Source organism: Artemia sp. Qi Xiang Cuo, chromosome 13 (assembly GCF_049724085.1).
Source record: "Artemia sp. Qi Xiang Cuo chromosome 13, ASM4972408v1, whole genome shotgun sequence".
In the NCBI taxonomy this organism is placed as follows: domain Eukaryota; kingdom Metazoa; phylum Arthropoda; class Branchiopoda; order Anostraca; family Artemiidae; genus Artemia; species Artemia sp. Qi Xiang Cuo.
The window spans coordinates 31682405-31754493 of NC_142806.1; the positions used below are offsets into that span (position 1 = coordinate 31682405).

The 72089-nt window shown below is 37.8% G+C and overlaps 1 protein-coding gene across 1 annotated transcript; it reads right to left on the minus strand.

The window, feature by feature from the left end:
* Positions 1-10569: 10569 nt before the first annotated feature.
* On the minus strand, positions 10570-45979 carry LOC148945193 (homeobox protein rough-like). Its single transcript, XM_089098970.1, has 2 exons — positions 45748-45979; positions 10570-10808 (listed from the first exon to the last, which is right to left on the minus strand). The coding sequence occupies exons 1-2, from the start codon at positions 45977-45979 to the stop codon at positions 10570-10572; spliced, it is 471 nt and encodes a 156-aa protein (XP_088955096.1).
* Positions 45980-72089: the final 26110 nt, after the last annotated feature.

A 72089-nucleotide genomic window follows, 5' to 3' on the forward strand; every position in this document is an offset into this window, starting at 1 on the left:
AATGCAACCGGATAGAGGTGATTCGACAATGAACAGTTAGTTTCTACAAGAGATAAATTTTAAGCTGGATTTGCTGCCGGAATTGACATCAAAAATAGACGCTCTCCCGAAACTTGTGGAAAGTGTAACTTCTGTCGAGGCACAGTTAGCACAAGTGAATGTTCAGCTAAAATCGAAAGCAGAAGCTAACGAGAAACTGAAGAGTGAATTGATACTGGTTCGCCAAAATTTACAGTCAGCCACGCTTAGAGCTGACCGTTTAAAGGATGAGTTGCGGCGCAGCAATGTTATAATCTACATCTTTGAGGCGGTGGATCCGAGAAGGTATATCCTTAGTGAAGAGATTATGAAGGTTTTGAACGACGTAATTCCCAATTTGCGCCTCACCCGCAGTGATGTAAGAGACTCTTTCCGATTGAAGGCGGGTCCTATTGTGCTAAAGCTGAATTCGATGGATGTAAGAAATATGATTTTAAGGGGAAATCCACTTCTACGAGAATATGGACTTTCTGCTGCACCCGATTATAGCCCCGCCCAGCGTGAAGCTAGAAAACACCTCAGAGTAGAAATGAATAAAGCTCTTTCTGAAGGCCGTTCTGCCTATCTCAGGGGTGTCAAATTTTATGTGAACGAGGTTATGTTTAAATATGGTGAGCTATTGAATAAGGTTATATATGAGACTCCGTGCACCACGCAAAAAGTAAAAAAGGCAAGATCACCTACTGCAGGCGCCATTAATAAGGGCAGCGAAGTTGTTATTCGAGGAAATGCGGAAGACAATTCGGGTAGCGATGCAACAATGTCGGATAGCGATGCGGAAACAGTAATTGAAGTTGATGTGAATAACCCCGCAACTACTGGCAGTATAACCTACCATAAAGACACTATTTTAGCGAGGTCTCCACTAAAGGGTAATGATAAGAAGACGCGAAAATTATCGGAAGTTATTAGTCCTGAAGAACAATCAAGGGGAAAGAGTAGGAATGTTTCCAGGCGAGTGTCGCCCACGGGTGGTTGGCCAAATAGAGTTGGTCGGTACGTGTCGAAAGGCCCCCGTGGAGGTACCCCCTATAGTAACAGATATCGTGACTGTTACCGCATTACTCCGAAAGATTCAGATTTTTATGCAACTAATACCGAATAGCGACAGGTACGCAGTGACTAGGAAAAACCCGGCCATATACATCGAATAAGTTTAGTAACCTGGAACGTACAAAGTGTGAAAAATAAACTGAAACAGATTAGTGAAGATTTAAAGTCAATCGATATTATAGGGTTAGTTGAAACATGGCATAGCGCAAGTGACCCTCCGATATTCGACGGTTTTTGTGTTGAGCATGTTGCGCGAAAGCCAGCTGGAAACATGCGATGCTATGGAGGGATAACCGTGTTACTAAGTAAAGCTCGTTTCCGTTGTTATCATAGAATTGCTAGTAATTCAGAGAACATTCTTTGGGTACGGTTGGAGTTAGTGAGAAATAAATGGATGACTTTGGGATCTGTGTATATAGCGCCTCAGAATAGTTCCTATAATAGAGAGGAAACATGGGATGTGTTAGCTGAAGAGTTAAGTAGACTAAGAAGGGATTTTAAAGAGGATATTTTTGTTGTTATGGGGGATTTTTACGCTTATACGGGTGCTGTATTAGAAATGGAGAGTGTCTCGTTCCGAGAAGTGCCTGACTTGGTTCCATCTGAGTATGGAATGCCTAGAAGTAGCAGAGATATAGATAGGAGGGGAATTGTTGGGAGAGAAGGCTCTAGGAGCTCTGCTCGGAGAATGGTCTAATAATTGGGAATGGGAGATTTGGAACTGATGGGGGAGTAGGGGAGTTTACCTATATGTCGGGAGCTCGTCCGAGTCTGATAGATAATGTGTTGGTTGACAGTGGGCTTGCAGCTCAATCAGTTGATGTTGAGGCACTTCAGTCAGTTTGTTCAGACCATTGGCCAGTTAAGTTAGAGTTGGGTTTAGAGGTTGAAGGTTAGAGGAGCGGTATTGGAAAGAGGTATGAGACAGTCGGTCAAGAGAAGGTTAGAGTTCGAAAACCGTTAAAAAAGATTGGAATAATAAAGAAATTGATAATATGAATGAAATAATAGCGAGACCGGAAGGAATGGATAGATTAGAGGAGATTAGAAATCTAGATTGCGGTGCTGAGGAAGTCCTTGCCTAGTTATGTGAGTTAGTGCACCAGTGGTCTAATAAAGCGGTAGAAAGGAAAGTTAAATCAGGAGATAAAGGATATTGTGATGAGGAATGTAGAAGGTTAAAGCAGGAGGAAGAAACAGAATTAGAAATTGTTAGGCAGTGCCAGGATGAAGAATTGCGGTTAGAAGCGTTGAATTCTTATAGAGTTAAGAATAGGGAATATAAGAAATTTTGAAGAGGAAAAGTAGGGAATGGGATAGTGTAGAAAGGAAAAAGATGATGGAGGATTTTACACTAGGGAATGTTAAAGAATTTTGGAGTAGAATGAGAAAGGAAAGACCTAATATTTCAGGTCGAACGCCTTCATCGGAGTCGTGGTCTGGTTATTTTGAAAATTTAGAAGGAGACTGTGAAGGGCTAGAAGAGGATAGTCAGTCGTCATGTTCAGGTGAAAGTATTTTCTCGCTGCAGGAGAATGATTATGAATTAGTTGGGGAAGTGACAAGAGAGGAGGTTAGAGAAGTAGTTAGTAAGATGAAAGGAGGTTCAGCACCAGGTTTGGATGGGATACCAGCCTGGGTGGTTAAGAAATTTTTGTCGTTGTTTTTGTCGATATTAGTTATTGCATTTAATAGTATTGTATCTACAGGTAAGTGACCAGAATTGTGGAAGACTTCAGTTGTTATACCGCTTTTTAAGAAGGGGGACCCTAGCTGGAATGATAACTATAGGCCCATAGCTCTAGCACCAGATTTTAGTAAAGTGTTAGAAAAAATTTTAGATAGGAGGCTAGATAGGTGGTTAGGTAAAAATAAAATTATAAATGAAGAGGAAAGAGAATTTAGGAATTGTTATAGTACACCAAATAGGAAATTTTCGCTTAGAGCTATAGTCAATAAGCAAGGAACAGTGATTAGCCGCTTATATGTAGCTTTTTTAGACTTAAGAAAAGCTTCCGATAATGTTGAGAGGGTTCTTTTGGTAGATATTTTGAGAAGCATAGGTTTACCTAGTATTTTTGTGAGGTTAGTTACTAGCATGTACTGCGGAACTAAGGCGATAGTAAAGGCAATAGATCAGGGTTTTTCTAGAGTATATAGAAACCGTAAAGGGGTAAAACAAGGTAGTGCTCTTTCCCTCCGTTTGTTTTCTATTTTTATAAATGATTTAGTTCAGTTTTTCGAAAGAAGGCGGGCTCCGACAGTGGGTCTTGGTTCAAAATTATTTTCAGTTTTGATTTTCGTTGATGATTGCGTACTTGTAGCTAAGTCTGCCCATGAATTACAGATTTTGTTAGATCTTGTTGCAGATTACATAGATCTGAAGAATCTCCAACTTAATGTTAAGAAGACAGAAATGGTTATTTTTGGTAAAAGAAAGGATGAAGAATGTAATGGTAAGTTTATGTTTAAAGGAGACGAAATAAAGATAGTTCAAACTTCAAAATATTTAGATTTTGTATTTCAAAATAATGGTAGTTGGTGTGCCCACATTAAAGAGTCATTAAAAAGGGGGAAAGCGGCTATATCAACAGTTTTTAGGAATGGTTCAGTTATGGGTATTAAAAGTCTAGCAATGCATAAGAGAATATTTTTAACGAAGATTTTGCCAGTTATTCATTATGGTGGGGAATTACGGGGGATGGAAGCGACAGAACAGCTGGAGACCCTTCAGGTAACCTATTACAAAAGGCTTTTCGGCCTCCATAGGACTACGCATACCCAGTTTTTGAAAGGGGAGCTAGGGCTTTTTTCGCTCCGTAAACATAGGCTGGTTCAGGTAGTTAGATTTTGGATGAAGATAGTGCAAGTACCACGAGGTAAACTTATTAGAGAGGCCTATGAAGAGCTACTTGTTTCAGGGCGTAAGAGGTCGTGGCCGTTTAGGGTTAAATCCTTATTAGACAGATTAGGATTGTCATATATATGGAATGATGGTAGAGGTCCCGCCATTAGTCAGATTGATATAATAGGAATAGTTAAACAAAGATTAGAAGACCAGGAGATACAGACATGGGGGAATAAAATTGAGAGACCTGAGACATTGAGCGTTTATAAGGATTTTAAAAAGGGGGTTGGCCAGGAGATTTACTTTAAATTTAATTTGTCAAGTAAGTATTTGTCATGTTGTTTTTAGTTGCGGGCCAACTGTTTGACATTAAGATGGAGGAGTAAATTATTTGAGAGAGGTAAGGGGTTCCCGGCGTCTAGGTACACGTGTCCCATTTGTAATATTGAAGAGGAAAATCTGGACCCTTTTCTGTGCCGGTGCCAGGGGCTTCCTGATTTGAGGGAGGGTATTTTGGGGAAAAGTAATTTTTCACTTCGGGGCATGTTGTCTCAGACGGTACCTAGCCTCATGTGTAGATTATGTAGATTTGTTGATCAGGCACTAAAGGTAAGAAAGGAACTATTGTGAAGAAGATTTGTTATGGTTTGGAATAATAATGCTGAAGGGAGTTTTACTTTTGTTTTTCTTCTATACTTGATGTATAGTGTATATGGCCCTGTAGAAAGGCTTTTGAATACACGATTATTATTATTATTATCATTATGTGTGTATTATATGCGTAATTATGTGAGTTAGTTTTATAGTATTATGTGTGCTTTTCTGCTGCAATTGTTATGCTATTTTATTTTTATTTGCTATGGGCTATGTTTAGTTATTGTTATATATGTTATTATCATGTGTTTTGACTTTATATGCAACTGTGTTTGTTTTTGCCATGGCCCAAAGAGGCTTTTGTTTTGCAATAAATATCTATCTATCTGTAAATTACAGTTCAAATAAGAAATACCATATTTGGATCAGTATAAACAGGCAGTTTTCCTCAATAGGTTGTATGTATGAAGACACCTTTTGCAGCTTTCAGTTACTTTGGGTTGTTATTCTCTTTTTCCTGCGCTGCAGCTACTGCTGCAACCCTTGGTGCCATATGACACCATGCTGGTGCTATCGAGATGAATTAAAAAAAAAAAAATCACGTAACATAAACATTTGCTTTCGGCTGAGCTATTAACCATCTCTCTACGATCTTGCAAGATCCTGCCAACACTGGAGAAAAAGACGAAAGGAAAAAAGAGACACCGTCCTCCCTGCTAATCATACAGAAACGTGTTTTTCCTTGTTTCTTGGGTTGAAGAAGGATTTCTGGTTAAGAGTTTTCGAAAATTTTCTCACGAGAGAGTCTGGCTGAAAACACATTTTATGCTTCAGTTTCTATAGATCGTATATAAGCAATTGTGACAAACACAAGAAGGCTTATGCGTGATTGGGGCAAATTATCCGGAGCTTCCCGTGTTTACCCCTAGATTCCTCCAGATACCCATTCGAAGCTGGGTGGACTTGTGCAACAGGAGAACGCCACTGACCTTCTCCCAAACCAAACAACAGGCAGCACAGAGGCTCGAATCAGAAAGCTTTCGCGTGGGAGTTCAGACGGCTAACCATTCGACCAGGATGGACATATGTCTTGCCCATACTATCTTTATAAGTGAGTAATAATTGTGTATGTATTTATGTATTTATTTTTTCTCAACAACGGCTCGATATTTTTTCGGGAAAATTGGCATCTTGAGAAATTCTGGCCCGAAAAAAAGTCTAGGTAGGTCAGAAATTTGAGAAAATCTGCCAAGAGCCTTAATTTTGAAATAAAAAAATTGTGTGAGTGACGGGATTATTATATACATCGGTATTGCAATGACGTTGTCACACTTATCACACTTACGTGGAAATATTGAAGATTTTCATGCATGAAAAGTTTACATTAAATTGTTTAATTTTTCATATTTTGACAATGGATTACAACAATTTAAAAATCTTAAAAAGAAAACCAAAAGTTTGAAGCTTAATAGAAATCGTTGTTTGAACTCGGACTTGGTTCAATAATGATTTTTTAAGACATTAAAAAAAGTTGAAATTTTTTTTTTTAATTCACTTCAGAATCGCTAAAGTTATTCTGTAAACTGCAAAAATATTTATGGTGCCTGAGCAACAATTTAATGTTATAATTCAAACATGAAAAATACCTGAAAATTTTTTAATTATATTTTTGTTTGAAAAAATCAACTCGCTACGTGGAACGCAGCCAGTTGTTTTGCCTAATGTCAGTAGGAAGGCCCAAAAGGTGAAAATTTGCAGTGATTACAAATGATGATTCTTTGGAACCACATGAACTATCAAACGTGATTGGACCGAGAGAACGGCCTTCCAAATTCAATTTACAATGGTGAAAATCAACAACCTATATCATCAAATTAGACAAGACCAATACGGGCAGCTAAAGAGAAGGGAGTTGATAAATTTTCTAAAATATTCAAAATCCAAAATGAAGAAGAAAGACAAATGCCGTGAGGAGATATACAACAGCGAGTCAAACAGTTCGTGGTAACGAACTGTAAGTAAGGAGCGACCCGGCTCAATGGTAACCGAAACTCTAGAAAACGGTATTTTGATACCAATAGATACATCAAAAGAATCATATTTTAATGCTGATTTCAAATATGTAAGTTTCATCAAGTTTAGTCCTACCCGTCAAAAGTTAAGCGCCTGAGAAATTTTGGCTGATTTTCGAAAAAAAGGAAGGAAGACCCCCTAAAAGCTATATAACCTTAATGAAAATCATACCATCAGATTCAGCGTATCAGAGAACCCTACTGTAGAGGTTTCAAGCTTCTACCTACAAAAATGTGGAATTTTGCATTTTTTTGCCAGAAGAAAGATCACGGATGCGTGTTTTTTTTGTTGTTGTTTTCAGGGGTGATCGTATCGACCCAGTGGTTCTAGAATATCTTAGGAGGGCTCATTGGAATTGAAATTAAAAGTTCTAGTGTCCTTTTTGAGTGACCAAAAAAATTAAGGGCAACTAGGTCCCCTCCCACGGTCATTTTTTCCCAAAGTCACCCGATCAAAATTTTGAGATAGCCATTTTGTTCAGCATGTTCAAAAATATGATAAGTATGCCTCTTACGATGACTTAATCCCCCGAAGCTCTTGGGGAGAGGGCTGAAAGTTATGAACTTTACCCAATGTTAACATATAGGTTAGTATTGGTTATTGGTAAGTATACAGGCGTTTTCAGGGGTATTTTTTCTGTTAGTGGGGTGGGGGGTGGTTGGGTCGGAGGTTATGTGGGAGGATCTTTCCATTAAGGAATTTTTCATGGGGGAAGGGACATTGCTATGAAGGGGACGCCGGATTTCCCAGCATTATTTAAAAAAAGATCAGAAATTAAATATAAAAAAAACAAGTTTTTCAACTGCAATAGCAGCAACATCACAACTTAAAACGAACAGAAAATATTACATAGATGATTGGGTTCACCCCCTAGTCAATACCTCGCTCTTTAAGCCAAAGATTGTTTAGTACTTTCATAAGAGCTATTAATTCTAATTAACGGCCTTTGTGATTAAGCGGTCATTTTTAAAGAATTGGAACAAAATTCAAACTTTAGCTTAAAGAGCAAGGTACTGACTAGGGGGCGAACCCCCTAATATACGTGTTAAAAATATAGGAACATAGAAGTTTGTTACGTAAGTTAATTTGTAAGTTACATGTATTTATTACTAATAAAAACGTTCGTAAATAAAATTAAACAAGTTTCGTGAAAGCCATTTAACCAAATAAAAGCAAAATTAATATGCAAATTTTGTTTTAATTATCCATGTACGGTGAGCCAAAATCAAAACCTGCATTAATTCAAAAACGTTCAAAAATTAAATAAGAAAAACTAGTTTTTTTACTGAAAGTAAGGAACGACGTTAAAACTTAAAACGAACAGAAATTATTCTGCATATGAAAGGGGCTCTTCCCTCCTCAACGCCTCGCTCTTTACGCTTAAGTTTGACTTTCTCAAAACTCTATTTTTTAAACATTGAAAAACTTTAGCGTAAAGAGCGAGGCGTGGCGGAGGGACAGCCCCTTTCATATACGGAATAATTTCTGTTCGTTTTAAGTTTTAACGTCGTTCCTTACTTTCAGTTAAAAAAACTTGTTTTTTTAATTTAATATCAAAAGGTGTCAAAAATGAAAATGAAGAGCAAAGACACAGGCGGTTAGAAAATATGCGAAAATTAGAGTGTATCAAAAATGAAAATGAAGAGAAAAGACACAGGCGGTTAGAAGATATGGGGAAACGAGAATTAGAGCGTGTCAAAAATGAAAATGAAGAGCAAAGACACAAGTGGTTAAAAGACAAGAGACTCCGAGAATCAGAATGTGTCAAACATCGGAGTAAAAACAAATAAATATTAGGTTAGAAGAACAGCGGCGTCGTAATCTTCGACACCAACAACGTGTGTCACAAAACTAAGTACATACGTACAAAGATGCCACAAACTCGGTAAGTGTTACATATAAGTCATTGGGACCCTTCAACATTGCTCTTATTAACTGTCGAGCACTCCGTTTTCCCGAGGAAAGAGTAGCTAACAAAGGCAATTCATTTGGAGATTGTAGCTTGCATGGACGCAAAACTAGAATGAGAAATTTTTTGTAAGACATTGAAGTCAGTAACAACTCGTTTAGTAGCAACTTATTGAAAATCAGGCTAAATAGTAAAAAAGGGCACTGGAATTTCAGATTTTCATTCGAATGAACCCCCTTCAAAGTTTATACGACCACCCTTCCCATAAAAACCTTATATCTTAACAATGGGCAGCTTGCATACCTTACAGCTCTTGCCCTGGGGGCTGAAATTGGGGGTTATCAAACCTGAAGGCAAGGTTATTTGACTTTCGGACAATTTTCAACAAAATTGGTATCTCAAAATTTTGATTGGATGCGTTTGAGGAAACAACAGTGTGAAGGGTGGCTTGTTGCTCTTCAATTACTTTTGACTCTTAAAAGTGCACTAAAAATTTTAATTTGCAACCGAATGAGTCCCCTCCGAAGTTTATATGACCACCCCTTTCATATGAAGTGCATTTGGGGAAAAATAAATAAATACATAAATATTAATATATTGAACCCTTATGGCCCTTCACTATAGGCAACGCTATAGGATAGAAAGCCACAGGATTGCATCTGACTTAAACAGGTGAATGACATTTTCAATTTCCCTGCTAATAAATATTTGGAATTATCCAGGGGGATAAACTTTCCGTGGGGTGGGGTGACTGTCTGGGAGGTGTTTTCCGCGGAGGGAATTTTCTGGGTTTTTTCCATGGGTAATTTCCAGAGGGGGTATACGCCTAGACCCCACTTCCCCCTTTCCTCCCTAATCAATACCTTAAAGTTTAAACTTCAGCCCCGAAGCCGTTCCCAAGATATTGCAGATGATATTTTGGGATGCGTAGAGTGTTTTCATATCTACCTCTTCCCCTCCCCGAGTGCATATCAACTCGACTCATCCCTCCCTCAAACAAACCCTGAAAGTTTCAACTCGACCCCCCAAAGTCATTCCCAGATATGGAAGAGTATAGTTCCCATACTTGGTAAACTCTTGAAATCTTGGCTTTGTGAACTATCCCTAGAAGCTTCTAATCGATCGGACAACCAAGACAAAGTACCGTCGCTTTTTCTTTTAAAACCTCTCTGTGAACAACGGGTAATTTAGACAATTAAGGTCATTGTCCTTTCATTGATCCTTTTGACCCAAGAGCGATACCTCAAATTTTCGTGCCAATCGCAAACCCACCATCAAACAAGTGCTTCTTTTTCCATAAACCTATGTGAAACAATTAGGTATTTATATTGTTTACTACACCCCTCCCCCTTAAGCTCTGGACTTCATATCATCTCCTTTGGCATACTTGTTGAAACTTTTTACTATTGTGAGCAAAATAGCTACCTCAAATATTGTATTGGATGTGTTGGGGGTTCAACGGGTAACAAAAAAGACAAAAGAAGGGGACTGGTTGACTTCTAACCATTTTTGACTCTTAAAAATCGCAAAAACTTTAAATTTTCAACCGAAAGAGCCCCTTCAGAGTTTCTACAATCACTTCTTCCATACGAAGCCACGGGATGAAAAAAAAAAAAATTACAGGCACAAGGCTCTTCAATCAGGCAGTGGTATATTGCTACCTTTGAAGAGGCCCGTATAAAAATGACAGAACTTGGGGACTAGCTTGATGTAATCACATAGCTTTTTTGAATATTCTTGATAAGGTTAAACAACCTCCTCGAAATTGAGAAAAAATGGAAAACATCTTCCATGCGTGAGCAGGGGGGGGGGGGGGTAACAGGACATTTTTCGGATGCCAAGAGCTAAGGGGGCAAGGATGTAACCAGGGCCAAGGTAAAGAGGCAAAACGTCACAGAGACAGAAGGGTCAGAGGCACGGTGGCAGATTCAAAGGCATAATTGGAGACACAAACCCCTTTAATATGGATATTGACTCTTTTCTTGTCTCCATACTTACCCCTGCAGTACTATAATAACTAATTACGTTTTAAAGAATCTACAAATAAACGTTGTTACCTATTAATATGGTCAATATGAGCCTTTTCTATCCTTTTATCCTTGGCTCTTCGATTTTGAAACCATATCTTAATCTGAGTTTCGGTAAGGGATAGGGTTTTCGCCAGTTCCGCCCTTCTTGGTCTGGTAATATATTCGTTTTGTTGAAATTCACATTCCAGTTGAAATGTTTGCTCGTTTGAAAATGTTGTTCGTTGACGGCGTTGTCTGGGATCTTTTTTGCGTCGTTTTGCCACTAAAATAGGACCAATAAACGTGTTGTACAAAATTAGTTATTCACTATAATTTCTCTTCGTAGTTAATATAATTATAAGTGTAATTTTAGTGAGTAACCTAGGAGGGTCTTTCAGAAAAGATCGACCAAATGATTGAGTTTTTAATTTACATAGCTCTAAGGACTTACTTTTATGTCGTAAAGGACACCCTAGGCGGTCAATCATTTTGATCAAAAGGTTCCGTCAATCGATTGATTTAAGCATGACTGACCTGTTTGATGCTTGAGTCAAGCGTTGACGGTGATTGATAAAAATTTTGAATGACTCAATCGGTTGACGAGGGTGATTGACGGCCTAGACTAGTTTTGTTCAAATATTGCGTCAGTCACGCGCTAACAATAATGGCAGATCAAACAGTTCGTGGTAACGAACTGTAAGTATGGAGCGACCCGGCTCAATGGTAACCGAAACTAAAAAACGGAATTTTGATACCAATAGATACATCAAAAGAATCAAATTTTAATGCTGATTTCAAATATGTAAGTTTCATCAAGTTTAGTCCTACCCATCAAAATTTTAATTCTGACTTCAAATATATAAGTTTCATCAAGTTTAATTTTACCCATCAAAAGTTACGCGCCTGAGAAAATTTGGGTGATTTTGGAAAAAAGGGGAAAGACCCCCTAAAAATTATAGAACCTTAATGAAAATCACACCATCATATTCAGCGTATCAGAGAACCCTACTGTAGATGTTTCAAGCTCCTATCTACAAAAATGTGGAAATTTCCGTTTTTTGCCAGAAGAAAGGTCACGGATGCGTGTTTATTTGTTTTTTGTTTTTTCCCAGGGGTGATCGTATCGACCCAGTGGTCCTGCAATATCATGGGAGGGCTCATTGGAACGGAAATTAAAAGTTCTACTGCCCTTTTTAAGTGACCAAAAAATGGAGGGCAACTAGGCCCCCTCCCACGCTCATTTTTTTCCCAAAGTCACCCGATCAGAATTTTGAGATAGCCATTTTGTTCAGCATGGTCGAAAATATTATAACTCTGTCTTTTAGGATGACTTAAATCCTCAAAGCCCCCAGGAGGAGGGCTGAAAGTTATGAACTTTACCCAATGTTAACATATAGTATTGGTTATTGGGAACCGGCTCAATGGTAACCGAAACTCTAAAAAACGGTACTTTGATACAAATAGCTACATCAAAAGAATCAGATTTTAATGCTGATTTCAAATATAAAAGGTTCATCAACTTTAGTCCTACCCATCAAAAGTTACGCGCCTGAGAAAATTTGGCTGATTTTCGAAAAAAGAGGGAAAGACCCCCTAAAAGGTATAGAACCTTAATGAAAATCACACCATCATATTCCACGTATCAGAGAACCCTACTGTAGAGGTTTCAAGCTCCTATCTACAAAAATGTGGAATTTTGCATTTTTTGCCAGAAGAAAGATCACGTGTTTATTTTTTTTTCCCCAGGGGTTATCGTATCGACCCAGTGGTCCTAGGATATCGTGGGAGGGCTCATTGGAATGGAAATTAAAAGTTCTAGCGTCCTTTTTAAGTAACAAAAAATGGAGGGCAACTAGGCCCCCTCCCACGCTTATTGTTTTCCCAAAGTCACCTGATCAAAATTTTGAGATAACCATTTTGTTCAGCATGTTCGAAAATATTATAAGTATGTCTTTTAGGATGACTTAATCCCCCGAAGTTCCCGGGACGAGGGCTGAAAGTTATGAACTTTACCCACTGTTAACATATTGTTTTGGTTATTGGGACGTATAAAGTACAGACGTTTTCAGGGGAGATTTTTCCTGGTAGTGAGGGGGAGGGGTCGGGCAGGGATTTACGCAGGGAGGGGGGCCTCTGGACCCGGGCCCCCAGAAATCTCACGATTTTTTTTCATTTCCCCATAATTTTCTGATTTTTCTCACAGAATAATGGGTAAGAAGGATTTGACCCCCCCCCCCGAAACAAATTACCCCCCCAGACAAATTCCTGCGTACGTGCCTGGGGTCAGGGGTTATGTATGAGGATCTTTCCATGAAGGAATTTTTCATGGGGGAAGGGATATTGCTATGAAGGGGACGCCGGACTTCCAAGCATTATTTAAAAAAAGATCAGAAATTAAATATAAAAAAACAAGTTTTTCAACTGCAACAGCAGCAACATCAAAACTTTAAACGAACAGAAAATATTAAATATATGATTGGGTTCACCCCCTAGTCAATACCTCACTCTTAAAGCCAGACATTTTTTAGTACTTTCATAAGAGCTATTTATTCTAATTAACAGCCTTTGTGATTAAGCGGTCAGTTTTAAAGAATTGGAACAAAATTCGAACTTTCGCTTAATGAGCAAGGTATTTACTAGGGGTGGAACCCCCTAATAAATGTATTAAAAATATATAAATATAGAAGTTCGTTACGTAAGTTAATTCGTAAGTTACGTATATTTATTACTAATAAAAACGTTCGTAAATAAAATGAAACAAGTTTCAAGAAAGCCATTTAACCAAATAAAAGTAAATGAATATGAAAATTTTGTTTTAGTTATTCATGTACTGTAAGCCAAGATCAAAACCTGCATTTATTCAAAAACCTTCAAAAATTAAATGAAAAAACAAGTTTTTTAACTGAAAGTAAGGAGCGACATTAAAACTTAAAACGAGCAGAAATTATTCCGTATATGAAATGGGTTGTCCCCTCCTCAACGCCTTGCTCTTTACGCTAAAGTTTGACTTTCTCACAACTCTATTTTTTAAAACAATAAAAAAAATTAGCGTAAAGAGCAAGGCGTTGAAGAGGGGACAGCCCCTTTCATAGACGGAATAATTTCTGTTCGTTTTAAGTTTTAATGTCGCTCCTTACTTTCAGTTAAAAAAACTTGTTTTTTTTTATTTAATATACTGGAAGAAAGCAAAAATGTGTAGCGTGAGATTATTTGTTTATTAATAGGGTTATACCGGGATCAACCTGAGTTATGGAAAGTTAACAGGAAAGACTATTTGAACCAAAATAAGAAAAGTGCAGCATTTGGCAAGATATTGCAGGTGGTAAAGATATTAAAACTAGATTATACAGTTCCCGAACTAAAAAAGAAAATTAATTGTTTTAAGAACAAATTTCAATCGTGAATTCGTGAAATTTCAATATTGAATTAGAATATATATATATATATATATATATATATATATATATATATATATATATATATATATATATATATATATATATATATATATATATATATATATATATATATATATATATATATATATATATATATATATATATATATATATATATATATATATATATATATATATATATATATATATATATATATATATATATATATATATATATATATATATATATATATATATATATATATATATATGTATATTCTAATTCTATACAAAACTTTGCCACCACCCGTAAAAAATTCGTAGAATTTGAAAAGGCTTTCGTCCGTAAAAGCTTAAACAACTGGGTTGCTACTCGGCCGGTTTTTTTGGTGTCACTTTGGGTGGCAAAATAGCGTCAATTTTGTGTAAAAAGTGTCAATTTCAAAAAATTTGCCGCTCGCGACGCTTCGCGTCGTTCGCGCTTATATCAACAAGCTTTTTAAATTGAAAATATTGGCCAATCCGCTTGGGATCATCCCCGCGTGGTTTCCCGCATCTTTAACTTCTCCAACATGAAATGTCGGATCTAATGCCATCTATCAACTATAAAAAAGAAATTTTGATTTTACTTAGTCAGTGCTGATTTCCGGCTTTGCACAGCACTTCCACTCTTGTCAACTTTCCAGCCCCCCTCCTAAAAACCCGCTAAAACACAAATGGTGCTTACTGTATAAAATGGGAACTCGTCCCGCAGAGTACTTTCTACTCTTTTTTTTCAAAAACTAGTGGAAAAACAATAAGACAGCTATATAATGTAATCTATTTATCACAACCTGACTAGAATAAGTTTCACGAGAACTCTCGCCACTCCCAGTAAATTTTTCTGTACGATGTCTCCAGGGCAAGGGCGGATCCAGGATTTTTTTTAGGGGGGGGTTACTAATTTTTGAATTTTTCGGGGGGGGGGGTACTAATTTTTGACTCAGTTTTCGACTAATTATACTGATTTTTACCTAGGTTTTACTAATTTTTGGCTTATTTTCGACTCGGTGAAAAATTTCGGGGGGAAGGGGGTCAAACCGGGCAACCCCCCCCCCCCCCTGGATACGGCCTTGCTCCAGGGACTAGGGCATAGGAACAGTCAACAAGAATTTTAAGATTGTGATTTTACTAATAATTGCATAGGATTAAAGATAATGGAAGTTTTGGTATCAATTTTGTTTTTAGTATGATGGTTATGTATGAATATTCATTTGTCCATTGCCAAGAGTTCAAAGAAAAATATGAAAAATATGAACAGAAATGTTTGAGCGCATTTTTGCATCACTGGCCCAGTCACTGAAGAGGTCACTAGGTATTCTTGTGGGACACCAGTGAGCTCAGTGGATGTTTTTGCGTTGTTGAGTTGTTGTGTAATGTCACCAGTGAGCTTTTCAGTCACTGGGCTTCAAGAGCTCCAGTTACGAAAATTGATGAAAAGACGCGTAAAGTTAAGCAGTCACTGGCCCAGTGACTGGTTAATATAGTAACAGCTATTAACATAGTGGCGCAAAAATACACTCTTAGCTTTTCTAGCTCTTTTATTCTTTGAATTGTAGTCAACCCTCAACTAATAAAACATAAAAATTGAATTCGGACCCACTCAAGAATTGCAAACTGCTTGATTGACTTATTGTCTATGAGCCTACAAATTATTGCAACAACACAAAATAGTTGAACTAAACAACTGAAAACAATTGAAGGCTTCTCCACCACAATGCAGTTAAATATCTATCTCTGCCCTCTCCATTGCCAAGTATTTTGGACCCGAAGATCACTGGATGATCTTCGCTTATCAGTGATAAAAATAAGAATATAAAAAATTCTCACACACAGATAGACACAAACACGTTTATGTTTTCACCGCACAGAAAGATTCTTGCATCCAATAATTGCCGAGCGCGGAGTTAAGATGAGAATCTTAACTGACAGAAAAAGGATATCGATGCATATCTACATTGACAGTTTTCCTTTCGGTTTTTGTCTGAAAAAATTCTTTTTTTGTAAAATAGTGCTACTTAGCAAAAAAAGTGCCACTTTTCTAAAAAATATCCTAATAGTGTCAGGTGTCCCAAAAAGTGCCATTTTTTAAAAAAAAGTGTCAAAAGTGACACTAAAGTGTCACCGGTGGCAGCCCTGTTAAACAATAAGAACCTGTTAGTTCCCAAAGCCAACTATCTTTTCAAAGGCAAGCTAAGCCTTCTTAAACTTTTTGATACCGTAGGTTTTTAGCTTTGATACAGCAAGGATGAGCGGGTTAAGTTAGGTGCTTTTTTTCTCCCCTTAATTGGCACATTTCCAAGATGCTTTTCACAACCACAACACCATTTTTTTTTTCTATGTTACGTGTGAACCTCTTCGTTGCCTATTGTTTAACACGATTTTCTCTGTCCGTGACAAATATAGGAAATAATTGTGAAAGATGGTTGAGTAATCAAGTTACTACTACATTTATGAATGGAGGGGTATAAAATAAGATCAAACTGAAACTCTAAGAAACGAAATTTTGATACCAATAGATGCTAAAAGTAAAGTAAAGGTAAAGACTATTTTAACCAAAATAAGAAAAGTGCAGCATTTGGCAGGATATTACAGGCGGTAAAGACATTAAAACTAGATTATACAGTTCCCGAACTAAAATAGAAAATTAATTGTTTTAAGAACGAATTTCAATCGTGAATACAAGGCGATCGAGCAAAAAAAAAAGAAGAGGTCTGGGACTTCAGAAGATGACATCTCACAACCTTCCCTGTGGTAATACAATGACCTTGCATTTATTTGGGATCAGATTGAAATTATTGTACTAGCAGTAAAAACTTGATTTTTTGTGGGTGGTGTTTACCCCCTCCACCGGACCCCCCCCCCCACGGGAAATCTCCCCACGGAAAATAGCACCCCCATGGATTTTTGTATGGCGGGGTATAAAATAAGATCAAACTAAAACTCTAAAAAACGAAATTTTGATACCAATAGATGCATCAAAAGAATAAGATTTTTATGCTGATTTCAGATATATAGGTTTCATCAAGTTTGGTATTACCCATTAAAAGTTACGAGCCAGAGAAAATTTGCCTTTTTTTCGAAAAAAGGGGAACACCCCCTAAAAGTCAGAGAATCTTAATGAAAGTAATAGCATCAGATGCAGCTTATCAGAGAAGTTTCTCCTGTAGAAGTTTCAAGCTCATATCTGCAAAAAAGTGGAATTTTGTTTTTTTCCAGAAGAAAGATCACGGATGCGTATTTGCTTTATTTTTTTTTCCAAGAGTGATTTTATCGACCCAAAGGTCCTAGATCATCAGGAGAGGGCTTATTCGAAAGGAATTTAAAAGTTCTAGTGCCCTTTTTAAGTGACCAAAAAATTGGAGGGCAACTAGGCCCCCTCTACCGCTCATTTTCCCCCAGAAGTCACCCTATCAAAATCTTGAGACAGCCATTTTGTTCATTATAGTAAAAAAATCTAATAACTAAGTCTTTGAGGACGAATTAATACCCCGCAGTCCTTGGGGAAAGTGCTGAAAGTTGTGAACTTTGCCACAACTTTCTTGAAAGTTGTGGTTATTGGGAAGTATACATGCGTTTTCAGGGGGATTTTTTCTAGTGGGGGGATTGGGGAGGGGATTACGTGGGAGAATCTTTCCATGGAGGAATTTTTCCTGGGGGAAGATAATTTTCCACGAAGGGAACGCCGGATTTCCCGCCATTTTTAAAATAAACTATCAGAAATTAAATTAAAAAAACAAGTTTTCTTTTCAACTGAAAGTAAGGAGCAACATTAAAACTTAAAACGAACAGAAATTATTGCGTATATGATTGGGTTCATCCCCCTTGTCAATACCTCGCTCTTCACGCAATTTTTTTTAGTGCTTTCAAAAGCTTGATTAAACGCCCTTTGTGAATCATGGGCCATTCTCAAAGAACTAGAAAAAAGAATCAAACTTTAGCGTAAAGAGTGAGGTATTATCGAGGGGGGCGAACCCACTCATGTACATAATAATTTCTGATCGTTTTAAGTTTCAATGTTGCTCCTTACTTTCAGTTGAAAAAAACTTGTTTTTTTTAAGCAACAACCTGGTGCCCTTTTGAGTGAAGATAGGAAAATACCAAGATCAAAAGAAGCTTGAACAAGCTCAGTTAAGGGCGAGACAATTGCTGGTAAAATGAACTTGATAACCTTAGTAGGGATATCATCTTGGCTTGATGACAAAGGACCTTGTTGGAAAGAGACAATCCTGCAAATTTTTGACTCACTTATGGGCTCAGTCCCCATTGATTTTAGTCAAGCCGGGCCTGAATAGGACTTGTAATCCAGATCAGAAGGTGCTGGAAAAGTAATTGCTACAGTGGTTTTCACCAACAGTAGAGAAATAAGACGCTGGTAGATTTTCAACAACATTTCTGCCGGATACCAGCTGACCATTGATTAAAAGACTTTATGGAGAAGCTGATTTGAGAGGGCCAGGCTTAAGAACTGAACTAATAAGTTTCCGGCTTTTCCTAACATCTTTTCCACAATTTTAGAACTTCCTAGAATAAAAATGGGACTTTTATTATAAATGGGACTCTAACTCTTATATTCATTCAGATGACGAACTAGAGAAGAAGTTTTCTACTTTTTCCAAAGATAATTCTTTCTTCTCCAGCTCTTGAGTAAACTGGGAGTCATCCAGGGGTTTAAAGGCTCTGATTTTCCTTGTCGACAGCGCAAAGATAAGGGGTTACAGGTTTGAAGTATTGCAGACTTCACTAGATCATAAAACAAATCGAAACGCATATTAAAATCTGCTATACATCCAGAATCATCCAGCACTTGTTGAGACAATCATTATTTTAAGATTCGCAGGCTCTTTTTGGAGGTGTGATAAGAAAAACTTGTTAAGCTCTGGTAGACACAGGCTAAGGAAGGGCTAACTTCAAAAAAAAAATAAATAAAAGGAAATTGATTTGAAATGTCACTTACCAAGACAGAGCTACTAAGAATTGGTAAAGAAGAAAAAATATTATCAATTAGAGTGGCTGTTGTTTCAGTTACTCTAGTAGCAGGGCTTCCACTTTAATGGAGATTACCCTATTTTAGGGAGAAATTACTTCTTTTAGAAACACTTGTTTTGAATCTAGGGATAAAGGGAAATCTGGGGTAAAATAAGGATTTTCAGGGAAATCTTTGGTAAATTAATGATTTTAAGAATTCCCCAAAGAAAAAATTCGACCAAAAGTTTGTTTACAAGTGGCTTCAGTTACCAATGTTTAAAAAATTGATAGATAAAAGAGGGTCAAAGAAAAATACTTATGTACCATACTGTAGGTTCTGTTTAAAGTATGAATATTGAGGGAAATCAGAGTTGACCCGCCATGCTCTGACCGAGTACCATATAAAAGCAAGCAATGAAATTGAGACAAAGGTTGGCCGTGGCAGCATTGAAAAACTTCTGACTGTAGGCAATAATTCCAAAGAAATTAAACAGCTTATCTGAATATTTTCGGCAGAACATAATCTGCCATTACGTCTTGCAGACAGCTTGATCCCTCTCCTAAGAAAATTATGTCCAAAAGACCAGGCCCTAGCGGGGGGTCACTCTAGGTAAACAGAAACCTGGAGTACACAACCAGCTAGTCGAGTTGCTCAAAACTGCTTTTTTCTCCGTGATAACTGATGAGACCACTGATTGTACTAATGATAAACAACTATCTATCATTGTAGTGTTTTTTTAGTGAGAAGATCTAAACCTTCATGTCGAAGTATTGGACATGGTTAAGTGTAGTGATAAGTCGGCTGAGGGTCTGACTAACTGCATCAAACAAATCACTGGAAAAATTAATTCCCTGGCAAAATATTGTTGGATTTTTGTGCAGACACTACTACCGTCATTTTGGAGCCAATAGATCTGCTTCAACGCTAATAAAAGCCATAATGCCCCATATCTTGAATGTGAAATGTTCATGCCATCTTATTCACTTATGTTCATCCTATGCATGCTTGTCACTTCCCAAGACACTAGAAGACTTGGCGCAAAATATCTCTGCCCAGTTTTCCAGAAGCGCTTCCAGATGAGATAAGTATGCTGAATTTCAGGAGTTATTTCAATGCAAAGCACTCTCAATTCTTGCACCAGGACGGACCCACTGGTTGTCCCTGCAGGCCTGCATAAAGAGGCTTATTGGTCGTCTGGCTGCTCTTACTCAATATTTCGTAGAAACCACGTTTGACGATCCAACTCCAACCAATGACCTTATCTTCTCAACATTACAAAGCAAGTTGACTAAGCCATACTTTGAATTCATGAACTACTCTCTCGGCCTCTCTAACGAAGGCAAGTGCCTCTCTAACGAAGGCAAGTGCCAGCAAACTTGTGAATGATTCTGCGTCTAACTTCAAGAAATTCAACCATATTCGCAGTGTTGGTTTGTTTACCGAATTGGATCCTTACCTTTCAAGTGAGTACCTGCCTTTAGACCAAACATAAAGGGGAATAGATGCAACCGATTCAATGCAAGAACTCGTAGATGCTCAAGAGCCAAGTGATAATATTGATCTCTTTTACCAGTCTTGTCGAAAACACTATATAGTCCTAATCAAGCAGATTCAAGACCGTTTCAAGTTTGAAGACAAAATTTATGACGTTTTGGCTTTGGTTGAACCAAGGAATGCAAGAAATTTGAAGGAAAAATCTCTATGGCCACTATTTGTGAAATTCTAAGAGAATATTGGTGCCTCCAGAAAACAGACGTGTAATGGAGGTCACGGGCAATGACTGATGTCACTGAGCTTCATTTGGAAGATGCCCAATCTGAAGACCTGTCAGTTGAGCTTTTGCAGTACTGGATTAAGATATTTAGTCTGAAGACTTGTAGTGGCGAAATGAAGTACCCGGAATTGCGAAAGTGCATAACACGGATTTTCTCTTTACCTTTTAGCAATGTACCAGCTGAGTGTTTGTTTAGTCTCCTGGAATTAACCAAAACAGACATCCGAGATAGTGTCGAGAATTTCACACTTGCCTCACTTATTCGAGTCAATTACTGGTTGAAAAACGAAGATAAAACTTCATCCACTGTCAGTATACCGAAAGCTGTCGCTGGCTTCAAGACGAAGGCAAACGCTACGTGCGATGAAGTTCTGGAGATGACACTTAATTAAACATTTTTTATGTGTTCTCGGTAGTGTAAAAGATGTTATATGCATCATTATCTGAAGTAAAAAGAACAATTTGATGATGCGCTATGTTTTTTTTCGTGTATAGAAATATGTCATTTGGACATCAAATATGTCCAGTTTGTAACCCTGCCAACAAAATGTGGCTGCAAATCATCCATCAGAGTTTCAAGTTGGTCGAAGGAAGAGATCAGCCCTTGAGAATGGCTCCAGACAGCTAAAGAAAAATGCATGGAACAATAACCAGTAAAAATCACATTGAATTGCAAACAAAAATGTTACATAAGACTGAAGAATAACATGATAATTATGCTATTGCACAATTTGGATATTTCAGAAATTACAAAGGAATAAGGAATGTGTTATTTTAGCGTCTGTAAAAGATAAACAGGAAGGAAAAATTAAATTCACTTCCGAATTTCTTAATCCAACTGAAATTGCTCATTTGCCTACATAAAACTAAAGAACAAAGGGATGGATGCGTAATTTAAATATTTCAGAGGGCATAAGCATTGGAACATTCCTAGTCATTGCTTTATTATGTAACAACGCAATTAAAGTAAAAATATAAAGACTGGGGAATCTATCCCCCAATAACGTTTAACTTTTGTAAATTTTTAGTTTGATGTAAATACACGCTACTCTTTTTTGATAATTTTTTCTATTTTGAATTGAAATATGGTTGAAAAACAATGGTAGCCAATAAAACTTGAATTACAGTTGCTTGAAAATTGAAGAGTTTAATTACCAAACTGACCAATCTTAGCAAACCTCAATTGCGTATCTCCGGTTTAGATAATAAAAAGTATCATTATAAGCTGAATAACGCCATACAAAACAGAATTCTAAAGCACATATCAGAATATCAAAACTTAAAAACAAACCACATCTCCCCAAGACTGTATCCACGGTAGGGGTTTCCAGGTTCGAACCCTACACCCCTAACAAAAAAACTGTCCAACACATAAAAACGTAACAAGATACAAATAAACAAATGTATGATGCATTTTTTTTTCAAATTATAATAAGGAACGAACTCTAGCCCATTGTAACTAAAATATTAAAATAAATAATCATATACACGATGATGTAACACAATTATCTTTTGCATGATAATATAATCCGGGTTGCATCATAGGCAGCGCAATAGTGCTGCCTAAGTAAAGAACGATGTTGGCACAATGTATTATTTATTTGTTTTTTTCCTTTAGACCAGGGCACTTCATATCGAAGGAGTTGTCGTAGAAACTTCAAAAAGGGCTCATTCGACTGGAAATTGGAGTGGCTTGTGCCCTTTTTAATAGTCGACAGGGATTGGAAGGCAACTAACACCCCTTCAACACCCCCGCCCCATTTCCCCAAACACACAAAATGCAAATTTTGAGATAGCCATTTTGTTCATCGTAGTTGATTTCCAGATAGAAATTATGTTTTTGAGGAGGACACTCCCCCACAGCCCTCAGGGCAAGGGTTGTAAGCCCTCAGGGCAGGGCGATGGCGTTGTTACTTTATTATGTAACAACGCAATTAAAGTAAAAATATAAAGACTGGGGAATCTATCCCCCCATAACGTTTAACTTTTGTAAATTTTTAGTTTGATGTAAATACATACTTTTCTTTTTTGATAATTTTTTCTATTTTGAATTGAAATATGGTTGAAAAACAATGGTAGCCAATAAAACTTGTGAATTACAGTTGCTTGAAAATTGACAAGTTTAATTACCAAACTGACCAATCTTAGCAAACCTCAATTGCGTATCTCTGGTTTAGATAATAAAAAGTGTTATTATAAGCTGAATAAGGCCACAAAAAACAGAATTCTAAAGCATATATCACAATATCAAAACTTAATAATAACCATCTCTCCCCAAAACTGTATCCATGGTAGGGGTTTCCAGGTTCGAACCCTCCACTCCTAACAAAAAAACTGTCCAACACATAAAAACGTAACAAGATACAAATAAACAAATGTTTGATGCATTTTTTTTCAAATTATAATAAGGAACGAACTCTAGCCCATTGTAACTAAAATATTAAAATAAATAATCATATACAAGATGATGTAACACAATTATCTTTTGCATGATAATATAATTCGGGTTGCATAATAAGCAGCGCAATCGCGCTGCCTAAGTAAAGAACGATGTTGGCACAATATTATTTTTTTTTTTTCCTTTAGACCAGGGCTCTTCGTATCGAAGGAGTTGTCGTAAAAACTTCAAAAAGGGCTCATTCGACTGGAAATTGGAGTGGCTTGTGTGCCCTTCTCAATAGTCGAAAGTGATTGGAAGGCAACTAACCCCCTTCAACACCCCCCCCATTTCCCCCATTTGAGATAGCCATTTTGTTCATAGTAGTTGATTTCCAGATAGAAATTAAGTTTTTGAGGAGGACACTCCCACACAACCCTCAGGGCAAGGGCTGTAAGTTGTGCCCTGGGGGCATATAAGCTGTTTATAGAAGGTTTTGTCGTAAAAACTTCAAAAAAGGCTCTTTCGATTTGAAATTAAAAGGGCCTGTGCCCTTTTTAATAGTCGAAAGTAATTGGAGGGCAATAAGCCCCCTCTCACGCCCACCTTTTCCCAAACACATTCAATCAAAATTTTGAGATAGCCATTTTGTTCAACGTAGTTGAAAGTTCTGGAACTTAGGTCTTTGAGGATGACACCCCCCCCCCAGAGCCTTCAGGGCAAGGGTCGTAAGTTATGCCTTGTAGGAAATTCAAAGGGCTAGTGCCCTTTTTCATAGTTAAAAGTGATTTGAGGGCAACTAACCCCCGTCTCACGCCCACCTTTTCCCCAAAAACATCCAATCAAAATTTTTAGATAGCCATTTTGCTCAACGTAGTTAATAGTTTTAGAAATTAGGTCTTTGAGGATGAAAACCCCCCTCAGAGCCCTCGGGGCAAGGGTAGTAAGTTATGCCCTGGGGCATATAAGGTTTTTTTTATAGATAGTGATGTTGTAGAAACTTCAAAAAGAGCTCATTCGATTGGAAATTAAAAGGGCTTGTGCCCTTTTAAATAACCGAAAGTGATTGGAGGATAACTAACACCCCTCTCACACTCACCATTTCCCCTAACACATCCAATCAAAATTTTGAGATAGCTATTTTGTTCGACGTAGTTAAAAAGTCTGGAAATTATGTTTTTGAGGAGGACATTCTCCCCACAGTCCTGTGGGCAAGGGTTGTAATTAATGCCCTGGGGGCATATAAGTTTTTTCTTATAGAAAGCGTTGTCGTAGAAAATTCAAAATGGGATCATTCGATTGGAAATTGAAACGGCTAGTGCCCTTTTTAATTGTCGGAACTGATTGGAGGGGAATTGACGCCCCTCTCACGCCCACCATTTCCCAAAACACCTCCAATCAACATTTTGGGATAGTAATTTTCTTCAACGTAGTTGAAAATTCTGGAAATTGGGTCTTTGAGGATGACACCCCCCGAGCCCTCAGGGCAAGGGTTGTAAGTTATGCCCTGGGGGCATTTAAGGTTTTTATAGAAAGCGTTGTTGTAGAAACCTGAAAAGGCTCATTCGATTGGAAATTGAAAGGGCTAGAGCCTTTTTTAATAGTTGAAAGTGATTGGAGAACAACTAACGCCCCTCTCATACCCACCATTTCCCCAAACACATCCAACCAAAATTTTTAGATAGCCTTTTTGTTTAACGTAGTTGATAGTTCTAAAAATTAGGTCTTTGAAGATGACAACCCCCCTAGAGCCCGGAGGACTAGGGTTATAAGTAATGCCCTGGGGGCATATGAGGTGTTTATAGACAGCGTTGAAATAGAAACTTCAAAAAGGGCTCATTTGACTGTTTGTTACAATTGCTAATGTTTTTTTTATTAGTCGAAAGTGATTGGAAGGCTTTACATTTTTATAGTAAAGATCGATGTGGGTACATTGTATTATTTTTTTATTGTTTTTATTTTATTCTATTTTCAGACCAGGGCACTTTGTATCGAAGGAGTTGTCATAGGAACTTCGAAAAGGCCTCAATCGATTGAAAATAGAAAGGGCTAATGCCCTTTTAATAGTCGAAAGTGATTGGAGGGCAACTAATCCCCCTCTCATGCCTACCTTTTTCCCAAACACATCCAATCATAAATTTTTAGATAGCTATTTTGTTCAACGTAGTTAATAATTTAAGAAATTAGGTCTTTGAGGATGAAAACCCCCTCAGAGCCCTCGGGGCAAGGGTAGTAAGTTATGCCCTGGGGATATAAGGTTTTTTTTCATAGATAGTGATGTTGTAGAAACTTCAAAAAGAGCTCATTCGATTGGAAATTAAAAGGGCTTGTGCCCTTTTAAATAACCGAAAGTGATTGGAGGATAACTAACACCCCTCTCACACCCACCATTTCCCCAAACACATCCAATCAAAATTTGAGATCGCCATTTTGTTCGACGTAATTAAAAAGTCCGGAAATTATGTTTTTGAGGATGACACTCCCCCCACAACCCTCAGGGCAAGGGTTGTAAGTAATGCCCTGGGGGCATATAAGGTTTTTCTTATAGAAAGTGTTGTCGCGGAAAATTCAAAACGGGATCACTTGATTTGAAATTGAAACGGCTAGTGCCCTTTTTAATAGTCGGAAGTGATTGGAGGGCAACTAACCCCCCTCTCAAGCCCACCATTTCCCCAAACACATCCAATCAACATTTTGGGATAGTAATTTTCTTCAACATAGTTGAAAGTTCTGGAAATTGGGTCTTTGAGGATGACACCCCCGAGCCCTCACGGTAAGGGTTGTAAGTTATGCCCCCCAGGCCCCTTAAATGCCCCCAGGGCAAGTTATGCCCTGGGGGCATTTAAGGTTTTTATAGAAAGTGTTGTTGTAGAAACTTCAAAAGGCTCATTCGATTGGAAATTGAAAGGGCTAGATTCTTTTTTAATAGTTGAAAGTGATTGGAGAACAACTAACGCCCCTCTCACGCCCACCATTTCCCCAAACACATCCAACCAAAATTTTGAGACAGCCGTTATGTTTAACGTAGTTGAAAGTTCTGGAAATTAGGCATTTGAGGATGAAAACCCCCTCACAGCCATCAGAGCAAGGGTTGTAATTTATGCCCTGAGGGCATATAAGGTGTTTATAGAAAGTGTTGTCGTAGAAACTTCAAAAGGGCTCATTCGATTGTAAATTGAAACGGCTAGTGCCCTTTTTAATAGTCAAAAGCGATTGGATGGCTTGACATTTTTATAGTAAAGATTGATGTGAGTACATTGTATTATTTTTTTATTGTTTTTTATTTAATTTTTTTTTTTCAGACCAGGGCACTTTGTATCAAAGGAGTTGTCGTAGGAACTTCGAAAAGGGCTCATTCGATTGAAAATAGAAAGGGCTAATGTCCTTTTAATACTCGAAAGTGATTGGAGGGCAACTAAGCCCCCTCTCATGCCTACCTTTTTCCCAAACACATCCAATCATAAATTTGAGAAAGCCATTTTGTTCAACGTAGTTGAAAGTTCTGGAACTTAGGTTTTTGAGGATGACACCCCCCCCCCCAGAGCCTTCAGGGCAAGGGTTGTAAGTTATGCCCTGGGGGAATATAAGGTTTTAATAGAAAGCGTTGTCGTAGAAACTTCAAAAAGGGCTCATTTGATTAGAAATTGAAATGGCTAGTGCTCTTTTTAATAGTCGAAAGTGATTGGAAGGCAACTAACACCCCTTTTACGCCCATCATTTATCTAAACAGCTTCAATCAAAATTTTGAGATAGTCATTTTGTTCAAAGTAGTTGAAAGGTCCGGAAATTATATCTTTGAGGATGAAATTCCCCCCACGGCGCTCTGGGTAAGAGTTGTAAGTTATGCCCTGGGGGTATATAAGGTCTTTATTGTAAGCTTTGTCGTAGAAACTTAAAAAAGGGTTCATTCGAATGGAAATTCAAAGGGCTAGTGCCCTTTTTCATAGTTAAAAGTGATTTGAGGGCAACTAACCCCCGTCTCACGCCCACCTTTTCCCCAAACAAATCCAATCAAAATTTTTAGATAATCATTTTGTTCAACGTAGTTAATAGTTTTAGAAATTAGGTCTTTGAGGATAAAAACCCCCTCAGAGCCCTCGGGGCAAGGGTAGTAAGTTATGCCCTGGGGCATATAAGGTTTTTTTTTATAGATAGTGATGTTGTAGAAACTTCAAAAAGAGCTCATTCGATTGGAAATTAAAAGGGCTTGTGCCCTTTTAAATAACCGAAAGTGATTGGAGGATAACTAACACCCCTCTCACACCCACCATTTCCCGAAACACATCCAATCAAAATTTGAGGTCGTCATTTTGTTCGACGTAGTTAAAAAATACGGAAATTATGTTTTTGAGGATGACACTCCCCCCACAGCCCTCAGGGCAAGGGTTGTAAGTAATGCCCTGGGGGCATATAAGGTTTTTCTTATAGAAAGTGTTGTCGTGGAAAATTCAAAATGGGATCATTCGATTGGAAATTTAAACGGCTAGTGCCCTTTTTAATAGTCAAAGGTGGTTGGAGGGCAACTAACCCCCCTCTCACGCCCACCATTTCTCAAAACACATCCAATCAAAATTTTGGGATAGTAATTTTCTTCAACGTAGTTGAAAATTCTGGAAATTGGGTATTTGAGGATGACACCCCCTCGAGCCCTTACTGCAAGGGTTGTAAGTTATCCCCTGGGGGCATTTAAGGTTTTTAAAGAAAGCGTTGTTGTAGAAACTTCAAAAGACTCATTCGATTGGAAATTGAACGGGCTAGAGCCTTTCTAATAGTTGAAAGTGAATGGAGAACAACTAACGCCCTCTCACGCCCACCATTTCCCCAAACACATCCAACCAAAATTTTTAGATAGCCTTTTTGTTTAACGTAGTTGATAGTTCTGGAAATTAGGTCTTGGAGGATGACAACCCCCTCACAGCCCTCAGGGCAAGGGTTGTAATTTATGCCCTGAGGGCATATAAGGTGTTTATAGAAAGTGTTGTCGTAGAAACTTCAAAAGGGCTCATTCGATTGTAAATTGAAACGTCTAGTGCCCTTTTTAATAGTCAAAAGTGATTGGAAGGTTTGACATTTTTATAGTAAAGTTCGATGCGGGTACATTATATTATTTTTTTATTGTTTTTTATTTTATTTTTTTTTCAGACCAGGGCACTTTGTGTCGAAGGAGTTGTCGTAGGAACTTCGAAAAGGACTCATTCGATTGAAAATAGAAAGGGCTAATGCCCTTTTAATAGTCGAAAGTGATCGGAGGACAACTAGTCCCCCTCCCTTGCCCATTATGTTTAAAAACTAAATGTTGCCTTAAGATTAAATCAAAATGCACTGTGGTAATGCTCATTCCCAGCAAGACATCTCAGCAGTATCCCAAGAACAACTGTGGGTATTATGTTTAAACTTTTGGGGCTATTTCTGCTCTTAAAATTTAACCAAATCAAAATAGCGTAAAGTTTATGAAAGCGTCATTAAAAAGACCCTTTACCGATACCTTGAGTCACTCTGTTGTTGGCAGACACGCAATACGGTTTTCGCAGAAAACGGTCTACGTTAGACTGTTTGATTGCACATTATCAAGAGTGGGTTGAGCTCCTTTCTCGGGAACGCGATATTTGCCTTCTCTCCTTTGACATTGCAAAAGCCTTTGGTCGTGTATGGCACAAGGGACTTCTTAGTAAACTGAAAGCCTATGGAATTCATGGTCGACTATTTGACGTACTTGCTGACTTTCTTCGTCAACGGTCGTTGCAAGTTGTCCTCGATGGCTTCATATCAAAAGAACACCCAGTTTTATCAGGAGTACCTCAAGGATGTATTCTTGTGCCAACTCTTTTCTTGGTGTTCATAAACGACCTAGGGGACAACCTTGTGAAAAAACCTCACCTTTGCGGATGACACAACAACAAAAATATCAATCGCAAAAGACGAAGCTCCCAGTGAACCCCACAAGGAGCTTGAGGCTGGTGAAAATTGAGGCGTGGGCAGATGCATGGCTTATAAGTTGTAACACATCGACAACGAAATAGCTCCTAATTTCTAAGGCGCGTAATATGAGGGCTCATCCTGGTTTCGTCTTCAAAGGAGAGGTAATAACGCGAATTGATAAACTATGCCTACTTGGAGAATGGTATGAAGTTTTCTATTTCAAGTCAACTAGAGGAAGTATGAAACTAAGCTAAACACTACTATTTGTGTCCAGATTTTTAAAAGGGTGTATGTTGTTAAAAATTGCGGAAAATTTTTCTCCAGCATACAAATAGCAGGTTAAACTATAAAGTCTTAAAAAAACAAAAAGATTTAAAGTATTATTTTCTTTTTTCCTGAAAAGATTATGTCAATATAAAAGGAAAAGAAATTAATTAAAAAACTTTTTTCCACAAAACAAGTTCTTATAAGAAAAGTGAAGACCTCTATTAAACCAAAAATGAGAAAAAATAATATCAAATAATCTACTAAGGGTGAAACTACCACAAATCAAATCATTTGTATTTTTTTTTACTGAAAAAAAAATACAAATGAATGTGCATTGACAGTTTAATATACATATACTAATATTTAATAATCAAAATGTTAATGTTATTTTATTTATTAAAGTTATAAAAGAAAAAACATTTATATTTTTTCAGTAAAGTGCTAATTATGTTATGGCCTTGAGAAGGCATTGGGGTTTTGAGCCCTACTCATGTTAATTTCTGCTCGTTTTGTCTGCGTGCTTCTTATCAATTTTACCATCCAGAGATGTCACATAGCACTAAAACGGCAGTTTTGGTGCCACTTCTTAAATAAAAGAGTTTGGAAGCACAAGACGGTATCATTGCAACAATTATGGTCCGAAACCCTTTACTGGAGGATTATAACAACCCCTCACATGTATTCCCCCTCCGGACCCTCTTAGTTAGTTTCATAAATCTTCTACTCATCTTATGAGTAAAAGATTATTGCGAAAACAAATTAACTAAAACTAAAAACTTTTCAACTAAAAATCTACCAAAAATTAGGCTTGAATGATCAAAAGTTATGAATTAAACCTTCAAACTTCACTCTGCGATGGAGCCTGTGTGCTAGTTCTAATGGCTGTAATTGAGGGGAAGGGATGTCCTTGCCCCCTTATTTTTTGCTCCTGTTTAGGTTTTGAAAAACACCAATTTTTGGTTATCTCATTGAAAAAGGCACTTTTTTCATTTGAAAAAATGGGTGGAAAAACGGAAAGTGCACTTTATAGGAATGTGCTATCAAGTCAAATTTATAAAAAGTGATTTGGAATAAATATAAGATTTTAAAGCCCTAAAACGACTCCATAAGTTTTCAACTGAAACTAAGGAATGACATAAAAACTTAAAGAGAAAAGAAATTATTCCGTATAAATAAAAAAAAAATCATGGCAGCGTTGTTTCAACATTAAATTTGAATAAAGAACGAGCAAAGATTAGTCTTTAAAACAAAGTTTTTCCAGGAGAAGTAAAGAGCGAAGTTGAAACTTTAAACTGACAAAAATTATTACTTCACAGCCTATCTAATATATATCAATCAAATTAGTACAAATAAACCAACTAATTATGCTTCCTTGTGTTTCTAGGAACACAAAATGTGTTACTGAAAACACAAAATAATATAGGAGTTTTGGTACAGTAAAAGCAAACCAATTAAGGACACTTTTTACAGAATAAAAATATTATCAATCCCTTTTAAGACCAATAACAATTCATTTTAGGATAAAAATCCTAAAAAAATGTTTTTTATTTATTTTTTTTCTCGTTTAATTTGGTATCACTTCTGCACGATGGCTCATTTCAATGCCTGGCTGTCGTTTTGGTTTTAAAAAGGACATGCCATGATTAGTTTGTAGACAAGTTCGAAGTAAAGCCATCTTGATAACATTAGAAAGGCTGTGAAGCAATAATTTTTGTCTGTTTTAAGTTTCAACCCTGCTCTTCAATTCCCTTGGAAAAACTTTGTTTTTGTAGATTATTCAGTATTAAGGCCAAACTCTCTTTAGAATTTGTATCACAGCTTGAAATTCCCCTTTTTTTTAGAAAGAAATAACTGGATTTCCACAGTTCATATCACGGTTGATATGTTCTTCATTTCGAGCAACAATAGGTGAAACCAAGATGTTACCTGATAAATCAATCAATTTTGTTGTATGCTGTTTATAGAATTTAAACATATTGTTTTTATGCGTAAGTTTTTAAGATAATTTTAATTGGATACTGAAAGTTACTGATATTACATATTGATAAAAAGCGTTACAGATTAGTTTGTTGCTGTGAGGCTACATATTTACTTTTGACTCCTAAATCAATATTCTTGTTTTTGATACTTCGCTTTTTTTCAGTAAAGCGCTGGTTTTCTGTAATCCTACAAACGCAGGGAAATATCACCAGTTGATTTATCTGCACAAATTTTATTGATATATGTTAGATAGGCTGGCAAGTAATAAATTTTCTTAGTTTTAAGTTTCAACTTCGCTCTTTACTTCCCTCGGAAAAACTTTGTTGTTTAAAATTAATATCAAACAGAAAACTGTGGTTCAATCCGACCATTGAGGGCTATAATGAGAGAAACTTGAGCTGGCTAGGGCACTTTCTGTGGATGAAGGATGACCGATCGCTAAATATTTTCTTTTTCGGCAAACCGTCTAGGGCTAAACGGAAAGCAGATCGTCCGTGTTTGGGATGAGAAGATGTCGTAAAAAAAGACTTAAGGGAAACAGGAACTTCCAGAGAGGCTGTAAAGAGGGAGGCTTTAAATATATTGGGATGGAGGAGGAGTGTGCGTAGCTGTGTTGGCCTCAGGTGGCTTGGTGCTGTGGTGAATTGTTAGCAGTGATAGTAGTGGTATCATTAGCACAACAAAATAATATAGCCACAAATAACTAAGATAGTTTAAATATCTTTACTAAATTAAAAAACTAAAATATTTACCGAAATTACCAACACCGGTACCAGACACTGACGGTCGTTCTTTGGATTGTTGAATCGAATACTTATTACAGTGACGTGAAACTGAATTTGTGTAATCCTTTTACCATCTGGATCAAACTTGAACTATTGCTAAATTTTGGGATGTAACATTTGGTGCGAGGTTGAATCCCCAAAATTAGATAATGGAATATATTTAGCATACCTTATTTGTAGATATTCTGGTGAAGAGATGATTGGACAGTTTTATAAAATGAAACTAAAAAACAGCTAACACACTTTAAACAAAATCTAACATTTAATTTAACAAATTGTGATAGCAAAACTTAAAGTGACAAACTACTTTGACGCTTTCACGCAATTATCAGAAGAGAAAAACCAAACAGTGTAACACCAACATTGTGAAGGGGTGAAATGACCTGGCCCTGATGTGTGACGGAAATACAAATCCAGAGGTCACGAGGGCAGTAGAAACCAACATGTAGCCTGATTAGTAATAGTCGAATGTAAGGGCGGGATGGAAAACCCCAGCACGTGAGAAAATGTTCAAGCTGCAGTAATAGGGAATTGAGTTTTTATTTTTTACAAAAAGTAACTGAAAGAGAACAGGCAATTATAAAACTATCTAATTCTAGGGTAAATTACAAACTAATCGAACATTCCAGATAAATTCCAAAATTAAACTATTGTCTGATTTTCTAATGCCGACCCATACTCTTCACCCCCTAGGCTCTTGCGCCCTAGGCGGTCACCTACTTGATACAACCGTTCCTGTCAGGGATCTTAAAATCCGGATTTAACCTGAGGCGACAACTGCCTGTCAAATACTTAGAATCCTTAGTAAAATTTAAGGGGGGTCTTAAACATTCCACTCAGAGCCCAAGAAGCCTTCAATATGAATTTTTGCAGCCTCCCCCTTGTGTTTTTTGCGTTGTATTCTCCAGTGCCCTGTATTTACAGGTTTGTGGTGAGAGTTAATTGTGGTGAAGAAAAAATCTTGAAAATTAACGTGAACGCTAGAATCTCTTCTGTCGTGTATTTCCCTCGTGAATCATGTTGTTCATTGAGAACTAAGAATATAAGCGTAATATCACTGCTTATCCTTTCGCTCTTAGTCCAACAAGTTAGATTTAGCTTAGGTGTTTGTTAAGCCTGCAAGCATGGGCATTGCTAGGTGTTTCTCCTGGGAAGATAGGAGTAATCGGCCAGCTGGGGAGGACTAATTTTTCCTTACTATTTCACAACTTAGCTTTGAACTCACTTCTGAATATTTCTTGGAAGGTAATGAGTATTCTAGGGGGGAAACTATCCCTGGTATGCCGCACTTGGCTAGTCTCAGAAATCTTCGAGATTTGTTACTTAGCTTTAAGCCTGGGGAAGACCTCCAAATAGTTGATAGTTCATATCCCCCCTCAAAATCTTTCTATCAAAGTCCCATTACCTGCAATCAATAAACGATTGCAGTTACAAGATTGATTATAGCAATTCCGTACCTGAAGGGGAAGTATCGTATCAATATCAGATTAAATAGGGTTAAATTATCGCCCCCACACTTAATCGGAAGTGAATCAAGTAACAGCTGTTTTGTTTCTCGTAATAGGATCTTTTAACTAGTACCTGATAAGATTAGGAAACGGAACAGATTTCTCAAGGAAGCGAACTGACCACAATTTTTTCCCTAATCAAACGATCTCAAGAAATCTTCTTTTTTGTCACTAAATAATTGTGACCAAAAGATGCTAATAATTTTGTTGAATCCGATCCATATTTTGGGACTAATCCAATTAGCTCAGCATGTGAGCCAGGCACAATTTGAGCTTAGGATTATTATGGTTCCAAAAGATTTAATGTATGTACATGTAGTATATATCCCAAAGTTAGAAGCGCCTCTATGAGAAAATTAAATAAAAACAACAAGTTTTTTAAACTGAAAGTAAGGAGCGACATTAAAACTTAAAACGAACAGAAATTATTCCGTATATGAAAGGGGCTGTCCCCTCCTCAACGCCTCGCTCTTTACGCTAAAGTTTTTTATTGTTTTGAAAAATAAAACTGTGAGACAGAGTCGAACTTTAGCGTAAAGAGCGGGGCGTTGAGGAAGGGACAGCCCCTTTCAAATACGGAATAATTTCTGTTCGTTTTAAGTTTTAATGTCGCTCCTTACTTTCAGTTTAAAACACTTTTTTTATTTAATTTCTGATCGTATTTTAGTTAATGCAGCTTTTATTTTGGCTCACCGTCACTGAATAAGTAAATAAAATTTGCATAAAAAATTTACGTTTCTTTTGCTAAATGGTTGTCTCTAAATTTGGTTCTCACGTAATTTACAAATTAACTTACGTAACGAACTTCTATATTCGTATATTTTTCTTCTGGCAAAAAATACATAGTTGCAGATTTTTGCAAATATGAGCTTGAAACCTATGTAATAGGGTTTTCTGATACGCTGAATCTGACGGTGTGATTTTCATTAAAATTCTTTCACTTTTAGGGGATGTTTCCCCCCTCTTCAAAAAATCAGGTAAATTTTCTCAGGCTCGTAGCCTTTTATGAGTAATACTAAACTTCATAAAATTTATTTATTTAGAATCAGCATTATAAGCCCATTCTGTTGATACATTTATTGACATCGAAATTCCGTTTTTAAAAGTTTCGATTACTATTGAGCCGTATCGCTTGTTTTTTTTATTGTTTATTTTTTATTACGTATATGTTATTACGTATATGATGGGGTTCTCCCCTTAGTAAATACCACGCTCTTTATGTTAAAAGTTAAAAATTTGTTTAATTCCAAACTCCTGAATCACAAAGGCCGTTTAATTAGGATAGATAACTCTTTTGAAAGCACTAAAAAAAAACTGTAGCGCAAAGAGCGAGGTATTATTTCGGGGAGAACCCCCTCATATACTGTTCATTTTAAGTTTTAATGTTGCTTCTTACTTTCAGTTGAAAAAACTTGTTTTTTTTAAATTTAATTTTTCATCGTTTTTTAAATAATGCTTGGAAATCTGGCGCCCCCTTTATAAAAATGTCCTTTACCCCAAAGAAAAATCCTCCACGGAAAAATTCTCCCGAGTAACTCCTTCCTGCAGCCCCCCCCCCCCACCAGAAAAAATCCTTCCTGAAAATGTCTGTATACTTCCCAATAACCAATACAATATGTAAGCAATGGGCAAAGTTCATAACTAGCAGCCCTTCCCCTGGGAACTGTGGGGGATTAAGTCATCCTAAAAGACATATTTATTAGATTTTCGACTATGCTGAACAAAACGGCTATCTCAAAATTTTAATTGGGTGACTTTGAGAAAAAGATGAGCGTGGGAGGGGGCCTAATTGCCCTCAATTTTCTGGTCACTTAAAAAGGGCACTAGAACTTTTAATTTCCGTTCCAATGAGCCCTCCTACTGTATTCTAGGACCACTGGGTCAATACGATTACCCCTGGGGAAAAGAAAAAAATAAATAAACACGCATCCGTGATCTTTCTTGTGGCAAAAAATGGAAAATTCCAGATTTTTGTAGATAGGAGTTTGAAACTTCTACAGTAGGGTTCTCTAATACGTTGAATATGATGGTGTGATTTTCATTAAGTTTCTATAGCTTTTAGGGGATCTTTCCCCCTTTTTTTCGAAAATCAGCCAAATTTTCTCAGGCTCGTAACTTTTGATGGGTAAGATTAAACTTGATGAAACTTATATATTCGAAATCAGAATTAAAATCTGATTCTTTTGATATATCTATTGGTATCAATGTTCCGTTTTTTAGAGTTTCAATTACAATTGAGCCGGGTCGCTTCTTACTTACAGTTCGTTACCACGAACTGTTTGATCAGGCACAACCTGACGCATTACATTAGAAATCTGCACTCCGTGTTGCCTCTTTAGCAAGCCCCTCGTTGGGCTTTTGGGGATCCAGTTAAGTACTCAGTGTTAAAGTGCAACATCAAAGCAATTTCTAGATTCTAGAACCATTTGTATCCTAAGATAGTCTAATGAATTACGACTTGGGTTCTTCAGTTCCTTTGGAGATGGTGCATTAATTCTATGGCTTTTGGGTTCATTTGGGAGTTGGGGCTCTGTGAAGGTGAGATTTCTTTTTGATGGTTAATTCAAATATTCCAGGAGGTAAGAGACTAAAATTTTCCTGGGACTTACGTACCTGTACAAAATTCAACTGTAAAATCACCTCTATTCCAGAAAAGCATACTTTAGACTAGTGCTTGGCATAAAGGAATTAAAGATACCATCCGGCCAAAGGTATTTGGCGAGATCAATGAGAGCTTTTCAGTTTCACCAAGAAGGATTTTCAATTTTGGGTTTATTCCCATTGTTAAAATGTATGGGTGGATTTCCTTTGCATTAAGGATAAAAACAAATCTAATCTTCATAGCTTCATATTTTACTGAAATTTAATAGTGTTAGAGTAAAAAGCAATAAAGTACATGCCTACTTTTTTCGCACAGACACATTCATAGCTATACACAAGAGAACCAGATACACTTAGGCAGTATTTGGCTTTAAGGATGGCCATCTTGGGAGAAGAGACATACAACTATGTAAAATCACCAAAAATACGACAACTACAAGGAACAACAAGACATCCTTGGGAACACAGTAAAATCTCGAAATGTTGGAAGAGAGGGTAGAAACTCAATACTAACCCGGTGTAGATGTCTCATTAAGCCCATTTCTCACGTGGTATATTATGGGGAATATTTTCAAACAAACAGGGATTTTCTGTAGGGAAATATGTTTTCAAGTTCTTTCTTATGAGTATTCGTAAAGTATTTTGCTAAAGAACAGAACTGTCGCTTTTGAGACTGTGATTTTAGTTTTAGAATTTATGCACCAGTTCCGAAGAGAGATTCTTCACAAAGAATTAAAGTTTGGATATCTCTCCAATGCTTTGAAATACTTTTTTTTTACAACCAGCAATTTTCTGAATAAAGTGATAAAAAAACATTTATAATTTGTGGCCAAGTTCTTGCGCGGTAGTATTTTGAATTTTGTTTTTAAAAATTCATTCCTTGGCCAAAATAATGATCCTGAAAATTCGGACTCATTTCATAAATAGCGACAAAGACCACACTGTCTTTCCATCATAAACATCAAAAACAAAAAGAACAATAGGGAATTCTTTTCACAAGACAGTGAAATTATTTGAATGAATATTTTGACTCTATGTCTAAGGGCCGTCTTTGGCAAAACATAAATATATAAAAGAATCAGAAGATATAAAAGAAGCTTCTTCTTAAAGAATATATAAAAGAAGCAAGAAATCAGACTTAAAATAAATAATAATATTACCTCATGTAGGGACTTACCAGAATATTCACTAAATGCTCTATGCACAAATTTAATTAAAAACGATATTTAATTTAAAAAATATATATATAAAAAAAAACAGAAGACACTAACACAGAGCCAGTTACAAAAAGACCTTCGAGGTTAGCTGCCAAAAAGGCCAGATTAGCAATGAAAACGTGTTTTTGATTTTTTTTTCTTTTATTTTTTTTTAATGAATTGCCTTGCTTTACCTCACTTTATTTATCAGTCCTGGTTGAACTTCGCTGAAGTAAGGATGCTGGGACTTTTCAAAAAAATCTATTTTACTTTTAATGGTTGTATGTTATTGAAAGGTTCTTTTCTTTTACATATTTATGCTTTGCCGAGGACAGCCCTTGGGCGTAGGGTCGAAATATTCATTCAAACAATTCCACTGTCTCCCGAGAAGAATTCCATATTGCTCTTCTTATTTTTGATGTTTATGATTCATTTCATTATCGATAAGGGTTTTCCCTGAACAGCAGAACTTACACAGTTGATGTTTTTTCTTTTGACAAGATATAAGCAAGGGTTTACCAGCTTTGGGACTCCAAATGTACACCATCGATGCTCAGGGTTAGGACCATGACCTATTTGTGAGACATTCGTCATTCTTATGACAAGACTGGATAATCATGGAAAAATAGAGAATACATTTGAAATTTGCTGAACAGCCTGTTTCAAGAAACATAAAAAAAAAGCTTGAAAATATATGACTACACGTTAAGAATCGAGTAGTCACGCGAGAATTGTATTGCCAAGATCAGATAGGCATTATCCGAAAATTCATATGAGACACTGTATAAACAAAGGGTTTCTCACTCCGGCAACTATATTTAAAAACAAATTTTTGGGGGGTTTAGGGGGACTAAAAGTTACCTAGGTTGGATTAGGTTAGGCTAGGTTACATATTTAATATATGCTATGCTTTACCCCCATCCCCCCCCCTTACGTGCAAATATATAGCCCAAATTTGTTTCTGAACTATTATATTTTTATCCTATTTTGTTTTATTTCATTAGCACTAACGGAACTTCAGTTATCGGGTGACTACTGGATTCTTAACAAGTACCGATATGGCTTTAACATGTCATGGTACAGTACTTCATAGCATGGCCTTATAACTAGCGCATAGACCTTCCTAACGGTTTCATAGGCAGCACAATAGTCCTGCCTAAGTACAGAGCGGCACAATGCATTATTTTTTTTTTAGACCAGGGTGCTTCCTATAGAATGAGTTCAAAAAAGGATCTTTCGATTGGAAATTACAATTTCTAGTGCCAATTTTAATAGTCAAAAGTCATTGGAGGGCAACCAGCACCTCCAACCGCCATCATTTTCCCAAATACATCAAATCAAAATTTCAAGATAGCCACTTTGTTCAGCGTAGTTTAAAGGTCATGTAGTTATGTCTTTAAAGATTACAACCCCCAATAGCCCTCAAAGCAAGGGTTGTAAGTTATACCCCAGGGGCATATAAGGTTTTTATACAAAGGGTGGTCGTATAAACTTCAGAGGGGGCTCATTGGATCGGAAATCAGAATTTCCATTGCCCTTTTTAATAGTCAAAAATTATTGGAGGGCAACCAGCCCCCCCAAGCCCATTATTTTCCCATCTACATTCAATCAAAATTTTAAGATATCCATTTTGTTCAGTATAGCTTAAAGGTCCAGTAATTATGTCGTTGAAGATTACAACCCCCTTCTACAGCCCTCAGGGTAAAGGTTGTAAGTTATGCCCCGGGGGTATATAAGGTGTTTTATGAGATAGCTATTTTGTTCAAAATTGTCTAAACATCATATAAAAAAGCCTTTGGGGTTGAAACAACCCCTCAAAACCTGGGGGCAAGGGTTGTAAAATTTGCTCCAAGGGCATATAAGGTTCTTATGGAAGGCGGGGTTTTATAAGCTTTAGAAGAGGCTCATTTAATTGGAAATTGAAAGTTCTAATTTCCTTTTAAGAGTTAAAAGTGATAGAGGGTAACTTGCCACCCTGACGCCCTCTTTTACCCAAACGTATCTAATCGAAATTGCGATATAACCATTTTGTTATAAATGGTCCAAGGGACACATAACAAAGAATCGAGGGTTGATATGACCCACCAGGTCCCTGGGGCAAGGGTTTTAAGTTACGCCCCGGGGACATTAAGTGTTTTTATGGAACGGGTGGTCGTTTGAACTTTGGATAGGGCTCATTTGATTGAAAATTGGAAGTCATAGTGCTCTTTTTAAGAGTCAAAAGTGAATTGAGGGCAACCAGTCCTCTCACCCTCTCTCACGCCCATTATTTTCCAAAAAAAACATCCAATTAAAATATTAAAATACCGTTTGATTCAGCACTGTTAAAAGATCCAGTAATTATGCATTTGTGGATGTCAATCCCCTCACAGCCCTCAGGGCAAAGGCTGTAAGTTAGGCAATTCGTTCATTGTTTACATATAGTATATGTTATTGAGAAACGTATGCATGTTTGACCTTTACTTTCCAAAAAGACAAGGGGCATTCTGGTGAGCTTTTCAGAGAAATATCATTGAAGCTTTTAAAGCAGCTAATTTGATTTTTTACAAAAAAAATCTACTTACAAAGTAATTCACTGAAAAACAACAAATGACCGAGTCAAACTCAAAACCAGCAAAAACTAACATGAGTAGGGCTGACAACTCCCATCCCTCCTCAAGACCAGAACATAATTCGTCCTTTTCTGAAAACAAAATACATTTTAAATATTTTCCCTTTTTTACTTTAGTAAATAAAAAATTATTAAAACTTATAGGAATAAATGCCTGTATGCATATTATATTGATGGTCCACGGTCATTGTTTTTTTTTCAGTAAAGTGCAAATTGTGTTCTTGTGTTGAGAAGGAATGGGGGTTAAAAGCCCTACTGATTTTAATAATTGATCCTTATCGAGTTTGACTCGGTCATTTATTGTAATTTCTGTTCGTTTTGAGCTTTATTTATTTATTGATGGTGATTTGACTTCATGTCTGCTCATTTATGGCTTAACGGAGCTCATTACTTTTCTTTGAAAAGCCTGTTTTGCGGAGAAAGCTTTTTTAAATTAATAACTATAGAGGTGGGCAAATTTATAATTCAAATATAGAATCCGTCAGTATGGAGAATATCTAAATCAAACTTCAAACGTTTTGAACTTTTAAACACACTCAATTTTGCAACATCGCCCTCTGCTCAGATTTCTGAATTTAATCTTTCCAAATTTAGATTTGTTATAAAATTAACTCTTTCAAATGTGCAATCCTTTGGCTCTGATAATAGGAATCCAGTTAAAGGGCGATTTAAATTTTTATAATTTTCATGCTTCTTCTTTCTACTTATACACATTGTTTCGTTTTCATCAATTTTCACCTTCTTATGACCGAGGTTTTTTTTTTATAATTCATTAAAAAAAAGAAGAACTTTTTCAACTGAAAGTAAAGAGCAACATTAAAACTTAAAACGAACAGAAATTATTACTTATATGAGGGTGTTCTCCCCCTCGTCAATACCTGGCTCTTTACGGTAAGGTTCGAATTTTGCTCTAATTCTCTAAGAACAATCCCTTAATCACGAAGACCATTTAATTAGAATAAATAGCTCTTTTGAAAGTACTAAAAAAAAAAAAAATTTAGAGTAAAGAGCGGGGTATTGACGAGGGGGAGAGCCCCCAAATACGTAATCCGAGAAATCCGGGAAATTCAGCCCTCCTTCATAGCAACTTCCCTTCCCCCATGAAAAATTCCTCCATGGGAAGATCCTCCCACATCAACCCCACCAGCAAAAATCCCCCCAAAAACGTCTGTATACTTCCCAATAACCAATACTATATGTAAACAGTGGGGAAAGTCCATATCGTTTAGCCCTTCCCCCAGGGACTGTGGGGAATTAAACCATCCTCAAAAACATATTTATTAGATTTTTCAACTATACTAAATAAAATGGCCTTCACGCGATATTCTAGGACTCCTGGGTTGATACGATCACCCGTGGGACAAAAAAAAAAAAAACACAAATAAAAAAAAATAAACACGCATCCCTGATCTTATTCTGGCAAAAAAAATACAAAATTTCACATTTTTGCAGATAGGAGCTTGAAACCACTAGAATAGGGTTCTCTGATACGCTGAATTTGATGCTGGGATTTTCATTAAGATTCTATGACTTTTGGGGGGCATTTCTCGTTCATTTGGAAAATAAGGCAAGTTTTCTCAGGCTAGTAACTTTTGATAGGTATGACTAAACTTGATGAAATTTACATATTTGAAATCAGTTTAAAATCCGATTCTTTTGATGCATCTATCGGTATTAAAATTTTGTTTTTTAGAGTTTTGGTTACTATTGGTTACTACTGGCAACTCCTCCACGGAAAAATCCCTCCTCCCCAAGGATTTAATCTCTAGATAATTGAATTCTGGTGAAAATTCACTCCGGACGATAACCCTTAACATCTCCACGCATAAAATTGAGTCGACAAAGAGAGAGCAAGACATAAGAAGAATTTCGTATAGGAATTCTGACAAATTCCCCCAGTGTAAAATTTCCCCTAAAAAATTCACCTCCTGGAAACTTCCCTCCCCATGGAAAATTATCCCCGTGGAAAATCCCAATAGCAGAAAATTCCTCCCCCCTGAAAAATGTATGCATCCTTCCCAATAACAAATACTATACGTAAACAATAGGAAATTTTTGCAAGTTAAAAACCTTTCCCCAGGGGCTGTGAGAGCGCCATGATATCCCCAAATGCATAGTTATTCGGCCTTTCAACTATGCTGAAAAAAATGGCTATCTCAAAATTTTGATCGGATGATTTTAAGAAAAAGGGTGTGAGAGGGGGCCTAGTTGCCCTCCAATTTTTTTGGTCACTTAAAAACGGCACTAGAGCTTTCAATTTTCTTCGAATGAGCTATTTAACGATGCTCTAGGACCACTGAGTCAATACGATCAGTCCTGGAAAAGAAAAAAAAAGAAAATAAACACGCATCCGTGATCTTTCGTCTGGCAGAAAAGGCAAAATTTCACATTTTTTCAGATAGGCGCTTGAAATATCTACAGTAGGGTTATCTAATACGTTGAATCTGATGGTGTGATTTTCATAACTTCAAAAATAAGGCAAATTTTCTCAGGCTCGTTATCTTTGATGGGTAAGATTAAACTTATTGGAACTTATATATTTGAAACAAGCATAAGACTCCGATTCTTTCGATACATCTGTTGGTATGAACATTCCATTTTCTAGAGTTTCGGTTACTATTGAGCCGGGTCACTCCTTACTTACAGTTAGTTACCACGAATTGTTTGAAACTGATTAAAAATTTCATCACAGCATTTTTCTGTAAAATACCTGTTTATTTGCTCCACCAGTTTTTAGGCCGTTTTAGTGGATCTTGTTTCAAGTTTGTTTTGAGGCAATGAGCCTAGAATAGAAATACTGGGTATTCGAACAGTGCCCCTATCTTCTGTTTGTGTGACAGGAATTGAAATAACGATCAAAATGGTTATTAATTCAGAATTACTAAAAAGTTGATAAATTGTTAAGTAAAACGTTAAGATAGAAATATGACATTTTTTACGTACTGGCTTTAACTGAAGACAGTTTTAGGTGTTTTAGAGGATTTCTTTGCAGGGAGTGGGGTTTGAGGCTTGAAAAAAAGAAAGCTTACGGTTAGGATTGCGTGGCATTTCATAGGTTTTTATAATTTTTATAGGTGTAATGATTTTGACGTCAGACTTGATAGGGGATTAATCTATTACACCTTGCCCCTTTGTGTAAAGAGCATGAATTATTTTCTTCTTCTTTTTTGTCTCAAAAAAGGAAAGATCAATTGTTAAGATGCATATTTACACAGAGTAATAACATTTTTCATGCAAATGGAATAATTTTGGCTAGCTTTTGAGGTCATTTACTCCACTGTGTGACGTCCATATTTTAGAAGCATATATACAAAGCTTCATCTTACTGAGGGTGCCTGGAACCAAGCACATAACCAAAATTCATATAAACACATTTTTTTATGTGATTCATAAAGTTTGCTTTTGTAAAACGCTCCGAACAATCCCCCCCCCGGAACAAAAATCTTCGGTAAACCCTTGACTACTAGTAAGCAAACTACTACTTGACTACTAGTATTTGTGAACCCAAAAGTTCAAAAATATTCCGTATATGAAAGGGGCTACCCCCTTCTCAGTATCCTGCTCTTTACGCTAAAGTTTTTTAAAACTTTCAAAAACTTTTTATTCTAATTAAACGGCTCTTATATTTAGAAGTCCTCCTTAAGGAGTTATGACAAAGAGTCAAACTAATCCGTAAAGAACGGAGTGTTGAAGAGGGGACAGTTCCTTTCATATACGAAATAACTTTTGATCGTTATAAGTTTTAATGTCGCTCCTTACATTAAGTTAAAAAAAAACTATTTTCTTTTAGACTTAGTTTCTGAACGTTTTTCAAATAATGACAGGAAATACCCTTCGCTCCGTGTGAAATTTCCCTTGGAAAATCCCCCTGGCGAATTTCCTCCCCACGGAAAATTCTCCCTATTTAAAATAACACCTGAAAAATTTTCTCTCTCCAAAAAACAACCCTTCCTCCAGGGACTATGGGGGTCATGCCATCGTCATATGCATAGTTGTCAGACCTTTCATCTATACTGAATAAGATGTCCATCTTAAATTTCGATAAGATGACTTTAAGGAAAAGAGGGTGTGGATCTTCCTGGTCACTTAAAAATGGCATTAGAACTTTTGATTTCTGATCAAGTGAGCTCTCTTCCGATCTTCTAAGATAACTTGTTTGTTACAATCACCCCTGGGGAAACAAATAAACACTCATATGTGATCTTTCTTCTGGCCAAAAATACTAAATTCCCTATTTTTGTATATAGGAGCATGAAACCTCTAAAATAGGGTTCTTTGATACGCTGAATCTGATGGTGTAATTTCAATAAAATCACTTGACTTTTTCAGGGTGCTTTCCCTCGTTTTCTAAATTGGGCAAAGTATTTATTGTTATCAAAACTCTGTTTCTCAGAGTTTCGGCTACTACTGAGCCGCGTCATTACTTACTGTGTTTGAAACACATTAATATTTATTTTTCATGCCCGGGAGGTGGGTAATCCCAGCACTCCTGCAGTGGCGTCAATTCACCAAAAATTAAGGATTGGGTAAAACTTATTTTTCAAAATCTAAGGGGGGATTAGTCATTCCTTTCAATTTTGTAGTAAACATACAAGAAAATATATTTCTCAATGGACACATCTAGCAAATAATTGTCAAAATATAAAGTGAAAATTTTCGGCACTAAACAGCCAAAAGAATACTATTAAGACATTACGCCATCAAGATTGCAAACTGCATTAATTGCATTAGTTTCTTATTAATAGAAACGTAAAAGTAAGAAATATGCCAAACATTTCCATGAATTTTCCCATCGTCCTAGACAATATACTTCTGAAAATCTCATAGTAGCAATTGAAAAAAACCAATAATCTTCAAAATGTAAACTATACTAAATGAAAAGCAAATTATATATTCAATCACAATTATTTAAAAAGAGCCTACTGTATGGCAGTTTAACAATCAAGGCCATATCAAGAGTTTTGTTGGGGGGTACAACAAAAACTTTTAAAACACATCAAAAATCTGTTTAAATGTATTTCATTACGTTTTTAAGAGTCTGACAAACATCTCGGGGTTCAAACCCCCTAACCTATAAGGCTATTTAAAAACAGATCCTAAACCCCAGAATATATGGTTCTAATGTTGGTTTACTTAAACCGGAAACTATACTTATTTAAATTCCTCAGCGGAGGCATCGACTAATCATTGGAGGCCAAGCCCTGGTGCTTCACAGCAATTAAGTTGTCCGGACTCAAAATATATTCCTTAGAGTGTCTTTTGATTTCCTACGGCTAAATTCCGTGTGTTCGTTGTTCAGACATAAAGCTATGATCCTACATCAACTGTTTTTAGATGGCTACTTTTTTTAATCTAAAGCACCTGCGTAATGGTTTGACTGTTGCAAATTTAAATTGCTTGCAACTTAGACAATTAAACTATTTTGAAAAAAATGTTGCACATGTTTCTGAAGGGTCTAAATATTAATTTACAGTATACATTAAGATACTAATTCACAAAAAATCATTAACTGTAACTGAGCAGTGATGATACGATGATGTCGGTATGACAGTCATAGTCGTCTGTTGGGTGCAGGGATTTCCCCCAGCCTTTTAAGACCATAAATACATGACGTATAAAATTTTGTACTATTTAGAAAAAAAGATGTAATTTAGGTTAAAGTTTACTTTAAAACGTTTGCACCCTTTGGGATAGATGTAGGCCTGACATTGTCCCGCCCTTTCCTATAAAAATGTCAGGTCATCTTCTTAGTCTTGAAACAATGGTTGTTTATTACTTAACAAGGTAGCTCTGACTTACGGAAAGCAGCTAAAGCAGCGGAATACCTCATTTCGGGTATTGTCAATCTTTGACTGATGCTTAAATTTAATGGTATATCTTCCGAACCGCTTGGTTGTGAGTGACAACTTTGCCATGGTACGAAGCTTGATTCTTTTGTTCCTTGATCATCTTTCTTGTCTACATCACTATATAACTTTGCGAAAAACTCCGAGGGAGTCATTTTCTTTTTACTTTCACTATTGTCACTCATTCTTAACTGGTCAAGATCTTTTTGAAAGAAAAGTATGATTAGGTAATGAATTGTCCAAATTTGAAGTTGAAGGGATCAGTTGTTTTATTCTCTTTAAGCTCTAATTGGTAGAAATTGACCCAATGAAATTGAAGCTTGCAAGAGGGACACTGTTCTCATTGGTTGCTGCAAAGGACCAGGAAGATAGCAGTACAAATGTTATATATTACGTTACAAATAAGAGGAAGAGGAAGTTGGAAAGGGAAATTGAGCATTAGTAGCCTTTAAACGAGCAATCTGTTTACAATTATTGCTTAATTTGCAGTGTTTTACACTAGTAAAGCAAGGGGTTAGCAACAAGTACGCATGAACTTGTTACGAAAGGGTCTACATTGTGGAGGGGGTGGTAGTAATTCGTCAACAGAATCAATGTTATAAAACAATCAAACAAAACTGTGTGCATATTGTAAGGTGGAGAAAGGGCCGTATCTAAGATTTTTTTCGGGGGGGGGGGGGTACGAAAAAAAATTTCAAAACACATCAAAAAAATTTTATATTCATTTTGTTACGTTTTTACGAGTCGGACAAATATTAAGGGGTGGGGGTTCAAACCCCCTACCCCCTCCCCCAAGATGCGGTCTTGGGTTGAGGGTCAACACTATTAGATATCTCCTGCACATACGCCTAGTCTGTTCATCCAACGTTGAAGCTAATAACTCTTTAAATCACCTGTCAAAGTAGAAGAGTATTCCCAGATTTGGGCTTAGTAAAGGGTTTATATAGTCTTTCCCTTCAAAAAAATACTAATATTTGGGCCCAAACCTGAACTTAATTCTGGCTATATCCATGAAATCAGAGTGGGAGCGATTTGACCTTCCCTGCACATTTTTATCTAAATTAGAGTTTCAACTCAGTACAAAATGAGGAGTCTTTGATCAATGCAAAAACAAGCTTAGTTTAGCATATCTTAGATCGAAGTCTTGGATCGATGCTTAGTTTAGAATGCCCCTCAAGATTCACCAAAGTTTCACTTTAATACCCATAGTCTAGTCGAGCACACCTAGAATAAAACATCTCCCTTTTTCCTAATGATAAATCTTGCACTTAAAACAGGATAAATTGCATATTTATTATCCTTGCCCTGGAGGCTGTTGGGGACGTTGCATCCCCGGAGGCATAGTTACTAGACCTTTTACCTGTTGTGAACAAGATCGCTTTTTCTAAATTCTGCGAATCCAATCAGTGATGAGGGAAGGGAGAATCTAAAAAGGGGAAGGGGACCAGCTGCCCTTCGATAACTCTTCAACATTTCCTCAAATTTTGAAATTAATACCCTCAGCAGTTCCTTAGGTATTGATGATACATCCCTTCTGATGATCAGCAAGCAAATAGTGTGTTTTGATTGTGGTCGATATTTCTCTCAAGATTTCCTTAAGGCTACACTATAATACCCTAAGCCTTTTTGGAGACCCAGGATCAAACATGACCTCTTTTCCAATAAAAATCCTTATATGTTAACAATGGACAGCTTGCATAACTTATAGATCTTACCCCGGAGGCTGGGAGGATATCAAACCCCGAGGCATAGTCTTTTTGCTCAGTTTTTGTTTAATGGAGTTCTTTATTTTCTTTGACAAACTTATTTTATGGAAAAAGTTTTTTTTTATTAATTTCTGTTCGTTTTATAGTCTTTTCAGATTTATAGTCTTTTTCAGATTTTCTTTTTTTGACATAGTCTTTTCAGAATAAAAGAAAATAATACTTAAATCTTTTTGTTTTTTTAAGAATTTATAGTTTGGCCTGATATTTGTATGGTGAAGAAAAATTTTCCGCAATTATTAACAACATACACCCTCTTAAAAATCTGGACACAAATAGTAGTGTTTAATATAGTTTCATACCTCCTGTAGTTGACCTAAAATCGAAAACTTGATTCCATTCGCAAAAAAATCTGTTTACTTTCTTTGATAGCTTGGATACACTTACGCTATTTTGATTTGGTTAAATTTTAAGAGCAGAAGCAGCGAAGTTTGAACATAATACCCTCAGTCGTTCTTGGGGTACTGCTGAGATGCCTTATTGTGAATTAGCATCAACACAGTGCATTTTGATTTAATCTTATGGCAACATTTAGTTTTTAAATATAAAGTCAAATGGGAGGGTGGATGGGGCAGGGGGATTAGTTTCCCTCCAATAACTTTTGACAATTAAAAAGGGCATCAGCCCTTTCTATTTTCAATCGAATGAGCCCTTTTCGAAGTTCCTACGACAACTCCTTCCATACAAATTGCCCTGGTTTAAACAACGAAAACAACAACAAAAATAATACATTATACCCACTTCGAACTTTACTATAAAAATGTCAAGCCTTCCAATCACTTTCGACTATTAAAAAGGGCACTAGGCCTTTCGATTTCCAATCGAATGAGCCTGTTTTGACCTTTTACGACAACACTTCCTATAAACACCTTATATGCCCCCAGGGCACAAATTACAAACCTTACCCTAAGGGCAGTGAGGGTGGTTGTCATCCTCTGAGACCTAATTTCCAGAACTTTAAACTACGTTGAACAAAATGGCTATCTCAAAATTTTTATTGGATGTGTCTGGGAAAATGGTGGGCGTAATTTAGTCTTTCTCAAATCACTTTCAACTATTAAAAAAAGCACTAGCCCTTTCAATTTCAAACCAAATGAGCTCTTTTGAAGTTTCTACGACAACGCTTTCAATAAAAACCTTATATGCCCCAAGGGGATAACGTACAACCCTCGCCCTGAGGGCTGGGGGGGAGGGGTCGTCATCCTCAAAGACCTAATTTCCAGAACCATTTACTACATTGAACAAAATGGCTATCTGAAAATTTTGATTGGATGTGTTTGGGGAAATGGTAGGCGTGAGAAGGGGGTTAGTTACCGTCCAATCACTTTCAACTATTAAAAAGGGCATCACCCCTCTCAATTTCCAATTGAATGAGCCCCTTTTGAAGTTTTTACAACAACTCTATCATTAAAAACCTTATATGCCCCCAGGGCATAACTTACAACCTTTGCCCTGGGGACTCTGGGGGGGGGTTGTCATCCTTATATACATTATTTCCAGAACTTTCAACGACGTTGAACAAAATGGCTATCTCTAAGCTTTTATTGAATGTGTTTGGGGAAATGGCGGGCGTAAGAAGGGGGTTAATAACTCTCCACTCAATTTCGACTATTAAAAAGGTCAATTTCAATTTCCAATCAAATGAGCCCTTTTTTAAATTCCTACAACAACTTTCTATATAAACCTTATATGCCCCCAGGGCATAACTTACAACCCTTGCACTGAGGGCTCTGAGGGGATTATCATTCTAAAAGACCCAATTTCCAGAACTTTCGACTACGTTGTACAAAATGGATTTATCAAAATTTTGATTGGATATATTGGGGGAAATGGTGGGCGTGAGAGGGGGTTAGTTGCCCTTCAATCACTTTCGACTATTAAAAGGGCAATAGCCCTTTAAATTTTCAATTGAATGAGCCCTTTTTGATGTTTTTACAACATCGCTTTCTATAAAAACCTTACATGCTCCCAGGGCATAATTTATAACCGTATCACTTGTTTTTTTTGTGACGTATATGTTAATACGTGACTAATTGGGACGTATTTAGTGCTGTTTTACTGAACCGTATTGATGAAGTTTTTGCTCTCTTTACGCTAAAGTTCTCTTTACGCTAAAGTTTTGCTCACTCTTTACTCTAAAGTTCGAATTTTGTTCGAATCACAAATCCCTGAATCGGCTCTAGGCGTTTACCCCCCCCCGGAAATTACCCCCGAAAATACCCCCCGGAAAATACCCCCCACGGAAAATACCCTCCCAACCGCGGAAAATACCCCCCCCCCCCGAAAAATACCCCCGTGAAAAATACTCCCCCTCCCGCGGAAAATACCCCCCAGAAAAGACCCCCCGAAAATACCCCCCGCGGAAAATACCCCCCCCCCCCCTCTCGGTAAATACTCCCCTGAGGAAATTAAGGTTTTCTAAATTCGAGAATTTTCTTTGAGTTTTTTTTTCCGTAGGGGGAAAGAATTTTGGTGCTTGTGCATTATGTACTTCTCACTTAAGTTTACGCTGTGTAAAATTTGAGAACACACTAGTTTTTTTGTTAGTTTTTTCGTTACTTTAGAAATAAATTTGGGCTATAGATTTGCATATTAGGGGGAGGGGGATAAAGTATAGCGAGTCTGCATGCAAAATGTTTCTGGTACAATTATTCTGCATATTAGATAGATTGATATAGAAGTGTATTTTAAAGCCAACTATACGGCCATGAACATAGTAAAATAAAATAAATGAAAAGCACAAATAACATAAACTTTGATCAGCGATCATCAAAAAACACTTAAATGAAACACTACATTAACCTAATAATAGTACTTAATACTTGGAAAATTTGTCATTGAAAAAAAAAACACTTAACACGGAAAAACATTTAAATGAAACATTACATTTACTTTATATTGGGATTTTTTTTTTTTTTTAAACTTCCAGATACCTCGCTATTCTTCTGTAATTTGTTAGTGGCCATATCTAGAAGGAATTGTTTTCCGACTTGAAACTGTCCAAACACTTTACCACCCCCTCCACCCTTATGTGCAATTATATATAGCCCAAATTATATATTTCCCATCTATTCTGTCTCTTGTCGTGGAGAAAAGGCAAAGACTTGTCTGAAAATTTGTTTTAATGATTCATATACGGTTAGCTAATTTCAAAAAGTACATTAATTCAAAAACGTTAAGAAATTAAAGAAGAAAAAAAAGTTTTTTAACAGCAAATAAGGAGTAACATTAAAACTTAAAACGAACAGAAATTATTCCGTATATGAAGGGGCTGTACCCTCCTCTATATCTTGCTCTCCATATAAGGTTCTTATAAAAGGGCTAGTCTTATAAGCTTTGAAGGGGGCTCATTGAATTGGAAATCAGGAGTTCTAGTGTCATTTTTAAGAGTCAAAAGTAAACAAAGGGAACTAAGCCCCCACTCTTCCACCCACACCCTCTTGTCCTTAGATGCAACCGACAGAAATTTTGAGATATTTATTTTGTTAAAAATGGTCCAAAGAACATAAAACATTTCCTTCAGGGTTGACCCAATCCCCCAGAGCCCTGGGACAAGGGTTGTAAGTTGTGTCCCAGGAGAATGTGAGAATTTTACGGAATGGATATTCGTATAAACTTCAGATGGGGCTCATTTGATTGGAAATTGGAAGTTATAGTGCCCTATATAAGAGCCAAAAGTGATTTAAGGACATCCCCCCTCCCTCATGCGCCTATCATTTCCCAAAAACAGCATCCGATCAAAATATGTAGGTATCTATATTGTTCAGCATTGGTGAAAGGTCCAGTAATTATGCCTGTGGGGATGTCAACCACCCCCCATTCCTCAGGGTAGGGACTTTAAACCAGATATTTCTTTAATTGTTTACAATTAACATGCCCTCGGACAGAATTTATAGCGCCCTTTTAAGAGTAGACGCGGTCAGAGGGCAACTAGCCCCCCCCCCACATGTCTTTTTCCCCTAGATACATCCAACAGAAATTTTTAGATAGCCATTTTATTAAAAAATAGTTCAAAGAACATATAACAACGCATCCAGGGCTGAAACAATTTCCCAGAGCCCTAGGACAAGGATTGTAAGTTATGCCCCGGGAGCATTTTAGGTTTTTATACAACGGGTGGTCTGTAAACTTCAGATGGGGTTCATTTGATTTGAAATTGAAAGTTATATTTCCTTTTTAAGACCCAACAGTGATTTGGGGACAACTAGCCCCCCCCCCCCCCGACACCCTTTTTGAGACAGCCATTTTTTTAAAATAGTCCCAAAAATATACAGCAATCCAAATTTAAATTCAGCAGATATAAATTCTTATAATGATTAAAACTCAAAACGGCAAGAAATCAAAGGTGGCGCAACAGAACTGCTGAAATGAAGAGCGATATGGGCAAAATACATCATTTATAATTTTTTTTCTGACCAAAGCATTTCGCATAGAAGGAGTTGTAGTACAAACTTCGAAATGAGCTCATTTGATATAAAATTGAAAGTTCTAGTGCTCCTTTCAAGAGTCAAGAGTGATTGAACGACAACCCAGCCTATCTAGCGCTCTGCAACGTCACTTGACCCCTGCATCGTCCCTTGTGCCATGCGCAAGTAGTACTCTGATTGGCAAAAAGCTCCAAAAAGAAGTAAATATGCTGATCCTCATGCCGGCAATATCTGTCAAGAGGAACTCTCGTAGGAAGATGAGCCTTAAGCTCCCAGAAGTAGTTTTTTTTTACCAGAGGTAAGTCCAACCTCTATTAATTAGCAGCTCTGAAATGATTCATCTAAACTATGCCTCAAGTAAATTAATCGAAATATAGTTAGTTCAGTATAATATATTGTTAAATAGGTTGCTGTAACGAGTGTTGACAAGAGGGTTGTCAGTAGAGAGCTATCTTATACTCCCGTACTAACCACGTGGTTTATGGTTTTCTCAGTGAGAATGAAAAAACAGGAACTTTCTCACTGAGAAAACAATAAGCCACGTGGTGCTGTCACGAGTCAGAACACCTGTGCTGTCGACCTCAATTAACCTATCGTGAATCAATAATTCCCCTTAGAAACAACAAATTAATTTCCCCTTTCTTGACAGATCAATCGATCAATGACATCATCTGTCAGACTTTAAAAAATTCCGCCTAGAAACGATTCTCCAGGAATAGATCCAAATCATTAATGTCATTGCCTCGGGAACAGTTCTACTGGTCGAACTCCAAAGGATATTAATGACCAAAGGCCATGGAAACAATTAGGCAAGAAACATCTTAGCGATGAATTGTTTTAGCGCGCGAAAAGGTTTCATATTAATTTGAAATGCGTTAGCGCAGAGATGCCAATAACAAAGGAACACGCTGAATTTACGGTTAGGGATTACTTGGGCGAAACCGTTTTAGACAGGTTATGGAACTATTTCGGCGAAACAGATAGAGACATTTTAAAAGAAGATTTTTGAAGAGATTTTAGAAGAGAATTTAATGGTGAAACTCTGTGGTCGTTATAATACACAAGTTTCATTTGAACAGTGTTGTGAGGTCCTCTAACCCAACCCCAAAGGGTTCCAATCCTCCTACCCCAACCCCGAAGGAAGCCCCCGGTCCTCAAAGGCCCCCCAGGCCCCAACTGTCCCCCCGGACCCCCAAAGGCCATCCCTGTGCTCCAAAGGCCCTCCCTGTGCCCCCAAAGGCCCTCCTCCGGTCCCCAAAGGCCCATCGAGCTTCCAAAGGACCAAAGGGGTCCCAAAGGCCCTCCACCGGTCCCCAACTGCCCCTCCGGACCCCCAAAGGCCCTCCCTGTGCCCCAAAGGCCCCCCTGTGCCCCAAAGGCCCACCCAGACCCCCAAAGGCCATCCCCAGGCCCCAAATGTCCCCCAGACTCCCAACTGTCCCCCCGGACACTCAAAGGCCCCCCAAGCTCCCAAAGGGCCACCGGCGCCCCAAAGGCCCACCCAGACACTCAACAGCCATCCGCGGGCCCCCCCAAAGTCCCTTCGACCTTCCAAAGAACCAACGGGGTTCCACCTACCCTCCCCCAATCGTAAAATGTTCCTCGGGCAACCCCCGACCCTCCCGGTGCCCCACCGGTTTCCCCAGACCCCCCCCTGAGCTCACCCAACCCCACCCCGCCATCGACCCGGCCCCCCCGGGCCCCCCCCGCACCCCCAGGACCACCCCCCCGCAAGAGCCCCACAGACCCTCAAAGGCTCTCCCCGAGCACCCGTCTTTCGTTGATGTGTGTTTTCTGAAACCTATGAATTGGGATGTGTAGTTTGCTACTTCAGGCTTTTCTGAGCTAAGGTTTCCTAGTATTTCCTAGGTGAATGTTGTCTGAAACCTATAGGTTGGGATGAGTAGTTTGCTTTTGGACTTTTCAGAGCTGGGTTTCTTAGCCTTTCGTTGATGTGTGTTGAGTGAAACTTATGATTTGGGATATGTAGTTTGCTATTTTTTACTTTTCTGAGTTGGATTTCTTAGTCTTTCATAGGTGAGTGGTGTCTGAAACCTATGATTTGGGATGTGTAGTTTGCTATTTTCGACTTTTCTGAGCTGGATTTCTTAGCCTTTCATAGGTGTGCGTTGTCAGAAAATTATGATTTGGGATGTATAGTTTGCTATTTCAGGCTTTTCTGAGCTAAGGTTTTCTAGTATTTCGTAGGTGAATGTTGTCTGAAACCAATAGTTTGGAATGAATAGTTTGCTATTTTTGACTTTTCTGAGCTAGGTTTCTTAGTCTTTCGTTGGTGTGTGTTGACTGAAACCGATGATTTGGGGTATGTAGTTTGCTATTTTTGACTTTTCTGAGCTGGATTTCTTAGTCTTTCATAGGAGTGTGTTATATGAAACCTATGATTTGGGATGTGTGGATTGCTACTTTTGACTTTTCTGAGCTGGTTTTCTTAGCCTTTCATAGGTGTTTGTTGTCTGAAACCTATAGTTTGGGGTGGATGGATTGCTACTTTTGACTTTTCTGAGCTGGATTTCTTAGCCTTTTATAGGTGTTTGTTGTCTGAAACCTATGATTTGGGATATGTAATTTGCTATTTCTGACTTTTCTGAGCTAGGTTTCTTAGCCGTTCATAGGTGTGTGGTGTCTGAAACCTATGATTTGGGATGTGTGAGTTGCTATTTCTGACTTTTCATAACCGGATTTCTTAGTCTTTCGTTGGTGTGTGATGTCTGAAACCTATGATTTGGGGGTGTGTGGGTTGATATTTTTTGACTTTTCTGAGCTAGATTTCTTAGCCTTTCATAGGTGTTTCCTTTCAGAAAATTATGATTTGGGAGGTATAGTTTGGTTTTTGGACTTTTCAGAGCTAGGATTCTTAGTCACTCATAGGTGTTTGTTGTCTGAAACTTCGAGTGGGTTGCTATTTTTTGACTTTTCTGAGCAGGATTTCTTAGCCATTCGTAGGTGTGTGTTGACTGACACCTATGATATGGGATGGTTAATTTGCTATTTCTGACTTTGCTGAGCTAGATTTCTTAGCCTTTCATAGGTGTGTCCTTTCAGAAAATTATGATTTGGGAGGTATAGTTTGCTTTTTGGACTTTTCATAGCTAGGATTCTTAGTCACTCATAGGTGTTTGTTGTCTGAAACTTCGAGTTTGGGATGAGTTGTTGGCTATTTCAGACTTTTCTGAGCTAAGGTTTCTTAGTATTTTGTAGGTGAATGCTGTCTGAAACTTATGTGTTGGGATATGTAAATTACTATTTCGGTCTGTCATGAGTTGGATTTCTTAGTCTTTCATAGGTGTGTGATGTCTGAAACCTATGATTTGGGATGTGTAGTTTGCTATTTTCGACTTTTCTGAGCTAGGTTTCTTAGTCTTTCATAGGTATGTGTTGTCAGAAAATTATGATTTTGGATGTGTAGTTTGCTATTTCAGGCTTTTCTGAGCTAAGGTTTTCTAGTATTTCGTAGGTGAATGTTGTCTGAAACCTATAGTTTGGGATGAGTAGTTTGCTATTTTCGACTTTTCTGAGCTAGGTTTCTTAGTCTTTCGTTGGTGTGTGTTGACTGAAACCTATGATTTGAGATACGTAGTTTGCTATTTTTGACTTTTCTGAGCTGGATTTATTAGCCTTTCCTAGGTGTGTGTTGACTGAAACCTATGATTGGGATGAGTGGTTTGCTATTTTTGTCTTTTCTGAGCTAGATTTCTTAGCTGTTTATAGGTGTGTGTTGTCTGAAACTTATGATTTGGGATGTGTAGTTTGCTATTTGAACTTTTCAGAGCTATGATTCTTAGTCCGTCATAGGCGTTTGTTGTCTGAAACTTATAGTTTGTGATGATTAGTTTCGCTATTTCATGATTTTATGAGCTAATGTTTATTAGTCTTTCATATGTGAATGATGTCTGAATAAAATTATTTGGGATTTGTAAATTTCTATTTCGGACTTTTCTGAGTGGGATTTCTTAATCTTTCATAGATGTGTGTTGTCTGAAACATATGATTTGGGATGGGTGGATTGCTACATTTGACTTTTCTGAGCTGAATTTCATAGCCTTTCATAGGTGTTTGTTGTCTGAAACCTATAGTTTGTGATGGCTAGTTTGCTATTTATGACTTTTCAGAGCTAGGTTTCTTAGCCGTTTTTAGGTGAGTGTTGTCTGAAACCTAGGATTTGGGATATGTAAATTACTATTTCGGGCTTTTCTAAGCTAGATTTCTTAGTCTTTCATAGGTATGTGTTGTCTGAAACCTATGATTTGGGATGTGTGGGTTGCTATTTTTTGACTTTTCCGAGCTGGATTTCTTAGCCGTTCATAGGTGAGTACTGTCTGAAACTTGAGATTTGAGATGGTAAATTTGCTATTTCCGGCTTTTATTAGCTAGGTTTCATAGCCTTTCATAGGTGTATGTTGTCAGAAAATTACGATTTGGGATGTGTAGTTTGCTATTTGAACTTTTCAGAGCTAGGATTCTTAGTCCATCATTGGTATTTGTTGTCTGAAACCAATAGTTTGGGATGACTAGTTTGCTATTTCAGGCTTGTTCATTTTGAATTTCTGTCATGAAATGCAAGAGTTGGAAAATTAGGGTCTTAGTCCACCAGCTCAGTATTAGGGTCCCAGTCCACCAGCCTGAACGGTGGAAATTCACTAGCTCAGAATTGGGGTCTTAGTCCACCAGCCTGAATGGTGGAAATCAACTAGCTCAATATAGGGGTCTAAGTCAACCAGACTGAATGGTGTAAATTCACTATATCAGAATTGGGGTCTTAGTCCACCAGCCAGAATGGTGGAAATTCACTAGCTCAGAATTGGGGTCTTAGTCCACCAGCCTGAATGGTTGAAATTCACATTAGACGACACAAAAACTTACACACACACAAAAACTTACACACACGCACAAAAACTTACACACACACACAAAAACTAACACACACACACACATTAAAACTGACACACACACACAAAAACTTACACACACACGACGAAACGTACACACACACACACACAAAAACTTACACACACACACACACACACTTACACAAGCACAATAAAACTTAGATGCACACAAAAAATTACATGAACACAAAAACTTACAAACAAACAAAAAAACAAACACAACTGTCAAACACACACACACAAAATATAACTCACACACACACACCAAAAATTACACACAAACAAAAAATTACACACACACACACACACGCACACAAAAACTTACACATGAAAACAAAAAAACTCACACACACATGTATAAAAACATACACACACACACACACACACACAAACTTACACACACACACACTAAAACTTACACACACACTCCAAAACTTACACACACAAAAACTTACACACACACATACACACACACAAAAACTTACACATGCACGCGAAAACTTACATGCACACAAAAACTAACATGCACACAAAAACTAACACACACACACACAAACAAAACATACTCACACAAACACACGAAAACACACAAACACACACGCCAAAACTTACACACACACAAAAACTTACACACACACACACACACACACACACACAAACACAAACACACACACACACACACACACACAAACTAACACATGAACACAAAAAACACACACACACACACGCACAAACACTTACACACACACACACACAAAAAACTTACACACACACACACGAAAACTTACACACACACGCCAAAACTTACACACACACAAAAACTTACACATGCACACTAAAACTTACACACACACACACACGACAAATGACACACACACGTCAAAAAATACACACACACACACACACACAAACTGACACAAACACACACACACAAAAAATTACACACACACACACACACACACAAAAACTTAAACAAGAACACGAAAACAAACAAGCACACAAAAACTAAAATTCACACAAAAACTTACACACACAAACACACACACACACACACACACACACACACACACGAAAACTCACACACACACGCCAAAACTTACACACACACAAAAACTTACACACACACATACACACACACACACACACACACAAAAACTAACACATCAACACAAAAAAAACTCACACACACACACACAAAAATCACACACACACACACACACACAAACTTACACACACACACACGAAAACTTACACACACACGCAAAAACTTACACACACAAAAACTTACACACACACACACACACACACACACACACAAAAACACAAACAAAAAAAAACAACTACACACACAAAAACTAACACACACACAAACAGACACACACACAAACTTACACAAACACACAAAAACTTATATCCACACGCAAAAGCTTAGACACACAAAAACTTACAAACACACACACACACACACACACACAAAAACTTACACATGCACACGAAAACTTACATGCACACAAAAACTTATACACACACACACGAAAACTTACACACACAAGTCAAAACTTACACACACAAGAGCAGACACACAAAAACACACACACACACACACAAAACTTACACCCACACACAGACACACACACACACACACACAAAAACTTACACACACAAAAACTTACACACACACACACACACACAAAAACTTACACCCACACGCAAAAACTTACACACACACACACAAAAACTGACAAACACACAATCTCCCAAAAGCACTAAAACTATATTAAACACAAGCAAAAAATCATACACACACACAAAAACTTACACACACGCAAACAAACTAACCAACAAACACGAACGAAAACTAATAAACACACACGGAAACTACCATATCACAGTTACATTGTCTTAATTTTTCAAATTTCATTTTGAATTTCTATCGTGAAATGCAAGAGTTGGAATATTTCAGTAGTGACTTGCTGTGCTTTACCTTCTCACAGTTACATTCTCATGATTTCTCGAAGTTCATTTTGAATTTCTGTCATGAAATGCAAGAGTTGGAAAATTGGGGTGTTAGTCCACCAGCTCAGTATTGGGGACCCAGTCCACCACCCTGAACGGTGGAAATTCACTAGCTCAGAATTGGGGTCATACTCCACCAGTCTGAATGGTGGAAATCCACTAGCTCAATATTGGGGTCTCAGTCCACCAGCCTGAATGGTGGAAATTCACTAGCTCAGAATTAGGGTCATAGTCCACCAGCCTGAATGGTGGAAATTCCTTAGCTCAGAAATGGGGTCTTAGCCCACCAGCCTGAATGGTTGAAATTCACATTAGACGAGGTTACGTGCGCACACACAAACAGAGAGAGACGACTAACACACAGGGACAACACAAACACAAAGATACGACACCTAACCTTTTCCGGCGAGTATGGTTAGGTTAGGTTAGGCTAGATTAAGTTAGGTTAGGTTAGGTGAGGTTAGGTTAGCCTACGTACGCTTCACTTAGGTTAACTTAGGTTAGGTGAGAGACAGGCAAAAAGTTAGGTGTATGATTAGGTTAGGTTAGATTAAGTTAGGTTAGGTTAAGTTAGGTTAGGCTAGGTTAGCCTACGTACGCGCGCGTACGTAGGCTAACCTAGCCTAACCTAACTTAACCTAACCTAACTTAATCTAACCTAACCTAACCTAATCATACACCTAACTTTTTGCCTGTCTCTCACCTAACCTCAGTTAACCTAAGTGAAGCGTATTTGGGCTAACCTAACCTAACTTAATCTAACCTAACTTAATCTATCCTAACCTAACCTAGCCAACCTCACCGGACAAGGTTAGATGTCGTATCTTTGTGTTAGTGTTGTCTCTGGGTGTTCGTCGTCTCTCTCTGTGTGTGTGCGCACGTAACCTCGTCTAATATGAATTTCAACCATTCAGGCTGGTGGGCTAAGACCCCAATTCTGAGCTAGTGAATTTCAACCATTCAGGCTGGTGGACTATGACCCTAATTCTGAGCTAGTGAATTTCCACCATTCAGGCAGGTGGACTGTGACCCCAATATTGAGCTATTGGATTTCCACCATTCAGGCTGGTGGACTATGACCCCAATTCTGAGCTAGTGAATTTACACCGTTCAGGGTGGTGGACTGGGTCCCCAATACTGAGATGGTGGACTAAGACCCCAATTTTCCAACTCTTGCATTTCATGACAGAAATTGAAAATGAACTTCAAAAAATCAAGAGAATGTAACTGTGAGAAGGTAAAGCACAGCAAGTCACTACTGAAATATTCCAACTCTTGCATTTCACGATAGAAATTCAAAATGAAATTTGAAAAATTAAGACAATGTAACTGTGATATGGTAGTTTTAGTGTGTGTGCATAAGTTTTCGTGCGTGTGTGTGTGTAAGTTTTTGTGGGTGTGTGTAAGTTTTTGTGTGTGTGTAAGTTTTTGTGCGTGTGTGTCAGTTTTTGTGTGTGCGTATGTTTTCGTGTGTGTGTGTTTGTTTTTTTGTGTGTGTGTGTTAGTTTTTGCGTGTGTGTGTTAGTTTTTGTGTGTGTGTGTGTGTGTGTGTGTAAGTTTTTGTGTGTGTAAGTTTTTGTGTGTGTGTTGTGTGTGTAAGTTTTTGCGTGTGGGTGTAAGTTTTTTGTGTGTGTGTGTGTAAGTTTTTGTGTGTCTTAGCTCTTGTGTGTGTAAGTTTTGACTTGTGTGTGTGTAAGTTTTCGTGTGTGTGTGTATAAGTTTTTGTGTGCATGTAAGTTTTCGTGTGCATGTGTAAGTTTTTGTGTGTGTGTTTGTGTGATTTTTGTGTGTGTGTGTAAGTTTTTGTGTGTCTAAGCTTTTGCGTGTGGTTTTAAGTTTTTTGTGTGTTTGTGTAAGTTTGTGTGTGTGTGTGTGTGTGTGTAATTTTTTTTGGTTTTATGTTTTTTGTGTGTGTGTGTGTGTATGTTTTTGTGTTTGTATGTGTGTTTGTTTGTTTGTTTTTTTGTGTGTTAGTTTTTGTGTGTGTGTTTTATTTTTAGTGTGTGTGTGTGGTATTTTTGCGTGTTTGTGTGTGTGTGTTATTTTTTGTGCGTGTGTGTGTGTGTTTTTTGTGTTCATGTGTAAGTTTGTGTGTGTGTGTGTGTGTGTGTGTGTGTAAGTTTTTGTGTGTGTGTATGTTTTGTCGTGTGTGTGTAAGTTTTCGTGTGTGTTTGTGTGTGTGTTTTGTGTGTGTGTGTGTGTGTGTGAGTTTTTGTGTGCATGTCAGTTTTTGTGTGCAGGTAAGTTTTGGTGTGCATGTGTAAGTTTTTGTGTGTGTGTGTGTGTGTGTAAGTTTGTGTGAGTGTGTGTGTGTAAGTTTGTGTGTGTGTGTGTGTTTGTATGGATTGGCGTGTGTGTGTATGTTTTCGTGTGTGTGTGTGTCAGTTTTAGTGTGAATTTGTTAGTTTTTGTGTGTGTGTGTAAGTTTTGGGGTGTTTGTTTTTGTTTTGTTGTGGGTGTGTGTATGTTATTTGTCTGTGTTTTTTTTTGTAAGTTTGTGTTAGTGGGTGTGTGTGAGTTTTTTTGTGTTGATGTGTATGTTTGTTTGTGTGTGTGTGTGTGTGTGTGTGTAAGTTTGTGTGTGTGTGTAAGTTTTGTTGTGTGTGTGTGTGAGTTTTCGTGTGTTTGTGTGTGTAAGTTTTGTTTGTGTGTGTTTGTGTAATTTTTTGTGTGGATGTAAGTTTTTTTGTGTATGTAAGTTTTAGCGTGCATGTGTAAGTTTTTGTGTGTGTGTGTGTGTGTTTAATTTTTTGTGTGTGTAAGTTTTTGAGTGTGTGTGTTAGTTTTCGTGTGTGTGTGTGTCAGTTTCTGTGTGTGTGTGTGTGTGTGTGTAAGTTTTTGTGCATGTGTGTGTGAGTTTTTTTGTGTTCATGTGTAAGTTTTTGTGTGCGTGTGTGTGTGTGTAAGTTTTTGTTTGTGTGTAATTTTTTTCGTGTTTGTGTTTTATTTATTTTTTGTGTGTGTGTGTAAGTTTTTTGTGTGTGTGTGTGTGTGTGTAATTTTTTTTTTTATTTTAATTTTTTGTGTTCATGTAATTTTTCTTTTGAATTTGTAAGTTTGTGTGTGTGTGTGTGTGTGTAAGTGTTTGTGTGTGTGTGTGTGTAAGTTTGTTAGTGTGTGTGTAAGTTTTTGTGTGTGTGTGTAAGTTTTCATGTGTGTGTGTGTGTAAGTTTTTGTGTGTGTGTGTAAGTTTTTGTGAGTGTGTGTAAGTTTTTGTGTGTGTGTAAGTTTTTGTGTCGTCTAATGTGAATTTCAACCATTCAGGCTGGTGGACTAAGACCCCAATTCTGAGCTAGTGAATTTCCACCATTCTGGCTGGTGGACTAAGACCCTAATTCTGAGCTAGTGAATTTCCACCATTCAGGCTGGTGGACTGAGACCCCAATATTGAGCTAGTGGATTTCCACCATTCAGGCTGGTGGACTAAGACCCCAATTCTGAGCTAGTGAATTTCCACCGCTCAGGCTGGTGGACTGGGACCCTAATACTGAGCTGGTGGACTAAGACCCTAATTTTCCAACTCTTGCATTTCATGACAGAAATTCAAAATGAACAAGCCTGAAATAGCAAACTAGTCATCCCAAACTATTGGTTTCAGACAACAAACACCAATGATGGACTAAGAATCCTAGCTCTGAAAAGTTCAAATAGCAAACTACACATCCCAAATCGTAATTTTCTGACAACACACACCTATGAAAGGCTATGAAACCTAGCTAATAAAAGCCGGAAATAGCAAATTAACCATCTCAATTCACAAGTTTCAGACAGTACTCAACTATGAACGGATAAGAAATCCAGCTCTGAAAAGTAAAAAATAGCAAACCACACATCCCAAATCATAGGTTTCAGACAACACATACCTATGAAAGACTAAGAAATCTAGCTTAGAAAAGCCCGAAATAGTAATTTACATATCCCAACTCCTAGGTTTCAGACAACACTCACCTAAGAACGGCTAAGAAACCTAGCTCTGAAAAGTCAAAAATAGCAAACGAGTCATCCCAAACTATAGGTTTCAGACAACAAACACCTATGAAAGGCTAAGAAATTCAGCTCAGAAAAGTCAAAAGTAGCAATTCACCCATCCCAAATCATAGGTTTCAGACAACACACACCTATGAAAGACTAAGAAATCACACTCAGAAAGGACCGAAATAGAAATTTACATATTCCAAATCATAGGTTTCAGACATCATTCACCTATGAAAGACTAAGAAACCTTAGCTCAGAAAAGCCTGAAATATCGAAACTATTCATCCCAAACTAGAAGTTTCAGACAACAAACGCCTATGACGGACTAAGAATCATAGCTCTGAAAAGTTCAAATAGCAAACTACACACCCCAAATCATAAGTTTCAGACAACACACACCTATGAACGGCTAAGAAATCTAGCTCAGAAAAGACAAAAATAGCAAACCACTCATCCCAATCATAGGTTTCAGTCAACACACACCTAGGAAAGGCTATTAAAACCAGCTCAGAAAAGTCAAAAATAGCAAACTACGTATCTCAAATCATAGGTTTCAGTCAACACACACTAACGAAAGACTAAGAAACCTAGCTCAGAAAAGTCGAAAATAGCAAACTACTCATCCCAAACTATAGGTTTCAGACAACATTCACCTACGAAATACTAGAAAACCTTAGCTCAGAAAAGCCTGAAATAGCAAACTACACATCCCAAAACATAATTTTCTGACAACACATACCTATGAAATACTAAGAAACCTTAGCTCAGAAAAGTCGAAAATAGCAAACTACACATCCCAAATCATAGGTTTCAGACATCACACACCTATGAAAGACTAAGAAATCCAACTCAGAAAAGCCCGAAATAGTAATTTACATATCCCAAATCATAAGTTTCAGACAGCATTCACGTACGAAATACTAAGAAACCTTAGCTCAGAAAAGTCTGAAATAGCCAACTACTCATCCCAAACTCGAAGTTTCAGACAACAAACACCTATGAGTGACTAAGAATCCTAGCTATGAAAAGTCCAAAAAGCAAACTATATCTCCCAAATCATAATTTTCTGAAAGGACACACCTATGAAAGGCTAAGAAATCTAGCTCAGAAAAGTCAGAAATAGCAAATTAACCATCCCATATCATAGGTGTCAGTCAACACACACCTACGAATGGCTAAGAAATCCTGCTCAGAGAAGTCAAAAAATAGCAACCCACTCGAAGTTTCAGACAACAAACACCTATGAGTGACTAAGAATCCTAGCTCTGAAAGTCCAAAAAGCAAACTATACCTCCCAAATCATAATTTTCTGAAAGGACACACCTATGAAAGGCTAAGAAATCTAGCTCAGAAAAGTCAAAAAATATCAACCCACACACCCCCAAATCATAGGTTTCAGACATAACACACCTAAGAAAGACTAAGAAATCCTGTTCAGAAAAGACAGAAATAGCAACCAACAAATCCCAAATCATAGGTTTCAGACACCACACACCTAAGAACGGCTAAGAAACCTAGCTCAGAAAAGTCAGAAATAGCAAATTACATATCCCAAATCATAGGTTTCAGACAACTAACACCTATGAAAGGCTAAGAAATCCAGCTCAGAAAAGTCAAAAGTAGCAATCCATCCACCCCAAACTATAGGTTTCAGACAACAAACACCTATGAAAGGCTAAGAAATCCAGCTCAGAAAAGTCAAAAGTAGCAATCCACCCATCCCAAATCATAGGTTTCATAGAACACACGCCTATGAAAGACTAAGAAATCCAGCTCAAAAAAGTCAAAAATAGCAAACTACATACCCCAAATCATCGTTTTCAGTCAACACACACCAACGAAAGACTAAGAAACCTAGCTCAGAAAAGTCAAAAATAGCAAACTATTCATCCCAAACTATTGGTTTCAGACAACATTCACCTACGAAATACTAGAAAACCTTAGCTCAGAAAAGCCTGAAATAGCAAACTATACATCCCAAATCATAATTTTCTGACAACGCATACCTATGAAAGGCTAAGAAATCCAGCTCAGAAAAGTCGAAAATAGCAAACTACACACCCCAAATCATAGGTTTCAGACACCACACACCTATGAAAGACTAAGAAATCCAACTCAGAAAAGTAAAAAATAACAAACTACATATCCCAAATCATAAGTTTCACTCAACACACATCAACGAAAGACTAAGAAACCTAGCTCAGAAAAGTCATATATAGCAAACTATTCATCCCAGACTATTGGTTTCAGACAACATTCACCTAGGAAATACTAGGAAACCTTAGCTCAGAAAAGCCTGAAGTAGCAAACTACACATCCCAAATCATAGGTTTCAGACAACACATATCAACGAAAGACGGGTGCTCGGGGAGAGCCTTTGAGGGTCTGTGGGTCCCTTGAGGGTCGGTGGTCCTTTGGGAGCTCGGGGGGACCTTTGGAGACCAGTAGAGGGGCTTTGGGGGTCCGGGGATGGCATTTGGGGGTCTGGGTAGGCCTTTGGGGCGCCGGGAGGGTCTTTGGGTGCCTGGGGGACATTTGGGGACCGGTGGAGGGCCTTTGGGACCCCGTTGGTCCTTTGGGAGCTCGATGTGCCTTTGGGGGGCCCGGGGATGGCATTTGGGGGTCTGGGTGGGCCTTTGGGGCGCCGGTGGCCCTTTGGGAGCTTGGGGGGCCTTTGAGTGTCCGGGGGGACAGTTGGAAGCCTGGGGGACATTTGGGGCCTGGGGATGGCCTTTGGGGGTCTGGGTGGGCCTTTGGGGCACAGGGGGGGCCTTTGAGGCACAGGGAGGGCCTTTGGGGGTCCGGAGGGGCAGTTGGGGACCGGTGGAGGGCCTTTGGGACCCCGTTGGTCCTTTGGAAGCTCGATGGGCCTTTGGGGACCGGAGGAGGGCCTTTGGGGGCACAGGGAGGGCCTTTGGAGCACAGGGATGGCCTTTGGGGGTCGGGGGGACAGTTGGGGCCTGGGGGGCCTTTGAGGACCGGGGGCTTCCTTCGGGGTTGGGGTAGGAGGATTGGAACCCTTTGGGGTTGGGTTAGAGGACCTCACAACACTGTTCAAATGAAACTTGTGTATTATAACGACCACAGAGTTTCACCATTAAATTCTCTTCTGAGTTGACACCCTTGTTTTATGGTCATCATACCCACATCTTGTAACAGTAATTCTGTCCTGTAACTTGGATCTATTCCTTCTGTATTATTATAACAAGACAAAGCTCCAACAGTTTCTCTTGGAACAGAAAATAACCAAAGATCATTTTTAAGGTGTATGAATATTTTTTGTTTAGTACTTCCTATCAAGGCTTCGTTCAGTTGGACTGGATACATCGTACTGGAATGGTACGGGTAGACTTTTTATATTAAAGGAAATAATTCGAATGAAGTATATGCAATGTGACTTTTTAATTAGAATTTGTTTTCGGGAACTGATATATGTTGAACAGACGGTTTTGATTCGTGCGAAGCCTTGATATATGTTGAAAAAAAATTTTCTACAGCCTTTTTATAGTTGTATGATTTTTACTTGTGATCTAAAAGTTTTTAAATTATTTATCCTTTATGATGCCTATCCATTAAAATTTTTTTTTTTTCGTATTTTTAAGGGTATTTTAATCTGTCCGGTTTCTTAACCGTTCTACCTGACTGTGTCGTTAATTTTTCTTCTGTTTCTTGCGGTTTTTTATTTTTACGTTTTGCTAGTGATGTAAGATCAAATTTTTTGTATTGTTTTTTCAAAAATTCTTGGCCTTTTAATACTGTTTCTTTCGCGTGCGCGGCCACTGAAGTCGGTTTGACTTTCCTGTTTCTTTAACTACCATATGGTCTGATTCGCCGTCGGTCAGACTTTTCGGAACTGGTTTCCGATGATTCCGCATTAGAACTTTTAGAGGTGGCACGTCGCATTTTTGAGGTATCACCTCCCCTTCCTTCGTAAATTTCTACACCTCTGGAAGTAGAAGGTTTATTCTCTAAGTCCTCGCTTTGAATTTTCAACTCGGGAGATTTGAAAGACTCTTGAGAGCTTTGAGAGGAATCAAAAGTTTTTGCGGGGTTTCTCCATTGTTTAAATGCCATTTCTTTAGGGTGATGGGGCATTCTTTGCACTAGTGTTTCCCTCCATGAAGTCCATTATTTAGGCTTGACCTTGGACACAGTTATATCATGATATTGTTCTTGCTGGTCATCCTTGGGAGTTTTATTCCTAGGCAATGTACTTTGACTCCTTTTTATGGGAAAATTTATTAAATCCATAGCTTCTCGCAGATTTGAATGAATGAATTTTATTAATAACCTGTCTTACAATAAACAGAAAAAGACAGAGCACAAACTAGAAAAGAAAGAAAAAGCAAAAACTGGCAAGAAAAACAAATACAAACAGAAAGAACTACATAATAACACAACTATTTGAGAAGGTGGGCCCACTCGTGATCCAGGAGCTCTAGTTTTTTCACGGAATTCTGAATTACCTCCTCCAGAGGCTCAACAATTCCATATTTCACAGCAATATGGCAGTTTCTAACAAAAGGCGGCACTTGAAGAAGATATCGGGCATACTTGAAAAACATCGACCTTATGTCTTTCTTGTTTCATGCACTCAGGAGCTTCCAAAAAGGAGACAGGTACAAGAGATGAGGCAAAGCAACTGCATTATAAAGACGAGCCAAATATTTACGGCTTGAATTGCGACGGCTAGTGACAACACCCGCATAGGCAATGCGCACTTTTTTAGAAAGGTGTTCAATGAGCAAAGACTGGGTCTCTCGAAGATTACGACCAATCGGCAGGCCAAGGTACGTAATGTGACTAGACGGTATTACGGTAATTCCACCAAGCCTGACTGTAGCATTATCTTCAGGGCAATTAAAAAACAAAACAGCAGACTTTTCTACACTAAACTGCAAACCAATATCAGCGTAACTTTCTTCAAGACGCGAGAAATTATTTTCTAATGAAGAAAGCAGCGGAGACAGATTTAAAAGATCATCTGCAAAACCCAGAAGTGACAAGTCCATATGCTTGCAAATATAACTCGGAGAGATAACGTGTTTTGCATCATTAACACTGTTATTAAACAAAGTAGGAGACGTTATAGCCCCTTGCTTACTTCCCTTATGTACGGATATCTCCCCACTAAGCTCACCATCTTGCAAACGAACACAAAGCTTGAGGTTCCTATACATATCACGCAGTGACCTTACAATAGAAGAACGCACACCTGGCTTACAAAGCTCAACCAAAGTCTGGGCATGAATCCCAGAGTCAAAAGCTCTCCTGACATCATACTGACCTAAGATCAAAGTTTCTCGTGAGAGATGAGCATCAAGCAATATGTTAGCAAGAAGATAAAGTACATGGGTGCACCCGAGGCCTTTTCGAAAACCAAACTGGTGTGGAGGCATCTCACACTTATCATAAATCTCATCAAACAAAACAATCTCGAATAGTTTACAAAATACTGAAGATATCGTTACTGGCTGATACAAAGAAGGCTGTTCGGCTGGCTTCCCCTTCTTTAATATCAGTATAACCATACCCAGACTAAAGCAACTCGGGACTATCCCATGTGTCAAAATCATCTGAAACAGGAGGGCAATATGATGGTAAAGAACATAACCTCCTAAAGAAATATGTAGAGCACAAATATTATCGCAGCCTTTTGAGTATTTTTAACGGCCTGGCAAATTGTGACCGGTGACACTGAGAAATCGTTGAAGGTGTCGGTAAGCATAGAAGCCAGCTCATTCTCGTAATAAGACTGCAGAACTGGATCAGGCGCTTTGAAGTCGGACTCAAAGTAAGCACTCCACTCATTAGCAGAAATATTAGACGTAGGCTTGGCTTCTTCAGGCTTAGACCGAAGCGACCAAATAAGGTTCGGATTCCTACTGAGCTTTTGCACAAAATTTTCTTTGAGGGTTGCACGGTGGGCATCTAACGCTTTATTGAACTTTCGTTTAGTATGGATTCAAATCTCGTTCACTATTCCACATCGTGGCTTCCCGCTATCATGCCAAACTTTCAGCCATAGCTTCACCGACGCAAAAGCCGCCACTAGCTCCGAATTTCTAGAAGACCCTTTCACCTGTGATCTCTTACGGATACGCTTCACAGGAACTGCTACACTCTCTGCGATACTCAGAGCATGCGATATTTCTGCACAGTACATGTTTATCTGCAGACGTATTTCACTTTCACTGCAATACGAGATTGCATTTCTCTGAAGCAGATGGAAGGGAACTTTTATTTTACTCAGGCTATCCCCAGAAGTAGCCGCAAAGAGATCATTCGACACTTGTTTCCAGTCACTGTATACTCTCCATTGGGATTTGCACGGACCCGATAACTTTGGACAGTCCAGTGTTATTGACAATGACAAAGGCAAATGGTCAGAGTAAGAACCATCAGCTGCAACTTTTAATTCGTCACTCACCTGGAAGTTCGTTAACACACGGTCAAGATACGAGACACTGTTGACAACACTGATCAAACTATAGGCTCGGGCTTTACCAACAACTTTTGACGGATCAGAAAGGGAACCTATCGCAATGTAAGTTTTGTCATATTTGGTATTAATAAGTTCGTATAGAACCCTTATATTTATATAACTTTTTTATTTTCATAGCATTGAGCTTTCTCAAAACAGTTTAGCTGGGTAAATGCAGTCGTGAACTTGCTGTCCGAGAGGCTAGATCTATAATTATTATGAAGATAGATGTTTATTATCACAGTATCGCGAACTTTAACAGCGAGGAAGTGTTTACTTGATGCTAAAAGTTCAGCCTGAAGAGACTTTCTCACCAAAGTGGCTAAACCACCAGATGGCCGACCGCTGGATTTCACACGTTCAGCTGGCCGAATAAAACACTGGAGTGAACTTGAGAACTTGAGCAGGTTAGTATTGTCCTCGGAAAGCAGGCGCTCTTGTATACAAATTACTTCATTTGTTAGGCTCATAGTATCAAGCAGAACTGTTTTCTCAAGTGCTATCCCGTTTATATTCCAAGACAGAATATTACACATTTTGGGAGCGTGATCCATCTTTCAAGTTTTTTTCTGTTATCAGGACAGGCATAGTGATAACATGTGTGCCTAGTTGAATTGCAATTCAGGCACCGAGTAGGATTTTGACAAGGGTTCTCAGGGGAGCTTGTGTGACCAGTGTCTCCAAAGCGGCTACAAGTTTCAGCTTCCTTACATTCCACCGCTATGTGCCACACATGATGACACCGATAACACCTTCGAGGCAAAAAGCAGAATTCTTCTAGACGAAATAGTTCGAAACCAATTTTATCGGGTTCGTTAAAGCAGCGGACAAGGCACTTTTAGAGGGGTAATACATTTTAAACTCTTGCGAATTGCCACACTTGATTGCCACACTTGAAAACACAGTCTTTTGACACATTTTTCAGAAGGTCTTCCATCACGTTGCTGGGGAGACGTTTCACTATACCGATAAACTGGGAAGTAACAAGTCGATTGTCAATTTTATGGCTAATTCTGAGGGCTGCCGAGACTTTTTCGGCGGCCTGCTTCGAAGAGACTGACAGTTGCCATTCCTTATTTATCCGCCTGAGCACTGCATCCGCTAATGTTGTATCACCCGGTGCCAAGCTTGTTATAAAGGCCTTACGCTTTCCTGGATCGTCTAACTCAGGAGGCATATTTTTCACGACAACCGAGAATAGCTGTTTTTCCATATTTGGCGTTTTAGATACTGACGAGGAGGCTGTAGGCTGATTCTTGGAATCAGCAATAATTTTCAAACCATTGTTCAGAGTATCTAACTTGCAGGAAAACTGTTGCAGCTCCCTGTCCATTTTTCTCGTCATTTCGTTCACTTTGGTAGTAATACAGACTGCAATTTTGTCACCACATGTGGGAACAGACTCCGGTTCGAGAATAACGAAAGTCGGAAGCTCTTTACCGTCCTTAGCACAGCGCCATATGGCTTTTGCGATATCCGTCAAGTTATCACAGTCTTTTTTGCGATTCTGCCTCGTGTGATTCTGCCTCGTTAATTTTATTACAGGAAGTGGAATGACATATTGGAAATCGATCATTACAATGCATATTCTAGTGCAGATACAACCTAAATGCATCTATTTTCATCATACCTCAACCAACGAAGAGTACTCACCATAGACTCCTGGCAATTGTCGTCCTAGCATCGTTTACCAAAATTACAGTAGCTTTTTGGTCGTTGTTTCCTTGACCACAAACCATATTACGTATCAGGTAACACTATATTTGAATCTCAGCATCCTGTGCATTATCGAACAATATAAACACATAAATCCTGAGAACCCCATTGACCAGTAAAAGATATAAATACATAAGTATCACCCTTGATAATCCTCATAGACCCATGTCCCATACGACTACATAGTTATGGTATTTGATGAACCCAGGAATTATTTCTATGTCGCAGAAACACTCGTCGAATCTCTCTCGACCGTTTCTCGGAATCCATCCTATCACCTTTATCAAATGCAAAAATTTCATATCTCTGTTATCCCATAAATGTTACGAGATAATTTCTGAAAAATGGATCTGGAAACCAATCATTGAATTACAGAAACCAAAATTAACCCCAGTGACTAACCCCTCAGTGACAATATACCTCTCCCACAAGTTCGAGACGATACATTGAAGCAATCACTAAAGTCTTATGTAAACCCATTCCCAATCCAAAATTCAATTTTTCTGTAATTAACCAAGAAATCGCCGTAAGAGTTAATAGACGCACGCCAGGCACGAAAAATTTTATAAGAGAACTGTAATCTCAAAGTGCACAAACGAACAATTTTATACGAGAATTACATTCTCTATGTACTTTAAAATATCCCAAGAACGATATGCTGAGAAGAAAATCAACCCATCTATTATCAACGCAGTCCCAGTGTTCAACCCCTTAACGATAAGGCACCTTATGAACTATCCAAAAACAGCAGGTGAGAATGAACTCTGATATCAAAATTCCACACACCTGTACCTGGGAGTATCATTTCCCGTTTGACAATTAAAGAGAGCGTTTCGTCCAAGATGAACATAACCATGCTCGAACAGTTCTGTGAAGAAACCATATTGTAAGTGTTTTAAAATTTCTTGCCAAGACGAAAGGAGTGAAGGACCATAATTTATAATAGAAGGAGTGAGTACGCTAAGAGACACGTAGGTGGTGAAATAGATGTGAATTTACATATTTCA

Coding starts and splice junctions, on each gene's coding strand:
- LOC148945193 (XM_089098970.1), bottom strand. CDS start 45,979: ATGAGTGACAATAGTGAAAGTAAAAAGAAAATGACTCCCTCGGAGTTT. Junction 10,809..45,747: donor CGCTGCTTTAGCTGCTTTCC/GTAAGTCAGAGC, acceptor GTCCTATTTTAG/TGGCAAAACGACGCAAAAAA.